This window comes from Gouania willdenowi, chromosome 13 (genome assembly GCF_900634775.1).
Source record: "Gouania willdenowi chromosome 13, fGouWil2.1, whole genome shotgun sequence".
NCBI classification, from domain to species: Eukaryota; Metazoa; Chordata; class Actinopteri; order Blenniiformes; family Gobiesocidae; genus Gouania; species Gouania willdenowi.
In genome coordinates, this window is record NC_041056.1 from 29,924,635 (window position 1) to 29,995,198 (window position 70,564).

Below are 70,564 nucleotides of genomic sequence, written 5' to 3' on the forward strand. Positions count from 1 at the left end.
ATTCCTACTGACAAAGTCCAGATCGCTGTTCCTCATCGAACCGCAGTTTGCAAGTTCAACACTCAACAATGTTGCAATAATAACAATAATGCCAAGACAACTTTGTGATGTACTACTTGAAGAACTGTTCAACTTTCACACAGGAAAGTGAGAGCTTTGGCCTCACTCTGGATTTTAACTTGGGCAACTATACCTATGGGCTTCTCTGGACTGCACTGCCCTGTTTTTATTGTAACAAAATCCCCATTTTGCTCCACACCATAGACCAGAATGGGAATGTTGGGGCTGTATCTGAGCTTAAGCACACCACATGGCTCTATGATAAAAGACCTGACCACATGTCTGAAACAATCAACACGTCAACTAAAATGGCTGCTGATCTCTGGCCTCCTCCCAGCCCAAAATGGCCACTGGTCACCCCTCCAAATTGCTTTGCCCACTTTTATTGGCTGAGACCTGGCAAGGTGTCCATTGATGTGAATAGGAGAGCAAATGCACATACAGAAGGACGAGTCTGGAAGGACATTGAAGCGATTTACAAGAGGAAGATTTGTTTCCGAGCATAACCTAATATTTTGGTGTGATCATCTGAGTCACTTTTGTGTCAGCATACCCATAGATTTCAATTCGTTTCAAAATGTTAAAATGATACTCAAGAGAACTGACAGGTAAACTCGATATGAAACGTATTTTAATAATTATTAACTATGCATGTGTAAGCCCTAATATATCTGTAACATGGTTCCCCAGTTTTGCAATTAATGACGGTGTAAATGACAGTTTTATAAAATGTTCATGCCAATTAAAACTACAAAGCAAATATCAGCAACATAATTTTTTCAATTATGATTTAAATTATAATTATGGCACCATTGTAATTGATTACCAATTACGCAATTGCAATTATAATTGGCCCCAACCCTGGTAACAATTATATCTCACTGTTGACCAGGATTTTTTCTACTCCTAGATGTTCTAAAAGGACTTTAAATGAAAGTTGCCTGACTAAACCTCTAGTATTATATAGGATCTTTTGCTACAGCTTGCCTTTAAAATTCAATACAGGTACCCTGAAAATGAAGTTGGAAAACAATTCGGTAAGAAGATCAACACCAGTAAGACAAAGGTAATGACTTTTTCAAAAAAGCGAAAAGACTATGTAACATCGAAATAGACAACACAGACATTGTAAAAGTGAAAACATTTGTCTATCTAGAACAGATGATCACTAATGATGGGAAGATTGATGCAGAAATCAACTGAAGAATCAGTATAGCAAGGTCAACATTCAACAAAATAAAAACACCCTAACAAACTAATCAAGTATTACCAGAATGCAGATGCCTTTGTGGAAAATAAATGAAGTTCTAATTGTGTAAGATTTTGTCTCTTCTTTTTCAAGTTTAAACCATGGCAACATTTAATACCAAAAATAAACATGGGGAGTGAAAGTAACTAGTTACCTTTACTTTGAGTACTATTTACTTGAGCTGCTTTTTACTTGTACTTGAGTATTTTATGTATTGCTTACTTGTACTTGTACAATTTCAATCAAGTAACAGTACTTCTACTTGAGTTCACTGTAAAAAAGTACGTAAAATATACAGCAAAAGACTGTCAAATTCCAACAGTAAAGTAGCGTAAAACCCAAAACGTCCTTTTACTGTATTAAATACATCAAATAACAGTTAATTGTGAAACTGGACAAAACTTTAATTTTTACTGTAATAAAATGATAAAGATTTTCTGTAGAAACAAATAAATATACATACATTTTAAAGTAAATATCGTAATGAAAAAAAATGTTTGAAAACCTTAGATTTTGCGGCATTATTTGGGCAAAACGACATCTTATGGAGTTGTGCACATTAGAATTTACAGTATAAATCTGTTGATTGCTAAGCAAACAAAAACCTTCATTTTTACAGGAGCAAAATGTTAAAAAATAGGGTCCACTGTAAAAATACAACCAGTAAATACTATTAAAAAAGGCAAATATCAGCAGCAAAAGACAATAAAATGTTGTCTTTTTTTTATTTATTTTTTTTAATTCAGATACTGATATGCACATTAATAGTTAGGTCTGCAGTATATCATTGTTAACCTTTTCATAAAGAAAAATCAACAGCAAAAAAATATGTTTAAAATAAAGTTTAAGGTTGCTGAATAAAATTGATTTAAATATTCCTTTTTTAATTATTATTTAAAAACAACTTTATGTTTGTGTATGTCTCACGCCATATTATCAGACCACTTTAAGTGTTTTAATTTAAAGTTAAATGGGTCCTCTCAGTTTAAGGTACACTCCAATACAGTAGGTGGCGGTAGTGCACCTGCAACACGAGGTGTCACTCGCCAAAAAACAAAAACGAAGAAGAAGAAGAACACGTCATCTGACAAAGACCAATAGCGTGGCACGCTGCTGAGACATGTACAGACCGCTCTTTTTACCTGGACACCTGGTGACCTCGCTAACGGACGCAGTTTTGAATTCGTACCAGCGCCATTGTGGAGTGTGGAGGTCAGCTGGCTTGGTTCTGAATGTTCTGTCAGTGTTGTAGGGGGGTATGGATTAGTGATAGACCGATACATCGGCCGATTTTTGCGTTTATTACGTGTATCGACATTGGCCGATGTGGGCTGCTGCGTTCGCCGATCTGCATTATTTACAGAGAGCAGAAATTATTTTTACTTCTTGTTCTGCATCATCTGTTTTTATTATTTGTTAAATATGTTTTACTTGTTGTCGTTCTAACTCACCTTTATTAATTTCAATAAATGTTCCTTTTTTTAATTGCGACTCGTACCATTTGTTATCATCATTGTGTAATTTTTATGATGTAAATTGAGGGAGCAAAAGTAGTATCGGCTTCAAATATCGGCTCAAGAATATCAGCCGTCTGTATCGGTCATTGGCTAAGGCTGATGGAAAAAAAATCTGTATCGGCATCGGCCCTAAAAACCGATATCGGTCAATCTCTAGTATGGAATAGGGATTTACATCATGAAAATTACACAATGATGATAACAAATGGTACGAGTCTCAATTTTAAAAGAACAAACGTTTATTGAAATTAACAAAGGTGAGGTAGAACGACTAGTAAAAAATATTTAACAAATATTAAAAACAGGTGATGTAGAACAAGATGAAGTAAAAAATATTTCTGCTCTTTGTAGATAATGCGAATCGGCGAACGCACCATCAGCAAATAATATCAGCCGGCTGATGTATCGGTCATCACTCGTATGGAAAGCAGCACAAACCTGCACAGTGTCAATATTAGGAAACTTGTTTTGCACTTATTTTCTTTTAATTTCTTGTCTTATTTTTGTCATAGTTATTATTTATGTTGTAGGCCCTTTTTGTTGTTTTCTTTCTGAATGCAGAAGGGATCTAACCAGTCCACTATGAAAGCTTCAGTGCCAACGTTGTTGTGAGTCTTCTGGCAGAAATGATGACGCCTGTATGAATTCTTTGGTTTCCCTAAACATCACACCCTGTCTGTACGAGGCTCTCACCATCTTCAATTAAATCTGCACCTAAAGATTCAATAAGAGGTAAGCAAGAGCATTGATTAGTTTAGCTAAAGATGGACAGAAAACGCAAATCTTAATCAGTCTAGGTCAGGTTCATTGTCCAGGTGAACAGTTTCATACAATGAAGGAAACTGACACTATAAAATTATCACCGTCACATTGAGTCATTAACTTCAAGTTCTATAATAAATCAATGGGAAACTTAAATACACAGTAACACAAATAATGATTATAATTAGGGCTGTGTTGTGTATGTATCATTTTTACATACACAAACTTACTGCTTAAATAATTTATCATTGGACCTGTTTTTGACAACAGGTTTTGTTCATTACTGTACATTTTGCTCAAGCACTGATCAAACTTTTGAAAGATTGTGTCTATGTTTTGCTGCAGAGGGGATCCTGCCAGTCCAAAGTGAACTCCTGATGGACATCTCAGTTCTCCAGCAGAGCTTCTATCTTCAACATCATGTGCATTAGAAACTCCACTACACGTTTGAGTGCTTTCCTTAACCACGGCAGGACCCAGTGACTCATTACTCTTGATCACTCAGGGGCAAGTGACTTTTTGTTTTATTTTTATTGATTCCTTCATGGATTACCAGCCATATAAATATGAACACATGCTGTATACTCAAGATCTATGCTGCTTTGTGAGTATAGAAACACAACACATGATCTGTACATTCTGTTTTATAGATGAAATGTCAATTTTCTTATTGTTTATTAGTAATATTCACTACCTTGGTTATATATGAGAATCTTTAGATTGTTCTAGATTTAGTGGTTGCTAATGTAAAATGTACGCTAAACCATTTACGTTCCTCATGTATTATACTGTATTTTTAACGGTAAAATACCAGGAATTTTGCCAGTTTTTTTCTCACAGTGTAGTTTTGGGGCCATTTTAATGATTTACTAAAATTCTGGAGAATTTTGAATCAGTATAATAAATAGTGAAATTAGAAAATAATAAATAGTAAAAACACTGGCTCTGATTGGCTAACATGGAACATGACACCACCTTAGCCAATCATAATGGCTCACCTTGTTTTTAACCCACCTCCTCTTGCTGGCACATGTGTAAAAACACTGACTCTGATTGGCTACCGTGAAACATGACACCACCTTAGCCAATCATAATTGCTCACCTTGTTTTTAACCCACCTCCTCACTACAGCTGAGTAAGAAGTCAGGGTTGCTTTTAGATCAGTTTATTCAATTAATGCATGTAACACACTGCATTTAGCGTTCAGTAACGATAACGGCGTCGCAATGGCGTAAAAAGTAATTAGTTAGATTACCCCGTTACTGAAAAACAAACGCCCTTACCTAACGCCGTTATTTTAAACGCCGTTATTCCAAACACTGGTCACATTTTAGTCTTTTTGTTTTGTTCAAGTTGAAATTTAGTCCAGGGAAATCAGTTATTTAGTAGATTTTGCAAAGTGATGTTTGCTAAGGTAGTAAAAACTCTATTGTAAGCACATGTACCACTAACTATGTGTTTAGTCATTCAAACTAAGAATTTGCCACATTACTCTTGAATAAAAAAGTATCTAAGGTCACAAAAAGTTGAATACAAATTTACATTTTTCACAAGCTGTTTATTTTCAGGTTCAAGGTTCTTCATTTGTCATTGCAGTGTATTTCCATACAAAAAAACCTAAAGTGTTTCTCTCAGGCATTTGATGCTCTCAAACAACGGTCATACAATAGGTCCAGACATGACATCAGACATTGTACCGACAAACAACATTAAAAAACTGTTCCAAAAAAAGAAGAAAAGAGAGGGAAAAATGATTAAATGTTGTGTTTCTTCTTGGGGACCTTCAACCAGCACTTGAACCGTTTCCATCCAGATTTCTTTTTAGAAGCTGTCTTCTCCTGAGTTGTCGCAGTCATCATGTGGTTGGACCGCGCCAGTGTTTTCTCTTCTTCATCTAGAGCAGGCTATAGTTGTATCAGCTTTTTTTGGAACGTGCTCTCATTATGGCAGTGAGCTTCCTCTATTACCTCCTTGTCCTCCACCAGTTGGTTGTATTGGTCCATCTTGCTTTTTAAGTTATTTTCCATCTTTTTGAGAGTGACCTCCATTTCTGAAATAGTCTCGAGATGTTCATCTATGATACGATCAGTACTCTTTACACCTCAGTGTTATATGTGGTCCACATTGTTGTATGGTTGTGAGACATGGACAATAACATCATCAATCAGCAAAAGAATGCAACATTCAAGGTATGGACATACAGGAGAATGATGAGAATACCATGGATTGATGGAGTGACAAATGAAGTATTGAGATAGGTAAATGCCAAAATTTACAGAACATTGCTAGATAAAAATTACAATTAAAACAATTTTTAGCAGACGCTTTTATCAAAAGCGATGTACAACACGAGTATTTTTGGGTTAAGGAACTTGCTCAGCATTCCACAGTAATGCCCCAGGTTGGATTTGAGCCAATGAACCTCCAATTACAAGCCTGCTTTCTTAGCCGTTAAAATTTCAAGGAATGGACTGGAATGAGCTACCACATGACAAGTTGGACATATTAGACATAACATCATGAATAGCAACATTAAAAGTTCTTCCATTTATAAACCACTGGAGAACAACCCCAGAAAACTCCATATCAGATTTGAGTCGATGGACCAGTATACTGTGATCTACTGAGTCAAAGGCAGCTGTCAGATCAAGTAATACTAAAACTGTGCATCGACCAGAGTCATCGGTCATCATCACTTCACTGGAAACTTTCAGAAGAGCAGTTTTAGTGTAGTGGATTGACCTAAAGACAGATTAATATTTATCTTAAAAATCATGCTGTTCCATGAATGAGGTTAGCTGTTCATCGACAACTGTCTCCATGATTTTAGACATGAAGGGAAGCTTAGATTTGGGCCGGTACTTTATAGGCCCCCCTGGATTAAGATTGGGTTTTTAAGAATGAGATTTACTATAGCATGTTTAAAGAAGCTGGAGACAGAGCCAGATAAAATTGAGAGGTTTATCAATTTTACCACCCAAGGACCGACAACATCAAAAACACTTAAAAGCAGGGAAGTAGGAACAATGTCTACAGTGCTTGATGAGGCTTTCATCTTTCCTATTGAATCCTGAACATCTTGTAGGTTGACAGGAGTGAAGGAGGACCATGAGCTCACAGGGGCTGAGGCAGTGCACAAGCTAGCTTTATCTTTTCTTTAAGATTAGTGGTTTAGTGGTGTTCCACAACCGTTCCACTTACCGGCAGACAAAGACATTCACTGAAGTTCTAAACATATTTACCAATAACAGTTTTGGTGAACTGGTAAAGGTTGTTAGCCATGAGCATATAAATTATTTCAACCACAAACATTTGATGCAAGGCCATGGATTTGATACAAGGCCTTAGATTGGATACAAGGCCATGGATGGCACAACAATAGTTTGATGTGTACAAATGGTGCAGTTAAATAGGGTTTCGTTTTTAGGCACCAGAAACTGACTTTATCAGACTGTTTACAACCAATCTTTGGGTGTGTGTGGGAAAACAAATCAGCTAAAAACAAAAGCAGATAGTTGCCCAATAAGATACTAAACCTTAGGACTGGATGTTCTGGGATGGGCCTCTGTGCAGACTGAATCAATAAACTAAGATTAAAGGATTTGGGGCAGATAAAAGTTCATAAAACAGAAATCACACTTTTAAAAGGTGTAAAATGAGAGTTGGCACCAAAAGCATATTGAACACAATTAGGGATGGGTACTGAATTTGGTACCTTTACACGCACCACCGCATTTCGTCAGCACTACCAAGTACCGATTCATGAAAAATCAAACAGTACCATATTTCGTGACATAAAGATATTAATGACTGTGACTTTCAGTACAACCAAAATTGCATATCATCAAATACTAATGTTCCACTCTAACTCTCTCTTCCCTGTTCCTTTCCCCCTCATCAAAGTGTAACTGCCCTCTCTTTTTATGTCTCTCCCTCTAAAGTTTAGCTTTAGGGGTGGGATGGGGGGCTGGGGATGGCAGTAAAATTAATGTATATTTGTTTAGTTTTTTGCAAGAATAAAACATGCATAGCTATTGCAAAAATATTATTGCAATAGAAAATGATTGCAATAGAAAATTATTGCAAAAAGGTCAACAATAATTTGCAAGAAAAGGTGGAAGGTTGACCTTTGATATGCAGACAATGTGTAACATTTGAGATTTCATTATTAAACAAATCAACATTTATTACTGCGTTAATACACAAAGTACTGGAAATTGGTACAGTAATGATACAGATTCCCAGGTACAGAGAATCTGTATTGTATTGGTTTGAATTTCAAGGTACCATAACTAATCATGATACATTCTTTTGTCATAATGGTGACAGTTACGTCGAATTCAGAATAAAAAATATGATAGGCTACAGCATTTATCTGTTGCTATGATGGCAGTCATTGTCACTGGGTACTTCACTAGAGGAATCAGCATCACACGTGTCTTATATTTTCCAAAGGTAAATGAGGGCCACCCTACAAAGAATTGGAAACACGGAATCCTCATTACCAACCATGTGACATGCAAATAACAGAGCCATAAGCACAACACTTTCCATGTTAATATTGTGATTTAACTAGGTTCACTATGACCTTGCATACTAACAGTTTGGTGTCATGGGGAAATGACAGCACAAGTGGTGATTGGTGAATTGAAGCCAGATTAATCTCATACATTAAATGTTCTCACATATCAGACTTATAGATACACGTGATGTAGCCAAGCCTACGGTGTAATAGATGTGTTCCTTGAGGGAACTATTAGGTCCATGTACAGTGGGGCAAAAAAGTATTTAGTCAGCCACCAATTGTGCAAGTTTTCCTACTTAAAAAGATGAGAGAGGCCTGTAATTTTCATCATAGGTATACCTCAACTATGACAGACAAAATGAGAAAGAAAAATCGAGAAAATCACATTGTAGGATTTTTAGTGAATTAATCTTTTTAAGTGGGAGTAGTTGCACAATTGGTGGCTGACTAAATACTTGTTTGCCGCTCTGTATGTAAGCATGTTCACATTAAAGCTGCAGTATGTAGAATCGTGAGAAACAACCTTGCTCACCCTTAACTCCCTGTTTCAAAATCTAATGTCCCTTACCGGCATCCTCATGAGCGCGCACAACTGTGGAGCTCTTAGTGACTTTTTCCTCAATAAACAAGCAATGCATCTAGCAACTTTATATTGTGTTATTGCACTTTGCAGATGAAAAACACATCTCAAAGTGCTACAGGGAAATAAAAACACCAAACATATAAAAACAGTATGTAGACAGCATGTAGAAACAGTAAAAACAGCAAGAAACATATTAAGAAAATGCAATACCAAAGAGGTGGGTTTTTAGATTGTTTTTAAAAGCCTCAATAAACTGTGGTACCCTCAAGTGGTTGGGGAGGGCATTCCACAGTCGAGGCGCAACCGCCTGAAATGCCTTATCTCCCATAGTGCAGAGATTTGTTTTGGGGGCATGGAGTTGGTGACTGTCAGAGGAGCGGAGATGTCGAGTTGGTTTGTGAGTATGGATAAGTTCTTTGAGGTACACTGGTGCGCTGCCGTAGACACACTGATAGGTCAGGAGGCAGATTTTAAACTCAATCCTGAACATAACAGGAAGCCAATGAAGGTTATAGAGGATGGGTGTGATGTGTTCAGATTTGCGCACCCTCATCAGGACCGTGGCAGCGCAGTTCTGAATGTACTGTAATCTCTGCAGGCTCCTGCCAGGGATCCCGATGAGAAGTGTGCACATGATTTTCAGTGGCGCACCACAACAGGTGAGCGCAGTCGCACTGATGAGAAAGTCACCCTATGAACAGAGGGTTAGGGTTAGGGTCTTTGGCTATGTGCAACGAAGCTTAGAACACCAGAAACGTGCACTGCACAATACGTTTAGGAAAAGAACTGAAACCAAAAGGGCTACTGGTGAGCTCATAATGACTGGACTGTTCAAATGTGAACTCATAATTGTATAATTAATTTACTCAATTAATTTGCTCAATTAATTTGCAGAATTCATTAAGTTGTTTATATGAGAAGAGGAAAATAGTTTAAAATTTGCTTAAAACCTTGTTGATGTAGGCCTATTTAAGGGCTAAAATAAGTTAGTATTTAAAATATAGCAAATTTCTCTTTAATAAAATTCAGAGAGAAAATATTTAATTTGTTTGAAAATAGTATACTATAGAAGCACTTCTGTTGAGAAATTGTTAAACAAAAATTTAAATTGTAATAACTATAATTAATATAAACGTAAGGAAAAAGGTTTCAGGTTATAAAAGTAGACCTAGTTTTCTGTTTGGTTAATGCCTATTTTTACAGATTACTACCTGCATTGATTTAGTAAAAAAAAGTTTAAAATATACGTTTACCAAATTAAATGTACTGACCTGAAATTGTGTTTATTTGTACTTACTTTGTTTGATGAAAAATTATGAACTTATTTGCATTGTGTTTTGTGTTTTACACCTTTATTGTCACTGGAAAGAATAAAAGTAAGAACGAGTGAAATCCTGAGTCTGGTCAAGTCCTTCCTTTTTCAAGTGTGGGACTTGTACAGTCGCCCGTGATATTGTACATGATATGAGTGATAACACGTGTTTTAAAGGCTATTTTGCACAATAGGTGTGCCTTCAGATTTTTACTTGTCCTTTGGTGTGCCTTGGGCACAAAAAGTTTGGGAACCACTGCTGTACACACATGGTTTTAATCCCACCTAATGGATATTATTTGCACATTCACAAACACATGCGTACACTTAGGATCACATAAAGTTTTGAAACACCACTTCCCAGTTCTCACACGTTACACATCACATGGGTCACTGACGCAGGTTAGGTCAAAGGGTGGGGGTCCAACAAGCGAGGAGGGGAGAAGAAGGAAAAGCCAAAAACATTCTGGAGGTCAGCCTCTTTTGGCTTCCAGAACTGATCGAGATGGAACACTGTTGATACTGAATGGTCTCATGCTCACTTTTAAAACGTGTTTGTAATAAATGGCATCAACTCTATTCTTTGACTTCAGTTTTACTATAAGTGTAAGTCCTACTCTAATAATAAAAAACCCAGTTGGCTGTGTAGACCTTCGGGACTGGACCGGCTCCACAATTAAGGGAAATATTGATTGATTTATTGATTGACTGATGGTAACATGCAAAGCAGGCAGTCAGGGAATAGGCAAAACAACTGACTGACTGACTAGAGAGGTATTTGACAAGACAGGGAAGGCTGTGACAATGTGATGGCAAACTGATAAGTCACCGACTCTGCGAAGGAATTCAGGTACATTGTGAAAGTACAATCCCAGTGTGTGACCTGAAGCCTTGGTTCAAGTTATTAAAGTGGGATTTGTTCTGCTTCTTACTTGGCTGTGTTTGTACTTGGCTAGATTTGTTTTCTGTCTGCAGACAATTTGTTTTACTCAGCCTAGGGATTAGTGGTGAAGATATAATGATGGGTTAGATAATAATAATAAAACTTTGTACACACAAAACAAAGGACACTTGTCTGGATGAAAGTTCACCCATTTAATGAGCTCTTGGAAAAACTCGTAGAAAAACTAAGGACAACAGACTGAATGAAACTAACTGAAAGTAAATAAGATGAGATCATCATGCATTGTAAAATTGCAGCACCATCTATATTAATGCAAAAAAAATGTGATGAAAACACTGCTGTAGTTTTCAGTAAAAAGATAAAAAATAAACTAATTATGATACTTTATTATAACTAGTACAATGCCCATTGGAAGTATGTATTCATATAGTAGGAGCTTAAGTAGAGTTGTCAATTATGGCCAAATGAGTATGTGTTTGAAGGTTGAATGTACAAAGAGATGTACATACTCTGTAGTGTTATAAGGGGTATATTTGTGGGTGCAAAGTATAAATAAATTGTGTGATTTCCTTGGTTTAATTCTCTGGGACATGCACATGATAAATGTTTTTTTTTTTTTTTTAACACATTTAAATTTTTTTTGTAATGTATTTTTTTGAGTCATTGTGTGTATTTTTGTATCTTTCTGTTGTGTTTTTGTATAATTATAATTTTTTGTTGCCGTTGTAGTGTGATTCTGGAGTCATTTTGAGTATTTATGGATCTTCTTTGGTGTACTTATGTGCAATTCTGTTGTCATTTTGTGTTTTTTTTTTAATACATATTTAGTTTCATGTCTTTTGAGTCATTTTCATATTTTTGTTTTTTGGTGTATTTTTCTGTAACCTATGTTTTTGGAGTCATTTTGTGTTTTAGGAGCCTTTATGTATTTTTTGTGCATTTCTGTTGTCGTTTTGTGTACTTTTTGTATAACTATTATTTGTTTTTTTTGTACTCATTTAGTATATTTTAATTATAAATACCTTATGTGTGGTGAGGGCGTGTTTTGAGGTGTGTGTGTGTGTGTGTGTGTGTGTGTGTGTGTGTGTGTGTGTGTGTGTGTGTGTGTGTGTGTGTGTGTGTGTGTGTGTGTGTGTGTGTGTGTGTGTGTGTGTGTGTGTGTGTGTGTGTGGCTGCATGTCACCTGAAATTAGGAATAAATAGGGTGAGACAAGATGATCCTATTTTCTCTGGCACAAAAAAAGGAGGAGTTTAATTAGTAATATGATATTCTGCAAATGACACAGACCTAATCCACACTGGCAGGGAACATGCCAGAGGTGGATTTAGAGTGCATGGATTTTCGTAGTTTTATGAATGACATTATTTAGGAATGGGCAACAAGCCCCAAAGATTTATTTCCCACTTTAATCGCTTCCTCTGTGGATTTACTGGACATTTTACTCAAAGGTGCGCTCACCTTTGCTCACGCAGTGAAGCGCCGGAGGAGAGGAAAAAGAGCTGGTGCGCTTGTGCGCCTCCGCCAGCGCGGCCGACGCACACCGTTACCGGGGATATTCCTCTCTAACGTGCGCTCACTGTGTAACAAAGTGGACGAACTCCAGCTGCTGTTGGGTAGAAACAGAGACTTCTCCTCATCTTCTGTTCTGTGCTTCACGGAAACCTGGCTGTGTGGAGCGGTACCGGACTCTGCGCTGCAGTTGGCCGGCTTCCAACGTCACGGACCGGACCGAGACGCGGAGCTCACCGGGAAGAGGAAAGGTGGAGGAATCTGCTTTTATGTGAACAGCAACTGGTGTAACGACGTGACAGTGATCCTCCAGCACTGCTCTCCTCACCTGGAATCCTTTATTATCAACAGCAAACCCTTCTATTCTCCCCGTGAGTTCACTTCATTCATCCTGGTTGGTGTGTACATCCCACCGTCAGCTGATGTGCGCGAGGCACAGCGCACACTCGCCGACCAGATCCTGTGCATGGAGCGGACCTACCCGGACTCTTTTATCATTGTGCTTGGTGACTTTAATAAAGGGGACCTCTCACACCAGCTCCCCAAATATAGACAATTAATTAAATGTCCGACCAGAGAGGAGAAGACACTGGATCACTGTTACACCACACTAAGCAGTGCTTATCACGCCGTTTCCCGTGCTGCACTGGGCCAATCGGACCATTTGATGGTCCCCCTGATTCCTTCATACAGACAGAGGCTGAAGCTCTGTAAACCTGTGGTGAAGGAATCTAAACAGTGGACCAGTGAAGCAGTGGAGAAACTCCAGGAGTGTTTGGACTGTACTGACTGGGATGTTTTCAGGTCTGCGAACAGTTCTCTGAATGAGTTTACAGACGCTGTGACGTCCTACATCAGCTTCTGTGAGGACAGCTGCATTCCATCAAAGACCAGGGTGAGTTATAACAATGACAAACCCTGGTTCACAGCTAAGCTCAGAGGGCTGAGGGCAGACAAAGAGGTCGCTTTCAGGGGTGGAGATAGAGCCAGGTACAGAGAGTCGAAGTACACGTTTGGAAAGGAGGTGAGAAAAGCCAAACGTTTGTACTCAGAGAAGCTACAACATCAGTTCTCTGCGAATGACTCGGCTTCTGTCTGGAGAGGGCTCAGGCAAATTACAAACTACAAGCCCAGAGCCCCTGCTGCTGCTAACGACCTCTGCCTGGCCAACAGTCTGAATAACTTCTATTGTAGATTTGACAGACAATGGGACAGACCTGACTCCATCCCCCCTCACACCTCTGACCAGCCTCACTCCAACACCTTCACCCCCCACATCAAAGCTACAGTCTCACCACAGCTGCTTACAGAGGCTCTCTCACCTATCTTCCTCCCCCCCCCCCCCCTCCTCCCCCCCTCCCACAGAGGCACCTTTCTCCATCAAAGAGAGAGATGTAAATAGACTTTTCAGGAGACAAAACCCCCGTAAGGCTTGTGGACCGGACTCTGTCTCTCCTTCCACCTTAAAGCGCTGTGCTGATCAGCTGTCTCCAGTGTTCACAGACATTTTTAACTTCTCACTGGAGACATGCACCGTACCAGCCTGTTTTAAGGTCTCCACCACCGTTCCTGTCCCTAAAAAGCTGAGGATCACAGGACTTAATGACTACAGACCCGTCGCTCTGACATCTGTGGTCATGAAGTCCTTTGAACGCCTCATGCTCTCCCACATCAAGGACATCACCGACCCCCACCTGGACCCCCTGCAGTTTGCCTATAGATCCAACAGGTCTGTAGACGATGCTGTAAACCTGGCTCTCCACTTCATCCTCCAGCACCTGGACTCCCCAGGCTCCTACGCCAGGATCCTGTTTGTGGACTTCAGCTCTGCTTTCAACACTATAATCCCAGCTCTCCTTCAGGACAAGCTTTCCCAGCTGAACGTGCAAGACTCTACCTGCAAGTGGATCACAGACTTCCTGTCTGACAGGAAGCAGCACGTGAAGCTGGGAAAACCCATCTCTGCTCCCCGGACTATCAGCACTGGATCTCCTCAGGGCTGTGTTCTTTCTCCTCTGCTCTTCTCTCTGTACACCAACAGCTGCACCTCCTCTCACCAGTCGGTCAAACTCCTGAAGTTTGCAGACGACACGACCATCATCGGTCTCATCTCTGATGGAGACGAGTCTGACTACAGGTGGGAGACAGACCGATGGTGTCCTGGTGCAGCCAGAACAACCTGGAGCTCAACGCTTTAAAGACAGGGGAGATGATAGCAGATTTCAGGAAGAACCCAGCCCCCCTCACCCCCCTCACCCTGGGAGACTCTACAGTGAGCTCTGTGGAGTACTTCTGCTTCCTGGGGACCATCATCATTCAGGACCTCAAGTGGGAGCTGAACATCAGCTCCCTTATCAAAAAAGCTCAGCAGAGGATGTACTTCCTGCGGCAGCTGAAGAAGTTCAGTCTGCCAACAAAGATGATGGTGAACTTCTACAGCTCCATCATCCAGTCCATCCTCTGCTCCTCCATCACCATCTGGTACGCTGCAGCTACTACCAAGGACAAGGCCAGACTGCAGCGTATCATCCACTCTGAAGAGAAGGTCATCGGCTGCAATCTGCCCTCCCTCCAGGACCTGTACGCCTCCAGGATTTTGAGGCATGCAGGAAAGATTATGGCCGACCCCTCCCACCCCGGTCATAAACTGTTTCAATCTCTCCCTTCTGGAAGGAGGTTTCGGTCCATCAGGACCAGAACCTCCAGACACAAAAACAGCTTCTTTCCCTCTGCCACCATCCACATGAACACACCCCAAGTCACCCACTGAACCCCCCCCACAACCGATCACCACCTCCATGATGACATTATCTGCTGCACTGTATATATATATATATATATATATATATATATATATATATATATATATATATATTTATATTTATCCTATTTATCCTTTATTCTCTATCTATCCTTTATTTATCCCTCATCCTTTATATTTATTGTTATTATTATTATTATTATTGTTGCTGGGTTGTTCTTTGTTTTTTTATTTTTTTGTTGTTTGTTTTGTGCACCAACTACCAAGACAAATTCCTTGTACTGTCCTTAAAACTGTACATGGCCATTAAAAACATTTCTGATTCTGATTCTGATTTCTGATATTTTAGAAATGTAACATTTCTAACTTTTCCTTGTGCTGCTGTTGGCTGCAATATTCATTTTAATCTATAAATACTGTAATTTGGAAATACAAGACCATCTGGAACATTTATAAGGTATTTACTTGAGGTAGTACACCGGTTTTCATGTAGCACAGGTTACACAAAGAGTTTTTGGGTTCATTTACATTTTTCTTTTAATACAAAAAATAGAAATGGAGAATCAAAGTAAAACTTCATTCTATTTTGCTTGTGGTTTGCTGTGTTTTTGGATTTGTTTTTGAGTATTTTGTTGTATTATTTTATATTCTTTAATTTTGGTGTTTTTGCTGTCATTTTTGTGTCGCTTTCCCATCATTTGGTGAATTTTTCCGTTTTTTGTTTGTAGATGTCTTGTGTTTATTGTGTATTTTTGTGTATATTTGTTGCCATTTTTGTCTGTTTGATTTTATGATTGTGCTTTTGCGTATTTACTATTTTTATTCTGTGATATTTAATATTTTTTGGAGTCAATTTGTATATATTCTGCTTTTCTGTGCATTTGTGTCTTTTTCGTGCATTTGCTTTGAGGGCCGCCAGTTGCCCACGTCTGCTCTAAACTGCAATTTTGTGAATATATCTTAGATTTGCTTTTCACATAATTTTAGTTAATTAAACAAATTAATTAGTTATTCTAATCAGTCTACCAGTTATTAATCAGTTTTTCAGTGTATATTTGATATCCAGATGGATTTAATTTTTTCAACTCTTTTTTTGAAAGAGTGACATTTTCACTTGGTTTGATAAGCAGATGTTAATCATGCTGACCTGGCCAATCACAACAATGTTATTTAAGTGTGTGTATTTCTCCGGTCCTGCCTAAAGGTCATTGACTGTAATTGACTTTGATTTTGCAATAAAAAAAATTAAAAAAACTGGCAACATGCTGAATGTTTGCCCTGCTTTACCTTCATACGATAGGATAGTATCCAGGTACTTGATGAATATATGTACCTAATTAATTCATTTCAAGGATAACCAATTGAAAAATCCTAAACATAAAATAATCCAAAAAAAAAAAAACAAGTGTTGTGTCGTCTCAATATGTTCAGTACCAGTGACGTGCCGTCAGGGTAGGCAAGGTAGGCACTACATACCCAAGGGTGAATTGATATTTTTGTTTATTTGTTTTAATTATAATATGATCAAAAATAATTATTTTTCCATTTCCGAATAAGTGAGTGAGTGAGTGAGTGAGTGAGTGAGTGAGTGAGCGAGCGACCGTTATTGAAAAATTGTGTTTTTTTTACTGACTATGTTATAGAAGAGCAATTTTGAAGTTTTTGTTGCAACATCTAAATTATAGAACTAAATAATTAGGCAAGATGTGGAAACAAATGGAGGGTTCATGACTTTAAGTGTGTGTGTGTGTGTGTGTGTGTGTGTGTGTGTGTGTGTGTGTGTGTGTGTGTGTGTGTGTGTGTGTGTGTGTGTGTGTGTGTACAGTATACATATATCAGATACTAGTGTTTTCCCCTCCCTACCCTCACGTATGTCAGCTCACAGTAACTGAACAAAGCTGCAGGCTGAGATCTTGAGTAGTTGTTTTCTTTTCTTTTCTTTTTTTTTTTTTTTTTTACAAAGCAGCTACAGCCTCCAAAAAACACAATAAGCATAATATGCACAACTACAACTTCATATCTCACTCTCACTTTAAAATAATCAACTATTCTCCACCCTTCCATTTTCTACCTTCTGAATCTTTGAAAATTTAAGAAGCACTTTAATGTTATGGTTTTGCAGCATTGAATCTACAGTAGTAAAGCACCCAAAGGAGCCCATTGACCTGGATTGATAAGGTGATTGATTGTGTAACATGATAGCAGTGTAGTAATAATAATATTAATACACAATCTGAGTTAAAATGGAAATAACTGATGTTGACAGGTAGTCATGGTAACTCAAAAGATGAAGTCACTATGTTCTAAAAGTCCCACAGGTAGACATCAAAGCCTTATTGTGGAACTACAAGCACTGCGCTAGTTACTTTGACCATAGTACTTTGGACCATCGTCAAAAGCAGACATCCAGTTGACTTCAGCTGATCAAAGAAATGATGATGGAGAAGCCAAGTGCACAGGTGGCCGGGCGAGCGTTTGTCCGACACTATTACACCGTACTGTACAAGGAGCCAGAGAACCTGCACAGCTTCTATGGGAAGGACTCATTGTACGTTCACGGAGGTTTGGTCTCCAACGGACGGTCGGAGATCCAGAAGCGAGTGACGGAGCTCAGCCTCAGGGACTGTAACACCAGGATTCGTCACATGGACGCACGCTTCACGTTGAGTGAGGGCATAGTGGTGCAGGTGATGGGGGAGCAGTCCAATAACATGCAGCCCATGAGGAGGTTCATGCAGACCTTCTTTCTGGCTCCTGAGGGAACAGCTGCAAACAAACTCTATATTCACAACAATGTGTTCACCTACCAGGACGAGGTGTACGGGGACTCGCTCCCAGTGTTAACAATCCCCCCACACGTGGTTAAAGCCCCACCCACAACACAACCCAGAGTGGAGGTAAAGTGTGAGTCTCAGAACTCCACAGAGAGACCTTAAAGACAGCAGAAAGATGGAGAACCAAGGCCCAACAATCCAACGGTGGTGCACCGCGGCCCCCGACCAGTGCGTGAGGGGCAGAGCGGTCAGTCTGAGGGTCCAAGGATGGTTCGTTATCCTGACGCTCATCAGCTGTTCGTAGGAAATATTCCTCACGACGTGAAAAAGACAGAACTGATGGAGTTCTTTGAATGGTTCGGCACAGTCCTGGCTTTGAAGATCATCAGCGGAGGAAAACATCCAAACTTTGGCTTTGTGGTGTTTGACAATTCTGAACCGGTCCAGAAGATCCTCAGCAGAGTCAAGCGCAGAGATGCTCGTCCTCGCCCTAGAGCACCCTGAGGGGGCGGAGTCAGAGGCCCCCTGACCCGAGGGGGTGGAACCAACAAACCCAGCTTTGGCTCTGAGCATGCGGTGGTGGCCTAGTGAGCGTTTCTCTGCCCTCAAGCAGTGAAACCACGCCCTCTACCAAAGCCCCACCCACTGTGTATCTGGACGTTTGCCTCACGCTGAACTAGAATCAACCTAAAGATTCAAATATTGGTTGAAAACTACTTGAACTGTGGTCTGTGGTCAATGAACTTTGAATAAAAACTAACAAAAACAAACACGACTCATAACATTGTGTGCTGCCTGGAAAGCCTTTTCAGAGGGTTTGAATCAAAGATTTGAACAATAATAATAATAATAATCATAATAGTAGGGCACATGTCATTGTTAAACACAGCTCTTTGTGCTGCTCAGGTCACATTTTTCAACTTGCGACTGACACTTAACGACATCCTTCATGACACCTTATTCATGCTAATGAAAGATATTAACAGCCCACTGTCAGCCTTATGTAGAAAACTTCAAGTAAAGTGTTACAAACAATCCAACGTTGAAATCAAATAGAGAAAAATGTAGCTTTTTTAAAAATATTTTTTTTAACTTTTTTCTTTACTACTACTCATTTTCTACCATTGTGACGGTTTGGCAGTTTGTGAATGGTTATTGTTGCTATGAATGTTAGGTTCTGTTTTTATGGGTGCCAGCCAGGTTTCCCTCCTGACGTATAGGATATTTGTATTAGTATGAATTTTGTTTTGTCTGTACAGTCGATGAGGTTCCTTTAAAATGTCAAACCTCACTTGGACATATGCTCCTAGACATACACCCTGTTACATATGACATATAGACTGAAAAAAAACAACACACTCAGGAAATGTAATTCTTTACAAGTATATTGAAGTTGTCCACACCAAATAAATATACACACAGACATGTGAGTGAGTCCTTTGCTCTCCAACACACATCATACAGCTACAACTCAAATATATCCACAAAGGTCCAGAGGAGTCAGAAGTTCTCACTCCCCCCAATTTCCTTGCTCCACAGCGTATCTAAATAAACAGAACTGTGTTTGAAATCATATTCTTTCTTTCAACATGAGATATAAAAATATTAAACATAAAGTTTTTACGTACTGCAAAAAAAGTCAATGACGTCACACAGACGGCAGGCGGAAGTGTGAGTTGACTGCACAAAGCAGGCTAGAATAAACATATTCAATATTATTTTAACATACTTCCTTCAATATCATAACAGCAGTAAATAATATTATATGAAATAAAGGAAACACAAAACAAAAGAAACTCACGGACAGTCCAGTGTCTGGTCAGACGTGTACGTGCGGTGTGCGTCTGACGTCACCGACGCTTTGCAGCTACCAGGAAGCGGTAATGTCTGGGTCTGCGACTGACTGTTTCCAGCTCTAAAAACTATTTGCGGCAATGACTGGCACCGTGAGTGGATGGACTTCCTCCAGTAAGGACGCAACTGGTGAGGACCTCGAACAATCCGGTATGCAGTCTCCACGGACACGCTCCGCTCCGACCCAGAAACCGATGCTGCTCCTCCACGGCTCTCTGAGGTATGCCATTTAACTACCGCAGGCAGGAGGCTTGCCCAGCGGAGGAACCGGGGATAAGTGAAAAGGCGAGGAGACAGAGATGGGCGTTAGGGTGAGGTCAGAGTAAGAGGCTGAACAGGGGAGTGAACCGGTGGTGTGGGAAAAAAACGAGAAAAATAAGTGACTGAGGCTGCAAAGGCATTTTGCAGGTTGTCACACCATTACTTGAAAAAATTTAAACATAGGGCTGTTTCTTTATTAGTACACAACTTAAAATACAGATTTTAACAGCTTATCAGTCAGTTTTGTTTTTCTTTTGTGTTTTTGTTCTTTTACAGTAAATTGAAATATCAGGATGCACTTGAAGCTCACATGAGAAGCATCAAATAGAGCAGGTCATCTGGAGTGGGAGGTTTTGGACATCAACCGCTATGTAGCAAATTTTGTAGTACAAGTGCATTTACTGCACTTTAATGCACGGTATCTGAAATGAGATACATACCTGTTTGAAAATATTCTTCCAGGGATTTGCTATGCACCTAAAATAACAACATAACAAAAACAGTATATAAATAATAACTGGATTTTCATTGAATGACTTTATATTCTGAACCTCTTTAATGATACAAAGACTTTCCCTCTCTAGAAAACCATGTCAATCAAAAACGTACAGTTATACAGATACTTCCAAGTTTGAATAATCAGAGAAATTGATCAAATGAGGCTTCAAATTTATGAAAATCTGCTCTGAAGTGTGTGTGTGTGTGTGTGTGTGTGTGTGTGTGTGTGTGTGTGTGTGTGTGTGTGTGTGTGTGTGTGTGTGTGTGTGTGTGTGCGTGTGTGTGTGTGTGTGCGTGTGTGTGGCTGCATGTCACCTGAAATTAGGAATAAATAGGGTGAGACAAGATGATCCTATTTTCTCTGGCACAAAAAAAGGAGGAGTTTAATTAGTAATATGATATTCTGCAAATGACACAGACCTAATCCACACTGGCAGGGAACATGCCAGAGGTGGATTTAGAGTGCATGGATTTTTGTAGTTTTATGAATGACATTATTTAGGAATGGGCAACAAGCCGCAAAGATTTATTTCCCACTTTAATCGCTTCCTCTGTGGATTTACTGGACATTTTACTCAAAGGTGCGCTCACCTTTGCTCACGCAGTGAAGCGCCGGAGGAGAGGAAAAAGAGCTGGTGCGCTTGTGCGCCTCCGCCAGCGCGGCCGACGCACACCGTTACCGGGGATATTCCTCTCTAACGTGCGCTCACTGTGTAACAAAGTGGACGAACTCCAGCTGCTGTTGGGTAGAAACAGAGACTTCTCCTCATCTTCTGTTCTGTGCTTCACGGAAACCTGGCTGTGTGGAGCGGTACCGGACTCTGCGCTGCAGTTGGCCGGCTTCCAACGTCACGGACCGGACCGAGACGCGGAGCTCACCGGGAAGAGGAAAGGTGGAGGAATCTGCTTTTATGTGAACAGCAACTGGTGTAACGACGTGACAGTGATCCTCCAGCACTGCTCTCCTCACCTGGAATCCTTTATTATCAACAGCAAACCCTTCTATTCTCCCCGTGAGTTCACTTCATTCATCCTGGTTGGTGTGTACATCCCACCGTCAGCTGATGTGCGCGAGGCACAGCGCACACTCGCCGACCAGATCCTGTGCATGGAGCGGACCTACCCGGACTCTTTTATCATTGTGCTTGGTGACTTTAATAAAGGGGACCTCTCACACCAGCTCCCCAAATATAGACAATTAATTAAATGTCCGACCAGAGAGGAGAAGACACTGGATCACTGTTACACCACACTAAGCAGTGCTTATCACGCCGTTTCCCGTGCTGCACTGGGCCAATCGGACCATTTGATGGTCCCCCTGATTCCTTCATACAGACAGAGGCTGAAGCTCTGTAAACCTGTGGTGAAGGAATCTAAACAGTGGACCAGTGAAGCAGTGGAGAAACTCCAGGAGTGTTTGGACTGTACTGACTGGGATGTTTTCAGGTCTGCGAACAGTTCTCTGAATGAGTTTACAGACGCTGTGACGTCCTACATCAGCTTCTGTGAGGACAGCTGCATTCCATCAAAGACCAGGGTGAGTTATAACAATGACAAACCCTGGTTCACAGCTAAGCTCAGAGGGCTGAGGGCAGACAAAGAGGTCGCTTTCAGGGGTGGAGATAGAGCCAGGTACAGAGAGTCGAAGTACACGTTTGGAAAGGAGGTGAGAAAAGCCAAACGTTTGTACTCAGAGAAGCTACAACATCAGTTCTCTGCGAATGACTCGGCTTCTGTCTGGAGAGGGCTCAGGCAAATTACAAACTACAAGCCCAGAGCCCCTGCTGCTGCTAACGACCTCTGCCTGGCCAACAGTCTGAATAACTTCTATTGTAGATTTGACAGACAATGGGACAGACCTGACTCCATCCCCCCTCACACCTCTGACCAGCCTCACTCCAACACCTTCACCCCCCACATCAAAGCTACAGTCTCACCACAGCTGCTTACAGAGGCTCTCTCCCCTATCTTCCCCCCCCCCCCCCCCCCCCCCCCCCCCCCCCCCCCCTCCCACAGAGGCACCTTTCTCCATCAAAGAGAGAGATGTAAATAGACTTTTCAGGAGACAAAACCCCCGTAAGGCTTGTGGACCGGACTCTGTCTCTCCTTCCACCTTAAAGCGCTGTGCTGATCAGCTGTCTCCAGTGTTCACAGACATTTTTAACTTCTCACTGGAGACATGCACCGTACCAGCCTGTTTTAAGGTCTCCACCACCGTTCCTGTCCCTAAAAAGCTGAGGATCACAGGACTTAATGACTACAGACCCGTCGCTCTGACATCTGTGGTCATGAAGTCCTTTGAACGCCTCATGCTCTCCCACATCAAGGACACCACCGACCCCCACCTGGACCCCCTGCAGTTTGCCTATAGATCCAACAGGTCTGTAGACGATGCTGTAAACCTGGCTCTCCACTTCATCCTCCAGCACCTGGACTCCCCAGGCTCCTACGCCAGGATCCTGTTTGTGGACTTCAGCTCTGCTTTCAACACGTCAAGCTTTCCCAGCTGAACGTGCAAGACTCTACCTGCAAGTGGATCACAGACTTCCTGTCTGACAGGAAGCAGCACGTGAAGCTGGGAAAACCCATCTCTGCTCCCCGGACTATCAGCACTGGATCTCCTCAGGGCTGTGTTCTTTCTCCTCTGCTCTTCTCTCTGTACACCAACAGCTGCACCTCCTCTCACCAGTCGGTCAAACTCCTGAAGTTTGCAGACGACACGACCATCATCGGTCTCATCTCTGATGGAGACGAGTCTGACTACAGGTGGGAGACAGACCGATGGTGTCCTGGTGCAGCCAGAACAACCTGGAGCTCAACGCTTTAAAGACAGGGGAGATGATAGCAGATTTCAGGAAGAACCCAGCCCCCCTCACCCCCCTCACCCTGGGAGACTCTACAGTGAGCTCTGTGGAGTACTTCTGCTTCCTGGGGACCATCATCATTCAGGACCTCAAGTGGGAGCTGAACATCAGCTCCCTTATCAAAAAAGCTCAGCAGAGGATGTACTTCCTGCGGCAGCTGAAGAAGTTCAGTCTGCCAACAAAGATGATGGTGAACTTCTACAGCTCCATCATCCAGTCCATCCTCTGCTCCTCCATCACCATCTGGTACGCTGCAGCTACTACCAAGGACAAGGCCAGACTGCAGCGTATCATCCACTCTGAAGAGAAGGTCATCGGCTGCAATCTGCCCTCCCTCCAGGACCTGTACGCCTCCAGGATTTTGAGGCATGCAGGAAAGATTATGGCCGACCCCTCCCACCCCGGTCATAAACTGTTTCAATCTCTCCCTTCTGGAAGGAGGTTTCGGTCCATCAGGACCAGAACCTCCAGACACAAAAACAGCTTCTTTCCCTCTGCCACCATCCACATGAACACACCCCAAGTCACCCACTGAACCCCCCCCACAACCGATCACCACCTCCATGATGACATTATCTGCTGCACTGTATATATATTATATATATATATATATATATATATATATATATATATATATATATATATATATATTTATATTTATCCTATTTATCCTTTATTCTCTATCTATCCTTTATTTATCCCTCATCCTTTATATTTATTGTTATTATTATTATTATTATTGTTGCTGGGTTGTTCTTTGTTTTTTTATTTTTTTGTTGTTTGTTTTGTGCACCAACTACCAAGACAAATTCCTTGTACTGTCCTTAAAACTGTACATGGCCATTAAAAACATTTCTGATTCTGATTCTGATTTCTGATATTTTAGAAATGTAACATTTCTAACTTTTCCTTGTGCTGCTGTTGGCTGCAATATTCATTTTAATCTATAAATACTGTAATTTGGAAATACAAGACCATCTGGAACATTTATAAGGTATTTACTTGAGGTAGTACACCGGTTTTCATGTAGCACAGGTTACACAAAGAGTTTTTGGGTTCATTTACATTTTTCTTTTAATACAAAAAATAGAAATGGAGAATCAAAGTAAAACTTCATTCTATTTTGCTTGTGGTTTGCTGTGTTTTTGGATTTGTTTTTGAGTATTTTGTTGTATTATTTTATATTCTTTAATTTTGGTGTTTTTGCTGTCATTTTTGTGTCGCTTTCCCATCATTTGGTGAATTTTTCCGTTTTTTGTTTGTAGATGTCTTGTGTTTATTGTGTATTTTTGTGTATATTTGTTGCCATTTTTGTCTGTTTGATTTTATGATTGTGCTTTTGCGTATTTACTATTTTTATTCTGTGATATTTAATATTTTTTGGAGTCAATTTGTATATATTCTGCTTTTCTGTGCATTTGTGTCTTTTTCGTGCATTTGCTTTGAGGGCCGCCAGTTGCCCACGTCTGCTCTAAACTGCAATTTTGTGAATATATCTTAGATTTGCTTTTCACATAATTTTAGTTAATTAAACAAATTAATTAGTTATTCTAATCAGTCTACCAGTTATTAATCAGTTTTTCAGTGTATATTTGATATCCAGATGGATTTAATTTTTTCAACTCTTTTTTTGAAAGAGTGACATTTTCACTTGGTTTGATAAGCAGATGTTAATCATGCTGACCTGGCCAATCACAACAATGTTATTTAAGTGTGTGTATTTCTCCGGTCCTGCCTAAAGGTCATTGACTGTAATTGACTTTGATTTTGCAATAAAAAAAATTAAAAAAACTGGCAACATGCTGAATGTTTGCCCTGCTTTACCTTCATACGATAGGATAGTATCCAGGTACTTGATGAATATATGTACCTAATTAATTCATTTCAAGGATAACCAATTGAAAAATCCTAAACATAAAATAATCCAAAAAAAAAAAAACAAGTGTTGTGTCGTCTCAATATATTCAGTACCAGTGACGTGCCGTCAGGGTAGGCAAGGTAGGCACTACATACCCAAGGGTGAATTGATATTTTTGTTTATTTGTTTTAATTATAATATGATCAAAAATAATTATTTTTCCATTTCCGAATAAGTGAGTGAGTGAGTGAGTGAGTGAGTGAGTGAGTGAGTGAGTGAGTGAGTGAGTGAGTGAGTGAGCGAGCGACCGTTATTGAAAAATTGTGTTTTTTTTACTGACTATGTTATAGAAGAGCAATTTTGAAGTTTTTGTTGCAACATCTAAATTATAGAACTAAATAATTAGGCAAGATGTGGAAACAAATGGAGGGTTCATGACTTTAAGTGTGTGTGTGTGTGTGTGTGTGTGTGTGTGTGTGTGTGTGTGTGTGTGTGTGTGTGTGTGTGTGTGTGTGTACAGTATACATATATCAGATACTAGTGTTTTCCCCTCCCTACCCTCACGTATGTCAGCTCACAGTAACTGAACAAAGCTGCAGGCTGAGATCTTGAGTAGTTGTTTTCTTTTCTTTTCTTTTTTTTTTTTTTTTTACAAAGCAGCTACAGCCTCCAAAAAACACAATAAGCATAATATGCACAACTACAACTTCATATCTCACTCTCACTTTAAAATAATCAACTATTCTCCACCCTTCCATTTTCTACCTTCTGAATCTTTGAAAATTTAAGAAGCACTTTAATGTTATGGTTTTGCAGCATTGAATCTACAGTAGTAAAGCACCCAAAGGAGCCCATTGACCTGGATTGATAAGGTGATTGATTGTGTAACATGATAGCAGTGTAGTAATAATAATATTAATACACAATCTGAGTTAAAATGGAAATAACTGATGTTGACAGGTAGTCATGGTAACTCAAAAGATGAAGTCACTATGTTCTAAAAGTCCCACAGGTAGACATCAAAGCCTTATTGTGGAACTACAAGCACTGCGCTAGTTACTTTGACCATAGTACTTTGGACCATCGTCAAAAGCAGACATCCAGTTGACTTCAGCTGATCAAAGAAATGATGATGGAGAAGCCAAGTGCACAGGTGGCCGGGCGAGCGTTTGTCCGACACTATTACACCGTACTGTACAAGGAGCCAGAGAACCTGCACAGCTTCTATGGGAAGGACTCATTGTACGTTCACGGAGGTTTGGTCTCCAACGGACGGTCGGAGATCCAGAAGCGAGTGACGGAGCTCAGCCTCAGGGACTGTAACACCAGGATTCGTCACATGGACGCCCGCTTCACGTTGAGTGAGGGCATAGTGGTGCAGGTGATGGGGGAGCAGTCCAATAACATGCAGCCCATGAGGAGGTTCATGCAGACCTTCTTTCTGGCTCCTGAGGGAACAGCTGCAAACAAACTCTATATTCACAACAATGTGTTCACCTACCAGGACGAGGTGTACGGGGACTCGCTCCCAGTGTTAACAATCCCCCCACACGTGGTTAAAGCCCCACCCACAACACAACCCAGAGTGGAGGTAAAGTGTGAGTCTCAGAACTCCACAGAGAGACCTTAGAGACAGCAGAAAGATGGAGAACCAAGGCCCAACAATCCAACGGTGGTGCACCGCGGCCCCCGACCAGTGCGTGAGGGGCAGAGCGGTCAGTCTGAGGGTCCAAGGATGGTTCGTTATCCTGACGCTCATCAGCTGTTCGTAGGAAATATTCCTCACGACGTGAAAAAGACAGAACTGATGGAGTTCTTTGAATGGTTCGGCACAGTCCTGGCTTTGAAGATCATCAGCGGAGGAAAACATCCAAACTTTGGCTTTGTGGTGTTTGACAATTCTGAACCGGTCCAGAAGATCCTCAGCAGAGTCAAGCGCAGAGATGCTCGTCCTCGCCCTAGAGCACCCTGAGGGGGCGGAGTCAGAGGCCCCCTGACCCGAGGGGGTGGAACCAACAAACCCAGCTTTGGCTCTGAGCATGCGGTGGTGGCCTAGTGAGCGTTTCTCTGCCCTCAAGCAGTGAAACCACGCCCTCTACCAAAGCCCCACCCACTGTGTATCTGGACGTTTGCCTCACGCTGAACTAGAATCAACCTAAAGATTCAAATATTGGTTGAAAACTACTTGAACTGTGGTCTGTGGTCAATGAACTTTGAATAAAAACTAACAAAAACAAACACGACTCATAACATTGTGTGCTGCCTGGAAAGCCTTTTCAGAGGGTTTGAATCAAAGATTTGAACAATAATAATAATAATAATCATAATAGTAGGGCACATGTCATTGTTAAACACAGCTCTTTGTGCTGCTCAGGTCACATTTTTCAACTTGCGACTGACACTTAACGACATCCTTCATGACACCTTATTCATGCTAATGGAAGATATTAACAGCCCACTGTCAGCCTTATGTAGAAAACTTCAAGTAAAGTGTTACAAACAATCCAACGTTGAAATCAAATAGAGAAAAATGTAGCTTTTTTAAAAATATTTTTTTTAACTTTTTTCTTTACTACTACTCATTTTCTACCATTGTGACGGTTTGGCAGTTTGTGAATGGTTATTGTTGCTATGAATGTTAGGTTCTGTTTTTATGGGTGCCAGCCAGGTTTCCCTCCTGACGTATAGGATATTTGTATTAGTATGAATTTTGTTTTGTCTGTACAGTCGATGAGGTTCCTTTAAAATGTCAAACCTCACTTGGACATATGCTCCTAGACATACACCCTGTTACATATGACATATAGACTGAAAAAAAACAACACACTCAGGAAATGTAATTCTTTACAAGTATATTGAAGTTGTCCACACCAAATAAATATACACACAGACATGTGAGTGAGTCCTTTGCTCTCCAACACACATCATACAGCTACAACTCAAATATATCCACAAAGGTCCAGAGGAGTCAGAAGTTCTCACTCCCCCCCAATTTCCTTGCTCCACAGCGTATCTAAATAAACAGAACTGTGTTTGAAATCATATTCTTTCTTTCAACATGAGATATAAAAATATTAAACATAAAGTTTTTACGTACTGCAAAAAAAGTCAATGACGTCACACAGACGGCAGGCGGAAGTGTGAGTTGACTGCACAAAGCAGGCTAGAATAAACATATTCAATATTATTTTAACATACTTCCTTCAATATCATAACAGCAGTAAATAATATTATATGAAATAAAGGAAACACAAAACAAAAGAAACTCACGGACAGTCCAGTGTCTGGTCAGACGTGTACGTGCGGTGTGCGTCTGACGTCACCGACGCTTTGCAGCTACCAGGAAGCGGTAATGTCTGGGTCTGCGACTGACTGTTTCCAGCTCTAAAAACTATTTGCGGCAATGACTGGCACCGTGAGTGGATGGACTTCCTCCAGTAAGGACGCAACTGGTGAGGACCTCGAACAATCCGGTATGCAGTCTCCACGGACACGCTCCGCTCCGACCCAGAAACCGATGCTGCTCCTCCACGGCTCTCTGAGGTATGCCATTTAACTACCGCAGGCAGGAGGCTTGCCCAGCGGAGGAACCGGGGATAAGTGAAAAGGCGAGGAGACAGAGATGGGCGTTAGGGTGAGGTCAGAGTAAGAGGCTGAACAGGGGAGTGAACCGGTGGTGTGGGAAAAAAACGAGAAAAATAAGTGACTGAGGCTGCAAAGGCATTTTGCAGGTTGTCACACCATTACTTGAAAAAATTTAAACATAGGGCTGTTTCTTTATTAGTACACAACTTAAAATACAGATTTTAACAGCTTATCAGTCAGTTTTGTTTTTCTTTTGTGTTTTTGTTCTTTTACAGTAAATTGAAATATCAGGATGCACTTGAAGCTCACATGAGAAGCATCAAATAGAGCAGGTCATCTGGAGTGGGAGGTTTTGGACATCAACTGCTATGTAGCAAATTTTGTAGTACAAGTGCATTTACTGCACTTTAATGCACGGTATCTGAAATGAGATACATACCTGTTTGAAAATATTCTTCCAGGGATTTGCTATGCACCTAAAATAACAACATAACAAAAACAGTATATAAATAATAACTGGATTTTCATTGAATGAATTTATATTCTGATTGCATATAGTGTACACATTTGAAGAATCAAAACAACCTCTTTAATGATACAAAGACTTTCCCTCTCTAGAAAACCATGTCAATCAAAAACGTACAGTTATACAGATACTTCCAAGTTTGAATAATCAGAGAAATTGATCAAATGAGGCTTCAAATTTATGAAAATCTGCTCTGAAGTGTGTGTGTGTGTGTGTGTGTGTGTGTGTGTGTGTGTGTGTGTGTGTGTGTGTGTGTGTGTGTGTGTGTGTGTGTGTGTGTGTGTGTGTGTGTGGCTGCATGTCACCTGAAATTAGGAATAAATAGGGTGAGACAAGATGATCCTATTTTCTCTGGCACAAAAAAAGGAGGAGTTTAATTAGTAATATGATATTCTGCAAATGACACAGACCTAATCCACACTGGCAGGGAACATGCCAGAGGTGGATTTAGAGTGCATGGATTTTTGTAGTTTTATGAATGACATTATTTAGGAATGGGCAACAAGCCCCACAGATTTATTTCCCACTTTAATCGCTTCCTCTGTGGATTTACTGGACATTTTACTCAAAGGTGCGCTCACCTTTGCTCACGCAGTGAAGCGCCGGAGGAGAGGAAAAAGAGCTGGTGCGCTTGTGCGCCTCCGCCAGCGCGGCCGACGCACACCGTTACCGGGGATATTCCTCTCTAACGTGCGCTCACTGTGTAACAAAGTGGACGAACTCCAGCTGCTGTTGGGTAGAAACAGAGACTTCTCCTCATCTTCTGTTCTGTGCTTCACGGAAACCTGGCTGTGTGGAGCGGTACCGGACTCTGCGCTGCAGTTGGCCGGCTTCCAACGTCACGGACCGGACCGAGACGCGGAGCTCACCGGGAAGAGGAAAGGTGGAGGAATCTGCTTTTATGTGAACAGCAACTGGTGTAACGACGTGACAGTGATCCTTCAGCACTGCTCTCCTCACCTGGAATCCTTTATTATCAACAGCAAACCCTTCTATTCTCCCCGTGAGTTCACTTCATTCATCCTGGTTGGTGTGTACATCCCACCGTCAGCTGATGTGCGCGAGGCACAGCGCACACTCGCCGACCAGATCCTGTGCATGGAGCGGACCTACCCGGACTCTTTTATCATTGTGCTTGGTGACTTTAATAAAGGGGACCTCTCACACCAGCTCCCCAAATATAGACAATTAATTAAATGTCCGACCAGAGAGGAGAAGACACTGGATCACTGTTACACCACACTAAGCAGTGCTTATCACGCCGTTTCCCGTGCTGCACTGGGCCTATCGGACCATTTGATGGTCCCCCTGATTCCTTCATACAGACAGAGGCTGAAGCTCTGTAAACCTGTGGTGAAGGAATCTAAACAGTGGACCAGTGAAGCAGTGGAGAAACTCCAGGAGTGTTTGGACTGTACTGACTGGGATGTTTTCAGGTCTGCGAACAGTTCTCTGGATGAGTTTACAGACGCTGTGACGTCCTACATCAGCTTCTGTGAGGACAGCTGCATTCCATCAAAGACCAGGGTGAGTTATAACAATGACAAACCCTGGTTCACAGCTAAGCTCAGAGGGCTGAGGGCAGACAAAGAGGTCGCTTTCAGGGGTGGAGATAGAGCCAGGTACAGAGAGTCGAAGTACACGTTTGGAAAGGAGGTGAGAAAAGCCAAACGTTTGTACTCAGAGAAGCTACAACATCAGTTCTCTGCGAATGACTCGGCTTCTGTCTGGAGAGGGCTCAGGCAAATTACAAACTACAAGCCCAGAGCCCCTGCTGCTGCTAACGACCTCTGCCTGGCCAACAGTCTGAATAACTTCTATTGTAGATTTGACAGACAATGGGACAGACCTGACTCCATCCCCCCTCACACCTCTGACCAGCCTCACTCCAACACCTTCACCCCCCACATCAAAGCTACAGTCTCACCACAGCTGCTTACAGAGGCTCTCTCACCTATCTCCCCCCCCCCCCCCCCCCCCCCCCCCCCTCCCACAGAGGCACCTTTCTCCATCAAAGAGAGAGATGTAAATAGACTTTTCAGGAGACAAAACCCCCGTAAGGCTTGTGGACCGGACTCTGTCTCTCCTTCCACCTTAAAGCACTGTGCTGATCAGCTGTCTCCAGTGTTCACAGACATTTTTAACTTCTCACTGGAGACATGCACCGTACCAGCCTGTTTTAAGGTCTCCACCACCGTTCCTGTCCCTAAAAAGCTGAGGATCACAGGACTTAATGACTACAGACCCGTCGCTCTGACATCTGTGGTCATGAAGTCCTTTGAACGCCTCATGCTCTCCCACATCAAGGACATCACCGACCCCCACCTGGACCCCCTGCAGTTTGCCTATAGATCCAACAGGTCTGTAGACGATGCTGTAAACCTGGCTCTCCACTTCATCCTCCAGCACCTGGACTCCCCATGCTCCTACGCCAGGATCCTGTTTGTGGACTTCAGCTCTGCTTTCAACACTATAATCCCAGCTCTCCTTCAGGACAAGCTTTCCCAGCTGAACGTGCAAGACTCCACCTGCAAGTGGATCACAGACTTCCTGTCTGACAGGAAGCAGCACGTGAAGCTGGGAAAACCCATCTCTGCTCCCCGGACCATAAGCACTGGATCTCCTCAGGGCTGTGTTCTTTCTCCTCTGCTCTTCTCCCTGTACACCAACAGCTGCACCTCCTCCCACCAGTCGGTCAAACTCCTGAAGTTTGCAGACGACACGACCATCATCGGTCTCATCTCTGATGGAGACGAGTCTGACTACAGGTGGGAGACAGACCGGCTGGTGTCCTGGTGCAGCCAGAACAACCTGGAGCTCAACGCTTTAAAGACAGGGGAGATGATAGCAGACTTCAGGAAGAACCCAGCCCCCCTCACCCCCCTCACCCTGGGAGACTCTACAGTGAGCTCTGTGGAGTACTTCTGCTTCCTGGGGACCATCATCACTCAGGACCTCAAGTGGGAGCTGAACATCAGCTCCCTTATCAAAAAAGCTCAGCTTTTTTGATAACTTCTTCAGCTGCTCTGCGGCAGCTGAAGAAGTTCAGTCTGCCAACAAAGATGATGGTGAACTTCTACAGCTCCATCATCCAGTCCATCCTCTGCTCCTCCATCACCATCTGGTACGCTGCAGCTACTACCAAGGACAAGGCCAGACTGCAGCGTATCATCCACTCTGAAGAGAAGGTCATCGGCTGCAATCTGCCCTCCCTCCAGGACCTGTACGCCTCCAGGATTTTGAGGCATGCAGGAAAGATTATGGCCGACCCCTCCCACCCCGGTCATAAACTGTTTCAATCTCTCCCTTCTGGAAGGAGGTTTCGGTCCATCAGGACCAGAACCTCCAGACACAAAAACAGCTTCTTTCCCTCTGCCACCATCCACATGAACACACCCCAAGTCACCCACTGAACCCCCCCCCACAACCGATCACCACCTCCATGATGACATTATCTGCTGCACTGTATATATATATATATATATATATATATATATATATATATATATATATATATATATATATATATATATATATATATATATATATATATATATATTTATATTTATCCTATTTATCCTTTATTCTCTATCTATCCTTTATTTATCCCTCATCCTTTATATTTATTGTTATTATTATTATTATTATTGTTGCTGGGTTGTTCTTTGTTTTTTTATTTTTTTGTTGTTTGTTTTGTGCACCAACTACCAAGACAAATTCCTTGTACTGTCCTTAAAACTGTACATGGCCATTAAAAACATTTCTGATTCTGATTCTGATTTCTGATATTTTAGAAATGTAACATTTCTAACTTTTCCTTGTGCTGCTGTTGGCTGCAATATTCATTTTAATCTATAAATACTGTAATTTGGAAATACAAGACCATCTGGAACATTTATAAGGTATTTACTTGAGGTAGTACACCGGTTTTCATGTAGCACAGGTTACACAAAGAGTTTTTGGGTTCATTTACATTTTTCTTTTAATACAAAAAATAGAAATGGAGAATCAAAGTAAAACTTCATTCTATTTTGCTTGTGGTTTGCTGTGTTTTTGGATTTGTTTTTGAGTATTTTGTTGTATTATTTTATATTCTTTAATTTTGGTGTTTTTGCTGTCATTTTTGTGTCGCTTTCCCATCATTTGGTGAATTTTTCCGTTTTTTGTTTGTAGATGTCTTGTGTTTATTGTGTATTTTTGTGTATATTTGTTGCCATTTTTGTCTGTTTGATTTTATGATTGTGCTTTTGCGTATTTACTATTTTTATTCTGTGATATTTAATATTTTTTGGAGTCAATTTGTATATATTCTGCTTTTCTGTGCATTTGTGTCATTTTCGTGCATTTGCTTTGAGGGCCGCCAGTTGCCCACGTCTGCTCTAAACTGCAATTTTGCGAATATATCTTAGATTTGCTTTTCACATAATTTTAGTTAATTAAACAAATTAATTAGTTATTCTAATCAGTCTACCAGTTATTAATCAGTTTTTCAGTGTATATTTGATATCCAGATGGATTTAATTTTTTCAACTCTTTTTTTGAAAGAGTGACATTTTCACTTGGTTTGATAAGCAGATGTTAATCATGCTGACCTGGCCAATCACAACAATGTTATTTAAGTGTGTGTATTTCTCCGGTCCTGCCTAAAGGTCATTGACTGTGATTGACTTTGATTTTGCAATAAAAAAAAAATTAAAAAAACTGGCAACATGCTGAATGTTTGCCCTGCTTTACCTTCATACGATAGGATAGTATCCAGGTACTTGATGAATATATGTACCTAATTAATTCATTTCAAGGATAACCAATTGAAAAATTCTAAACATAAAATAATCAAAAAAAAACAAGTGTTGTGTAGTCTCAATATGTTCAGTACCAGTGACGTGCCGTCAGGGAAGGCAAGGTAGGCACTACATACCCAAGGGTGAATTGATATTTTTGTTTATTTGTTTTAATTATAATATGATCAAAAATAATTATTTTTCCATTTCCGAATAAGTGAGTGAGTGAGTGAGTGAGTGAGTGAGTGAGTGAGTGAGTGAGTGAGTGAGTGAGCGAGCGACCGTTATTGAAAAATTGTGTTTTTTTTACTGACTATGTTATAGAAGAGCAATTTTGAAGTTTTTGTTGCAACATCTAAATTATAGAACTAAATAATTAGGCAAGATGTGGAAACAAATGGAGGGTTCATGACTGAAAGTGTGTGTGTGTGTGTGTGTGTGTGTGTGTGTGTGTGTGTACAGTATACATATATCAGATACTAGTGTTTTCCCCTCCCTACCCTCACGTATGTCAGCTCACAGTAACTGAACAAAGCTGCAGGCTGAGATCTTGAGTAGTTGTTTTCTTTTCTTTTCTTTTTTTTTTTTTTTTACAAAGCAGCTACAGCCTCCAAAAAACACAATAAGCATAATATGCACAACTACAACTTCATATCTCATATCTCACTCTCACTTTAAAATAATCAACTATTCTCCACCCTTCCATTTTCTACCTTCTGAATCTTTGAAAATTTAAGAAGCACTTTAATGTTATGGTTTTGCAGCATTGAATCTACAGTAGTAAAGCACCCAAAGGAGCCCATTGACCTGGATTGATAAGGTGATTGATTGTGTAACATGATAGCAGTGTAGTAATAATAATATTAATACACAATCTGAGTTAAAATGGAAATAACTGATGTTGACAGGTAGTCATGGTAACTCAAAAGATGAAGTCACTATGTTCTAAAAGTCCCACAGGTAGACATCAAAGCCTTATTGTGGAACTAAAAGCACTGCGCTAGTTACTTTGACCATAGTACTTTGGACCATCGTCAAAAGCAGACATCCAGTTGACTTCAGCTGATCAAAGAAATGATGATGGAGAAGCCAAGTGCACAGGTGGCCGGGCGAGCGTTTGTCCGACACTATTACACCGTACTGTACAAGGAGCCAGAGAACCTGCACAGCTTCTATGGGAAGGACTCATTGTACGTTCACGGAGGTTTGGTCTCCAACGGACGGTCGGAGATCCAGAAGCGAGTGACGGAGCTCAGCCTCAGGGACTGTAACACCAGGATTCGTCACATGGACGCCCGCTTCACGTTGAGTGAGGGCATAGTGGTGCAGGTGATGGGGGAGCAGTCCAATAACATGCAGCCCATGAGGAGGTTCATGCAGACCTTCTTTCTGGCTCCTGAGGGAACAGCTGCAAACAAACTCTATATTCACAACAATGTGTTCACCTACCAGGACGAGGTGTACGGGGACTCGCTCCCAGTGTTAACAATCCCCCCACGTGGTTAAAGCCCCGCCCACAACACAACCCAGAGTGGAGGTAAAGTGTGAGTCTCAGAACTCCACAGAGAGACCTCAGAGACAGCAGAAAGATGGAGAACCAAGGCCCAACAATCCAACGGTGGTGCACCGCGGCCCCCGACCAGTGCGTGAGGGGCAGAGCGGTAAGTCTGAGGGTCCAAGGATGGTTCGTTATCCTGACGCTCATCAGCTGTTCGTAGGAAATATTCCTCACGACATGAAAAAGACAGAACTGATGGAGTTCTTTGAATGGTTCGACACAGTCCTGGATTTGAAGATCATCAGCGGAGGAAAACATCCAAACTTTGGCTTTGTGGTGTTTGACAATTCTGAACCGGTCCAGAAGATCCTCAGCAGCAGACCTATTTGGCTGTTTGACGACGTGCGTCTGAATGTCGAGAAGAAAAAGACGCGTGAAGTCAAGCGCAGAGATGCTCGTCCTCGCCCTAGAGCACCCTGAGGGGGCGGAGTCAGAGGCCCCCTGGCCCGAGGGGGTGGAACCAACAAACCCAGCTTTGGCTCTGGGCATGCGGTGGTGGCCTAGTGAGCGTTTCTCTGCCCTCAAGCAGTGAAACCACGCCCTCTCCCAAAGCCCCACCCACTGTGTATCTGGACGTTTGCCTCACGCTAAACTCCAATCAACCTAAAGATTCAAATATTGGTTGAAAACTACTTGAACTGTGGTCTGTGGTCAATGAACTTTGAATAAAAACTAACAAAAACAAACACGACTCGTAACATTGTGTGCTGCCTGGAAAGCCTTTTCAGAGGGTTTGAATCAAAGATTTGAACAATAATAATAATAATAATCATAATAGTAGGGCACATGTCATTGTTAAACACAGCTCTTTGTGCTGCTCAGGTCACATTTTTCAACTTGCGACTGACACTTAACGACATCCTTCATGACACCTTATTCATGCTAATGAAAGATATTAACAGCCCACTGTCAGCCTTATGTAGAAAACTTCAAGTAAAGTGTTACAAACAATCCAACGTTGAAATCAAATACAGAAAAATGTAGCTTTTTTAAAAAAAAAAATTGTTTGTAGATGTCTTGTGTTTATTGTGTAAATTTTTGTATATTTGTTGCCATTTTTGTCTGTTTGATTTTATGATTGTGCTTTTGCGTATTTACTATTTTTATTCTGTGATATTTAATATTTTTTGGAGTCAATTTGTGTATATTCTGCTTTTCTGTGCATTTGTGTCATTTTCGTGCGTTTACTTTGAGGGCCGCCAGTTGCCCACGTCTGCTCTAAACTGCAATTTTGTGAATATATCTTAGATTTGCTTTTCACATAATTTTAGTTAATTAAACAAATTAATTAGTTATTCTAATCAGTCTACCAGTTATTAATCAGTTTTTCAGTGTATATTTGATATCCAGATGGATTTAATTTTTTCAACTCTTTTTTGGAAAGAGTGACATTTTCACTTGGTTTGATAAGCAGATGTTAATCATGCTGACCTGGCCAATCACAACAATGTTATTTAAGTGTGTGTATTTCTCCGGTCCTGCCTAAAGGTCATTGAATGTAATTGACTTTGATTTTGCAATAAAAAAATTAAAAAAACTGGCAACATGCTGAATGTTTGCCCTGCTTTACCTTCATACGATAGGATAGTATCCAGGTACTTGATGAATATATGTACCTAATTAATTCATTTCAAGGATAACCAATTGAAAAATCCTAAACATAAAATAATCAAAAAAAAACAAGTGTTGTGTAGTCTCATTATGTTCAGTACCAGTGACGTGCCGTCAGGGTAGGCAAGGTAGGCACTACATACCCAAGGGTGAATTGATATTTTTGTTCATTTGTTTTAATTATAAAATGATTATAAATTAATTATTTTTCCATTTCCGAGTAAGTGAGTGAGTGAATGAGTGAGTGAGTGAGTGAGTGAGTGAGTGAGTGAGTGAGTGAGTGAGTGAGTGAGTGAGTGAGCGACCATTATAGAAAAATTGTGTTTTTTGACTGACTATGTTATAGAAGAGCAATTTTGAAGTTTTTGTTGCAACCTCTAAATTATAGAACTAAATAATTAGGCAAGATGTGGAAACAAAAGGAGGGTTCATGACTGAAAGTGTGTGTGTGCGCGCGCGCGCACGCGTGTGGAATCTCTCACACAAACGCAGGTGCATCGGCCGTGCGCATGCACATACTCCGTCACAGGTTGTTGAAATGCGGAAAAAAAATGGACCCGCGGGAACTATTTGAAACTTCCTGGAACCCTTTAGTTGTCGCAACTCTCTCTCTTTCTCTCTCTCTCTCTCTCTCTCTCTCTCTCTCTCTCTCTCTCTCTCTCTCTCTCTCTCTAAACGGCTCTCTGTGTGTTCAGCATGTACATCCAAGTTGCGCATTTGGTTATATATCAGCGTTTCTAATACCGTAGCCGCAGAAAAACTTGCTGTTTTTTGCCGTTTGCTATCAACACAGCCGCGGCCATTGACGGCCAATAACTTCCGGGTCCCGTCCATCCGGTCTAAACACCGAACGGTCAAAACAAACATGAAAATAAACGTTTTGAAACGTAATCACCAAATAAGGAACAGTCAAAAAGTACGCTTCCTCAAAATAGAAGTCCACAGGAGCTCAAAATTGAAAGAGCATTAAACTGTCTTCCTCTTGCCTGCGATTGGCTCTGGCTGCACACGTGACTCCAGCTTGCCACTATGATTGGCTCTGTGCAGGGAAATAGCTATAGATGATGCGCTAGCACCCCCTCACACTGAGGTCAAATGTTGAATAGGTTTTACTGTTGGGCAAACTTGAATGTGCCGTCCGGCACCAAACATGGCAACCAAACAGTGTTTTATGATGAAGTATAAAAACGAATGAAAATTTTTTTTTAAATTTATTTTTTAAAAGGCAGATAACAGCCAAAAACTAGCAATGCAGTGGTTATAAAGATAAATAAAGCTATATTTTACATGCTGTGGCACATTTTATCTGTTGTACCTCTGCCCAACTTATCTTTCCGGAATAAAGGATTCAACAGTGCATACAGGTAATCTTGATAAGTTACTCATTCTCAGGATAGGTGATTTTGGAGTAAGACGTTCTTTTTTTTTTTAGCTTTTGTGTTGTTTGTGTTTATATATATATATATATATATATATATATATATATATATATATATATATATATATATATATATATATATATGTTTTAGTTTTGGAGTAAAACTTTCTTTTGTGTATGTGTTTTTTTTTTTTTTTAACTTTTGTGTTTTCTCAATAGTTGGTAAAGACTTGTTAATGTCTGTCTGTGTGCTATTCTCCCCCTGTACTTAAGTCAATCGCTGCACACCTTCATCCCAGTTACGCACTGTGGGTGGCGCAGCCCTGAAATGTGGATATTCCCATTCAAATTTGGTTTTATGCGCATTCTGCAGTGTGCTTTAGTCCTTTTCCTCTTACACGCTTAGACTGATTCCTAAAGCAGTGCATCCTTCAGTGAACATCTTGCTGTTTTTGTGCAACACTTTCACTTTATTCCCTTTTTAATTGTAATTATTTTTTATTATATTTTCTCTTTACTTACTGGAGTAAAATTCCTTTGTGTGTGTGTGTTTTTTAGCTTTTGTGATTTCTAAGGAGAAGGTAATGACTAAATGAACATGACTATGTTCCGATAAATTCTGATAAATTCGGAAATCGGAAATTGCGATAAATTCCAAAAAAAATCCCCTTTTCTGGTATAGAAATTACCAGAAAAGGGGGTGGCACATATGGAATATTTGGCCCCATTTATACATTGGTATATGTCAATGATTCGGGACCACCAACTGTAACAATATTTGACTCACAAATAAATGAGAAAACAACTTTAATGGAATTTCCCCAAAGAAAGGGGGTTCCTAATGAATTTGTAGGAGGCATAATTGTAGTCTACGTTGAATTACCTTTGAAACGATATATCACACGATTATGTTCCCATAAATTTGGAAATGACTGAAAATGGTCTGTGGGCCTCCTGGCCCCCTACCCCATTTCAAAAAAAGAGCTCCAAGCATTTCATCATATTCATTTATAGATTATTCATGCCAAATTGCATTCTGATCTAACCAGAACAAACGGAGTAGTAGTCATTTGAAAAATAAGGCCCCCGGGGTCCCCCGGCGCCCCCGTAACACGTAAGAGGTAGTGGGCCCCGTTTATTTATTGGTATGTGCCAATGATTTGGTACCACCAACCATCGTAATATTTGACTCCCATATAAATAACAAATACACTCTTTTACTGTTTTTTTTTTTCTTTTGGGGCCCCAAATCAAAGATCGGGCTCCGAGCGTCGATGCTTACACATCAATAGATTATATCTAACAAATTTCAGCCCGGTTCATTCACGAATAACAGAGGAGTAGTGATTTTAACTCGTGTACACAAGAAGAACAAGAACAAGAAGTAGAAGAACAAAGGGAGTGGTGTTTTGAGTCCTGTAGCCCGGCCTAATAAACTGCATCATTTTATAAAATGCCAGCAAATGCCTATGAAAAACAGTAGATCACAACTTGGAAAAAACTGTAATAAGTCAACTATTTTGTGTGGTGATTGTGGCAAGTTTAAGCTTCAGTGTAAGACTTGGTCCTCTTTTGTCATAATTCACCACACAAATGTGTTGTTAAAGTTTAGTTTCATTGTTTTTGCCAGGTCATGGATTCTTGGATTATAGTTTATTTCTTTTTCATCATTTGATATTTCATAGTAAACTCTCAGGAGTTATTAACAGACTGATTCCTCAGCCAGTGCACAAATGTACATTGGTAGCAGAGTTTTAAGAAAATTAGTACATATAGTTATTTTGCAGATAAGAGCTTCCTGTCTGCAACCAGGGATTAACTATTTGCTTAAAGCGATCTGCAACCCATCACATTAACGCACATTAGATGTTTGGTCTAAAGGTCAATAATGAAAACATTTGTTATGATTTTATGTGAGAAATGTTTTTGAAATAATACTACAAGTAAATACATGTAATAACCCCTTATATGAGGGCTGTATCATTTTGGAGATTTCTTTTTTTATTCTTTCTCTCTCTCTCATTTTGGAGATTTTAGCATTAGAGTTTGAATAATATATTCTCGTGCAAACCTCTTTATATTTCCAGTTCCAATGTTACTCTATGGAGAAACAAGATTTCAAACCAACTTTTTAGCACTTAGTTACTCGTCATCCAGTTCCCTGGACATTGTGGCGTTATTTCTAAAAAGACCAGGAAAATTACTGTGTACAAACTATGACTGCACCTATCAAGGTACGAAAAATTTGCCGGTGGACGCAGCATGTTCATGCCACTATCAGCCATCTTATTACAGTTCCATACATGCTTCAGCTGAACAATAAGGTCATAGGGTAAGTCTTTGTTATTATCAAAACAAACGAATCCCTTCAACCCCATAAAACCAGTTAGAGCTATGTTAATTATGTACTTCCTTGAGTGAATACTATGTTACAGGTTGTCATCACAACCTCCACAAGCCTGTGTTTAACGTGCTTTTATTTCATAAGCAGCTCCTAAGTCTATTGTCAGCTGAGCAATTTTTGTCATTTGGATTATACATTCCTTTAATGTCGTGATATAATTGTGTATTTTGTGGATGTTTGTTAGGTTCATGAATTTTGTACAAAAAAAATATCTATGAAGCATATAGTAATTTATCAAGTTATTTAATATTTCTCTTTGTGCAATTTAAGAATCTCTCAACAAATGCTGTCCCAGCCAATGCTTATCATTGTTGTCAATTATTTTCTACACTCTGCACTGGAGAAGGTTATTGTAAAACGACTTTGGTGGTATTGTTCAAAAGAAATGTAGATATTATTTGAAATTGTTTTTTATTATGCTGTTTTGTTTTGTTTTATTTATCTACTGCTGCAAATCTTCTCTTTGTGGGACTTATAAAGGTTATCTTTATCTTTATGGTTGGTTGTGACACAAAACATTAATTCATTTCCTGACTTTAACTAATGACTCAAACACTAATTGAGGTCAATTTGTTTATTTCCTTGTCTTATGTTAGTTTTTACAATATCATTACTCTTTAACAATCATCTCTGATCATGTTGCTTCACTGTTGGTATGTTGGTTTTTAGCTTTGAGGTTGTGACTTTAACATTTTGTAAAGTTCTGGGGAACAAAAGTGTCTTAAAATGGGTCTCACTCAATTGTTGGACAGAAGTAAAATTTCTAGGCATTAATTTACATTTAACAATAAAAAGAGCAAATGCACACACTGCCCATTTGGCTGTTCATCTGCTGCTGATATGACATCTGGGCCCGTCAGCTCATGCAGCAAAACAAACAATAATCGCTAAGCACCACATAAGTCTCAAGCACACCAACTGTCAAGCTGTACGTTTTCACTGTCATAAAATACCCGTCTTTTCTCTTGGTAATGCTCTAACAGTTTGACTTGTTTTTGTTCCCTCCTCCAAGGAGGTAATGTTTTCGCTGGCGTTTTTCTGTCCTTCTGTCTGTTTATGTGGATGTTTGCCAGCAGGACATTTCAAAAAGTGGATTTAAATGAAATTTGGCGAGCTGATAGACAATGTCAAAAGGAAGAACGCGTTTGGATGGTACTGTAGATACAGTATCCAGAGGAAATGTTTGAGCAAGGATATTTCAAAAAGTTGTGAACGAATTTAAAGGAAATTTGGTGAGCTGATCAAAACGGAAGTTTGCATTCTCTGAGTGCTCTTTTTTTGTGGTCATATAGTTGTATTACATAATGCTGACCAGAAAAATATTTTTCAATTAAATAATCTAAAAATCATGGTGTACAACACATTATTAGAAAAAAAAAGAACTTTCTAAAAGATCAACTGTCAAGCTGTTGGCTTTACTTGGAGTCTTATGGCTAAATGGTAAACACAAATCTATTGCCCATTTGGATGGATTTCTACAGGGTTTGGTGCATCAATTATGAATTTGTGCATGTCCCATGAACTACCTATCAATTAGATCACAATCTGTTGTCCTTAGTTGCAGAAAAAAATCCAAGTCTTGATTGTTACTTCAGCTAAATTTGACATCACTTTATCAACACAAGAGCCAATGCTATTGTTGCTCTAGGACAGAATACACACAGTAACACAACAATCCTTATGTTTGTTACTAGGGAAGCTGCTTTACTTCATCCTCAGCATTGAAGAACTATGTCCACATACCAGTGGGGCAAAAAAGTATTTAGTCAGCCACCAATTGTGCAAGTTCTCCCACTTAAAATGATGACAGAGGTCTGTAATTTTCATCATAGGTACACTTCAACTGTGAGAGACAGAATGTGGAAAAAAAATCCAGGAATTCACATTTTAGGATTTTTAAAGAATTTATTTGTAAATTATGGTGGAAAATAAGTATTTGGTCAATAACAAAAATTCAACTCAATACTTTGTAATATAACCTTTGTTGGCAATAACAGAGGTCAAACGATTACTATAGGTCTTTACCAGGTTTGCACACACAGTAGCTGGTATTTTGGCCCATTCCTCCATGCAGATCTTCTCGAGAGCAGTGATGTTTTGGGGCTGTCGCCGAGCAACACGGACTTTCAACTCCCTCCACAGATTTTCTATGGGGTTGAGGTCTGGAGACTGGCTAGGCCACTCCAGGACTTTCAAATGCTTCTTACGGAGCCACTCCTTCGTTGCCCGGGCGGTGTGTTTGGGATCATTGTCATGCTGGAAGACCCAGCCACGTTTCATCTTCAAAGCTCTCACTGATGGAAGGAGGTTTTGGCTCAAAATCTCACGATACATGGCCCCATTCATTCTTTCCTTAACACGGATCAGTCGTCCTGTCCCCTTAGCAGAAAAACAGCCCCAAAGCATAATGTTTCCACCCCCATGCTTCACAGTAGGTATGGTGTTCTTGGGATGCAACTCAGTATTCTTCTTCCTCCAAACACAACGAGTTGAGTTTATACCAAAAAGTTCTATTTTGGTTTCATCTGACCACATGACATTCTCCCAATCCTCTGCTGTATCATCCATGTGCTCTCTGGCAAACTTCAGACGGGCCTGGACGTGCACTGGCTTAAGCAGAGGGACACGTCTGGCACTGCAGGATTTGATTCCCTGTCGGCGTAGTGTTTTACTGATGATAACCTTTGTTACTTTGGTCCCAGCTCTCTGCAGGTCATTCACCAGGTCCCCCCGTGTGGTTCTGGGATTTTTGCTCACCGTTCTCATGATCATTTTGACCCCACGGGATGAGATCTTGCGTGGAGCCCCAGATCGAGGGAGATTATCAGTGGTCTTGTATGTCTTCCATTTTCTGATAATTGCTCCCACAGTTGATTTTTTCACACCAAGCTGCTTGCCTATTGTAGATTCACTCTTCCCAGTCTGGTGCAGGTCTACAATTCTTTTCCTGGTGTCTTTCGACAGCTCTTTGGTCTTGGCCATAGTGGAGTTTGGAGTCTGACTGTTTGAGGTTGTGGACAGGTGTCTTTTATACAGATAACCAGTTCAAACAGGTGCCATTAATACAGGTAACGAGTGGAGGACAGAAGAGCTTCTTAAAGAAGAAGTTACAGGTCTGTGAGAGCCAGAGATCTTTCTTGTTTGAAGTGACCAAATACTTATTTTCCACCATAATTTACAAATAAATTCTTTAAAAATCCTACAATGTGAATTCCTGGATTTTTTTTTCACATTCTGTCTCTCACAGTTGAAGTGTACCTATGATGAAAATTACAGACCTCTGTCATCATTTTAAGTGGGAGAACTTGCACTATTGGTGGTTGACTAAATACTTTTTTGCCCCACTGTACATGCATGAAGGCATTTTCAATGTATTCAGATGCAGCAAGTGTACATTTGTTGGTGGCTTTAGACAGACAAGTCCTAGAGCAAGTAAAATTATTTGTCTGGATGGTTCACAGCTTTTGGACAGGTGTGAACACACAATCAAAGTGTCTCTGTTTTGACCAAACGTTTGCAAGAGCGATTACGGTGTGCTGTGAACACAAACACTCTTTGCTCAAACCAAACACAGGAAATATCAAACCAGAATTTCAGCGGACTCTTACTTGCTTGTGTTGATCAATAGATGAGACACTTTTCATATAATTTCTATTTGTCTTTCCCAGGAAAGCCTCTACTGCAGTAACGGCTCTCCTAGCAAGCAGCAAACCAAGCCAAATCAAAGTGATAAAATTCTCAGCTGTTCTTCAACCATTCAGCTCGAGTCCAATATCTGTGTTAGCAGCCTTAGTCTTCTGAAGAAAAAAAATCTCCTCTTCCAATGAGTAGTAGTCAGTGAAAAAAGATTTGAGACAATAAAAGCTCAGAGACTTTATATTAATTAAAATCTGAACTATTTACCTCCTCCACCCAGAATATTCCTGTGTTGAACAGATTGTCTGTCCAACCTGTTAACCACTAAAAAAGCCAGGAGGAGAAGGAAGATTTTCCTGGAGGAAATGATCTAAAGCTCAATAATGACAAAGATTTAGCTCTTCATATTGTGTGGCTAGGTTAGCAACACCTATACATCCCTGTGCTATTAATAAATTGATCAGAAGAGATCAACATTTTTAAAATGTAATGTATTATTGCCAAAATGCCATGATTTTTGGCAATGGATGGATGGATGGATGATAGATGGATGGATGGGTGGATGGATGGATGGAGAAGTTTTTAAACATGAACTATGTGTGTGACCTAATCCACTGTTACACTAACTTTTACTGTTCGTGGGTTTCTTTCGAAAGAACATCCTCTTACTTTCTTCCTCTTTTGATGATTTAAAAAAAGGGTTTTCAAATGATCTCAAGGTTATTCACTTCCTCTCTGATTCTCTTGAAATTCTCCAGAGGAACTCTACTCCGTTATCTCAAGTTTTACGTCGCAAAAAAATCCTCTTTTCTAAAGGTAAGTGTTGGTTTGTTTTTGTGTTTGTAAGTGTGCACAAAAAAATCTCCATATCAGTTGTAGAGAAACACTGTAAACATTTGGTTTTATTTTACCAGGAGAGCCAGCACAACTCAAATCTCCAAACCAGTCCAACTACAATCTATTCACAGTCACCTTGAAACCAAGAACACTCTTGTCTTTCACCATGTCCACCCAGTCCTTCCGCAATGAGGCCTACGTGGCCTTGCTTCGAGGTTTCAAGGAGCTGGACTTTCGGGGACCTGCAGTTCCTGGTGAGCTGGTGTTGGCTGGGGAAAATGCCTTCCCCTTGGTGATGAACAAAAAAGATCAAATATTAATGGCCGCATCTGTCTATGGCCGCGGAAGGATTGTGGTTATGGCACATGAGACCTACCTAACAAAGTTTCCTGCTCTGGTTGAGAATGCTGTGAGCTGGTTGATGGGTGACCAAACTGCCAACCTTGTATGTGTGCAGACACAGACCAACAAAGTTGAAGATGGCCTAAAAAAATCCACCTATAAGGTCAACATCGTAGAGGCGTTTGCAGATTCTCAGGGTGCTGGTGTGTATGTGACCAATGCCTACAGAGTGGGTGAAGATCCTAAACCTCTGGTGGCTTTTCTTAAAGCTGGTGGAGGAGTACTTATAGCGGGCCAAGCCTGGCACTGGGCATCACAGCACCCTAATGACAACACATTTCTACAGTTTTCTGGAAACAAGGTGTCTGGAGTGGCTGGGATCTACTTTACTGAAAACTATTTTGAGGCAAAGGAGATTCCTGTCCGTCCCCAAATCCCAATCTCCTTGAAAACCATTGAGTAAGTCTAATGGTTTTGAAAATAGTGATGTGAAAGTTAAAATTGTAACTCCTGACATTTAAATACTTATTCAAAATACTTTCATTCAGAGAGAAAATAATGCTACTATTAATTATAAGATATTGCTAATAAGAAAAATACTCTTTTACAATATATGTCTTGTGTTTTTTCTCTCCTTTGTGCTTGGTAGTGTGGGTAAGAGTTTTGAGGATGACCTGGAGCCTTTACTGAAAGGTGTCTCAGAATTTGATCTTCAAGGGAATGCGTTTCCATCTGAAGTCCTGGCTCATGGTCCTTTTGCATTTTCAATTGGTACCACCAATGATGGACAAGCTTTCCTTGCGGGAAGCTACTTTGGAAAAGGACGCGTCATTGTGACAACTCATAAATCATTTTTTCAAAATGAGGTACCCTTTGAATTAAGCATAATATCTTTACATTATCAAATGTACAACTTTTAGACAGAAATTAATAAATGTAAAAAACAAATTTAAAATGAATAATAAAAGCAGTAACTTACAGGTTAAAAATCTTGTTGATGTATTCAGTAACCAATTTTTTTTTATTACATTTTTTATTTATTTTCTTTTACAGAAGTTGGCCACGATTTGGTACAACGCCATTCATTGGCTTGATCAGGGTCGACAGGGAGTCATTGGTTTTGTGCCGAGAATGAAAATTTTCCCTAACCTGGAAATGAAGTGTGAGAAAACCAAGTTCAGAAACGATCTGAGTGTGTTTGTGTGTGAAGCCTACAGTAGCACTCATGTGAAAGAGATCCAAGAGTTTGTGGCAGAGGGGGGAGGCCTACTGATTGGGGGCAATGCCTGGGCGTGGGCACAGTCTAACGTTGGACAAGACCCAACAACCAATTTCTCAGGTATGCAACTCAAAGTTGTATTACAAAGAATTTTAAAAAATGTCAATAAAACACACAACATACCAGATGTTTTTGATGATGAGGGTTAGGGTTTATCATAATGCTAAGTTAAAAGATCATTTAAATGTTTATTTTTTTATTTTTCAAGCATGCATTTCCCCGTCAATAAATATGTAATATTACATGTTTTGCTTTTTAAAACTTGAGCTCTAAAGATTGTGAGAGTAAGCTATATCTATGTTTTCCTTGTTTCAGGAAACAAGATCCTGAACAAAATGGGCTTGACAATTTTAAAGGAAACTATAAAGGCAGGAATATATGAGGTGCCAAGTTTGAAAAAGGGATCTAGTAACAACCTCCACTTTCGACGTCTTCTGCAGCGCTTTATTGGCCATGTTTTAAACGGGGAAAAACTAACCCAACAAGAGGAGGATCAATTAAAAAAACTGGCAAGACATTGCACATCTTTCCTCCAAATGAAAGCTCTTGAAGACTTTTCTTACACACAGGTGCTGTCGTTCCTCACAGACAGCTTAAAGAAAGTCGGCATGCCTCAGGTAAGATACATATTTATTGAAAATATTCCTATAGTGGGATAGTTTGGATGCAAAGTTTTTACTTTTGTATTAACAGGGGCTAATTTCTCTCGTTCTGCATGTTAGTCATGACTCACCAATTGGAGAGAATTTCACGTTTCTAAAAAAGCTGTTACTGTTTGGAAAAGGGGAACTGTCAGTGTGTGGGAAAGAGATAAAAATGTATATGTCAGCAACAGCATCACGAATGATCTAATTTCATTGACAGCGTCACTAAAAAATAAAAAAATGCAGATTTTTTTTTTTTTTTACCAGTAAACACTAGTTTTATTTTTGATTGAATCAGTTTTAATGGTTTTGTAACTTCATCAAATTAAAGGTGAGTGAAAAAAACCCTGTGAAGAGCCCAAAAGACTTCCTCCTGCTTGTTGTGGGTGCTGAACTCTTTAAAGTCAGCCCGGATCCAGATGCTCTCCTGCCCTACCTGATCAAGGACATCCCTCTGATGCCATTGGTGCACAACCAAAGGATCCAGATTAATGCAAACACAGCAAGTAAGAGAAAATCATTTGACTGATATTTATTGCTTCAAACCTATAGAGAACATTCTGACATGAGCTTGATTGTGACATTTTACACTTTTGCTTTTTTGTGTGCATCAGAAAGTAAAGAGTGGATCAGCACTGGTCTCTACCTGCCCCCTGCAATGAAGACCTACATCAGCATCCCCACTACAATGGTCAAAAAGAGATGGATGGTACTGCACATTAACTCTGTTCATGAAGTCACACTTTTCATGTGTATTTCACAACTTTTACAAATGTGCAAACTGAGGCAAAATAACATGTTTAGCAAGTCTCTTATTTAATAGAGATTATCTGAGGCAATAGGAAAGTTCTACTGCATACAAAATATCTTTTAAAATAATAACAACTATAGCTTATTCTTTCACAGGTTTAAAGAGGCAGTATTATGAAAAAATAATTTTATAATGGTTTTGCTACAGTGATATAAATTTAGCTTCATTCAGAGGGCCAACCCTGAAAAATAGCATATTACTGGACCTTTAAAGTTTTCATATATTTTGCACCAATGCTTACTCTGGTGATTTTGCAACATTTAATTTTGACTCAATATCTTTCATGTCTAAGAGATTACTAATGCATTGTATGGTGTGTTGTTGTTTTCAATGATAGGATAAGAGTAACACATCATCTACTGTATATTCCTAACAGGTCCAGATAGGATGTCAGACTGATTACCTGAAACATGAAGAGTTGAAGAGGGCACCTGTTGTTCATGAGCGTTTCCATGTTACATCAGAAAAGATTCAGGTGTGGAACCTGTGGGGGGGACTAATCTACCTCGTGGCACCACCTGACTCAAAGGTGAAGGGGGAGGAGGTTATTGTGGAGGCTGCCGTCGCTGCTCCTTATTACAGGTTTGGTGAGTCTGTCAATTTCTACTCATGGGGCAACAATCTAGATAATTGAAGAGTAGTGAGGGTTATTAGAAAGATGGGCTTCACCAGTGGAGAACCAAAAGCAGGAAGAAAACATATTTATTCTCTCTGCACTTACAGACTGTCAAGACACTATCTAAATACAGAGCTGCCAAGCCTCACCCTTTGAGCGTGACAGTCACACAATTTGACGCATTCTCACACCACACGCCACACTTGACATTTCTCACGCTTATATTTCCCCATTCAAAACTTTATTTCTTTTTTTTTTGTGATAATGAGCTTTGGTCCTTGCTGCTCGCTGTAGCTCGAGTAACTCTGATTGACTAACCAATCACAGACCAATTCATGTCTCCTTGTCCCTAAATCTAACCAACCACGGCAAGCATCACACAATAATAAACCAATCAGAAGCAACGTAAGGCGGGTCTTGACGAACCGTCTCAAATGACACCTCACAACACGCAGAAATGAAGTTTCTAGAGGACAGACGCCGTCTGAGATGGTATGTAACTGCCCAATTTTGTTCACTGTTTACATTGCTGTGTGTGTGTTATAGTGTTAGTTTACTCATGTAAAAAACTAACAATTTGTGTGTGTGTCTCTCTCTCTCTCACTTACGTTTGTATAAGGGTGTGCGATCTGACGATATTAGATTGTTCAAGATTTAAAAATGACGACGATCTCCCAAATCACGGAGATCGTAGAACCGTCTGTAATTCACATTTTCACCTTTGCGGTGCTGTGTTTGCATCATATGTCTGTGATCCATACACTGCTTAAAGTAGGATTTTATTAATATGAGTGTGTTACCTAAAAAGCAAATGGAAATTACTCGACTGATATGCTGCCTTGTTATGTAGCATGTGTTGCTAATGCTAATGCTACACCACTTTAGTTAAAGTAAAAAGACTGTGTGTGACTATAAGAACATGTCATCCCTTTTGTATGATGTTAATTGACCTTGGAACCAGTTTGATAAATTGCTTACATACAATTAAAAAAAAATCTAAAAGTCTTTTATTCCTTTTTTCCAGTTAGGTGTTATAAACACTGGTAGTAGCTGAATTGCACTTGTAGGTTATATCAGCATAAATGCATAGTAATGAACAAATGCCTTGTCTAATCTAATGTTCATTTGAACTGTTCTTATTTGATTATTTTTGTATGTAATAGTGTCTTTCTATGGACATTGAGTCTGCTGCTAAGACATTCATTCAATCAAAAATCACTTGATGTTTTAATGTTTTTTACATGATTTGCTTTTTAATGACCTCCTTTCTGTTGCAGACAAAGAGAGCTGAGGTAAAGGTAGCACTGCCTTGGGCCACAGTGTTTTAAGTTTGAGCCCCCTGTTTCTGTCATCAAGGCCTAACCCTAACCCTACGACATGAGACATGTCCCCACCTAGATGATCTGGAGTTGGTTGAAATAAAATATTAACAAATAAATGTATTTTGTCAAAATTCTTGTTAGTTCCATCCATCCATCCATTTTCTTACCCGCTTATTCCCGTTTAACAGGGTCGCGGGGGTCTGCCGGTGCCAATCTCCGGCTCTCATAGGGCGCTTGGCGGGGGTACACCCTGGACAGGGCGTTCTTGTTAGTTTTCATTTCTAATTTCTGGTTGATTAAAACTAGCATTAGGAGGCTGCAGTGCAGGGAGAGCCACTGGCATGGAGGTGAGGACATCAGTCTTATATAAATCAACGTTAAAAAAGGCCACATTTTTTTCCGCCGGAGCGCATCAGGTCACTAAAGTCTCACTCTTGTCATTTTCTGAAACTTGGCAGCCCTGTAAATATGAATTGACCCACACACAGAGACATATACAGGGATAAAATTCAATTCAAGATATTGAACAAACTAAATATCTCAGGAACTTAAATAAAAAAAATGAAAAAAAAAAAAAAAAAAACCCAAATGAAAAAAGAACTCCACCAGAAATAGCATAGCATCAACCGACAGGAAGGGATCAAACTACATGCACCACTTACAACTGATCATAACCATGAACACTGTAAACAAATCACATCCAACCCAGATGTATTTTAAGCTCCCAGGGTTTGAGAGTGTTTGTTGTCTGTTTTAGATGATGTTAATGACATTGCTGAGATGTACGTATAGTTGGATGTGTCTGTTAAACTTTGTAACAAACTGTATGCAAGTACAACTCATTTTAATTACAGCTAAGATATAAAAGCACAGTTTGTTTCTGGCTCAAGCAAATATCTACAATGAGGATTCAAGCATCCTGGATATAGATGCTCCCAATGAAATTGTGATGTTTAAAAGAGTTTGTTTGTTAAGATGTACATCAAGGCTGGAAATGGAAAAATGCCTTAATTATGGGCGTGGCTCATCGAGCAGTTAAGACACGCCCATTTTATTCTATAAAACCCCCAAATAACAATTTATGCTATGCTAATGAGCTACTCAGTACTTAATATACATCTCTTTTCATGATTATCTCAAGCTAACGTACTCACCGCCGATTGCAGTCGACATGTGTTAATTTCTATAGAAGGGGCGGGGTCAAAACTGCTGGTTTGTGACATAAGAAGCCACTAAAATATCACAAAATATATCAGCAAAATTCAATTGTATTACCCGAGTTTTAACCCATAAAGGGCAGTCACTCTTACATTTTTACAATAAAAATATGCCACATTGAAATACATTGACTAACATGTCAAGAGTTGGACAAGAATCAATCACAGCACTACAAACTATATCACTAACCTTCCAACAGTTAATTTACTGTTTTACAGCTATTGTACATTTGATGAAGAAACAACTATAATTTCATCCTAGACTCCATCTTTATTTCTGACAGGTGTGACCACGAAAGCTGATTGGCTTTCGCAACGTGCGGCTCCATCACCTTGGGCTGAAATGGAATTTGATAACGTCATCCTGACTGTGCCATCACAGGTCATTCGTGATTTGGATGACGTTGATGAGGTGGCAGCGCTATGGAATGGTATCATGAAAGGTGTAGCAGAACTTTCGGTTTTCCCACCAAAGCCAAATCGCAAAGAACGCTTTGTAGCTGATGTGCAGATTTCTGCAGGTGAGTGTGTTTATCTTTTGGAATGCATTTAATGTCAGAACAAAGAAAATAGGGTCACACTAGTTAGAACATTTTCAACAACAAGATCACCACAGCAAGCAAAAGTTTTGATTATGTGTAAAGGGAGTCCAGAAAACGCAATCAAACCCACATGCACACAGACAGACATGTGACAGGAAAACACACTTAGGAAACCTTGATCTATAGGATGAGATTTCAGGTATCATAGTCTCCGACCTAAACCAAACCCAAACTCTGAATGAATACATTTCAATCAATGAGTTTTCTAAGTTGTGTCACCCAGAACGACAAAAAGGCAGAAATCATGGTGGCACGCACAAAAAGGGAAACTATCATTTTCATGACAGTGTCACCTTTTCCCATGAGATTGTTTTGGAATTGTTGATTTTTAGTGATCCATGAGTAAAACAATATCAGACATCAGTTTTACTGGACTAGTCCACATGTAGTGCCATCTCCGGAAACCTGCAAATGTTTTGAACACCAGGTCATAAAGTTAAAGTGAACAACACAGGGAGAAGAAGGAAAATAGAGAATAATAATTTATTTATTCAATCCACTGTCTATCCAGGATGGATGCATGCAGGTTATCCCATCATGATGCGCTCATCCATAGCTGATCAACTGTTCAAACATGAGGAAGCCAGGACCAAAGGTCTTTTCTGGGGAGAAATTCATGAGCTTGGACACAACCAACAGAGGAGCTGCTGGGAGTTTCCACCGCACACCACTGAGGCCACATGCAACCTGTGGTCAGTGTACGTGCACGAGGAGGTCCTGGGTGTTGACAGAGAGAAGGTAGAGGCAATCAATGTATTTCATACGTAGAAAAGAGATTTTTAACAATGCAGTAAATTACATTACGATGTAGCTAACATTGCTTTATTTTACGCTTAATTTTACCAACTAATGTAACAAAAAACAAGATCCCTCTACAGCAAATATTGCAGTATGTATTTTCAATGCAGGCACATCGTTCACTTACTTTGAAGCGGCGGAAGCTAAATATAGATGAGTATGTTCAGGGGGGAAGAAACCTCAGTGAATGGGAAGTGTGGACAGCATTAGAGACATACTTGCAGGTAAGAAACATTACATTGCACTCTGTCAGTGGTGGTGAAGAATAACATAAGCTTAAGAATAGCTTTAAGAGACACACATTTATCAAATATCTGTAGAATCACTTTTTGTTGTACAATAGCTTCAATTTCTAAGAGCAGAAGTACATACTTAGCTCCTGTTTTTTGTCTCATCATAGATCCAGGAAAAGTTTGGCTGGAATGCCTTTAAGAAGGTGTTTGCTGCCTACCACACAATGGACCACATCCCCAATGACAACAATGGAAAGATGAACCTGTACGCTGAGGTCTTCTCACGCACTGTAGGCATGAACCTGACTGAGTTCTTCAAAGCCTGGGGTTGGCCCATTGAAGAAGCCACAGTGCAGAAAGTCTCCAGTCTGCCTTCCTGGGATGATCACCCCATGGTCCAATATGCCTAAGCATCCCTCAGATGACTGAGGATGCGGAGCTGCTTGATTTAACAATAATCAGATTATATACTCTATGTAAGCTTCTTGATTTTCATCTTTGTCACATTCATTTTAGGTAATTTCCTAAATGTGTGTCCTCATGAAGTGAATGCATTTTACAATGAAAGAGGCAATACTTGGGCAAAAAATGTATTTTTTCCCTCACTGAGAGATCATTTTATTCTATTGTGACAGATATCCAACATTGTGTAATAGTTTACTAAGTTGTTGCAGTTGATTTTGAAAGTAAAGTGTTTAAAACATAATCCATATTACAACAGGACACAGAGATTATATAAAAAAAACGTTTTTTTATTTACTCAAAAGTCTAATCATATTGTATTAACTTTGAAGTTACTTTCTTGTTAATGTGCTTATTCAATCCTTTGATTTGGTTAGTTTAGTCAATTAAACAATAAATATTTCACATCACTGGCTGGATTTTGGTCTTCATTCGTTGTAGGAGCAGTGCAAATTCTCCTGTAACTCAAGACTTCTCATAAAGCTGATGGAATATAATAATATGAATTAATACTTTATGTCTTAGAGAAGTCCAGTAAGGAGGCAGCTCAGTATATCTGACCACTAGATGGCAGTATAGGCTTAATAATTATGTAGCAGACTATTTCATTATGGGAAGGCTAATGAGATATATATATATATATATATAGCTCATATATAATTATTGGATTGAATAATTTATTTATTATTTATGCCGTGTTCTGGGACTTGGTGGTTTACAAATTGAACACTGAGCATAACTGAAATGTCTCCACAGTCCAAAACACATCTGGAGCAGGATTTTTTAACTAAATATCTTCCCTGATATCTCAGATTCTGAGAGATCAAATAAAATGCTAGCACTTTTTGACCCTTTCGGTTTTATTTTTTACTTAATCCATTCTCGAAACGACACTTGCACCGCTTCGCAAAATGTTGAAAAAAATGGCGATGTCGACCAGAAAAAATAAAGGCCTTGTATTCTGCAATGCTGCAATGCGTAGTCATGATCTTTGGGAGGTGCAGGGCACGTTACAACGTAGGGGTTGATGCAGAGGGCTACGTGTAGCTACTGCGTCATTGTGACACAGTAGCATGATTTAGGCTTTAGTAAGGCTGAAGTGAGGCAGGCATTGAAGAGGATGAAGAGTAGAAAGGCAGTTGGTCCTGACAATATTCCTGTGGAGGTATGGAAGTAAATGGGAGAAGTGGTTGTAGGTTTTAGATAAGGAGACATGCAGAGTTGTTGCAACTACAGAGGAATAAATTTGATGAGTCAATCAAGGAAGTTATGGGAAAGAGTAGTGGAAGCTAGCCTGAGGAATCTAGACTAAGAGCATAGGTGAGCTTTAGTGAGCAACAGCATGGTTTCATGTCCAGAAAGAATACTACGGATGCAGTGTTTGCTTTGATGATGTTGACAGATAAGTATCGACAATGTCAGAGGGAGTTGTATATTGTAGATCTAGAGAAAGCTTATGACAGGGTGTCCAGTGAAGAGCTTTGGTATTGTATGAGGACGTCTGGAGTGACAGCAAAGTATGTTAGAGTGGTGCAGGACATGTATGAGAGCTCTAAGACAGTGGTGAGCTGTAACAGGAGTTCAAGGTGGAGCTGGGTCTGTATCAAATATTAGCTATGAGCCCCTTCTTGTTGCTATGGTGATGGGCAGACTGACAGTTAGACAGAAAGCTTCATAGACTATAATGTTTTCAAATAACATTGTGATATATAGTGAGAGCAGGAAGCAGGTGGAGGAACATCTAGAGAGGTGGAGGTCTGCCCTGGAAAGAAGAGGAATAAAGGTTAGCCGCAGCTAGACAGAATAGATGTTTGATTAGAAGAACCCAGGTGGAGTGGTGAGGTAACTGAGACAAACAAGGTGGAGGACTTTAAGCACTTAAGGTCATTAGACCAAAACAATGAAGATTATGGAAAAGAGGTCAAGAAGCATGTGCATGTAGGCAGGGACAGGTCGAGAAAAGTGCCAAAGGTGATAAAGAGTATCAGCAAGAATGAAAAGAAAGGTGTAGAAGACATTAGTGAGAGCAGCCATGTTTTATGGTTTAGAGTGTTTTCAACTTTCACACAGGAAAGTGAGAGGTTTGGCCTCACTCTGGATTTCAACTTGGGCAACTATACCTATGGGCTTCTCTGGACTGCACTGCCCCATTTTTATTGTAGCAAAATCCCCATTTTGCTCCACACCATAGACCAGAATGGGAATGTTGGGGCTGTATCTGAGCTTAAGCACACCACATGGCTCTATGATAAAAGACCTGACCACATGTCTGAAACAATCAACACTTCAACTAAAATGGCTGCTGATCTCTGGCCTCCTCCCAGCCCAAAATGGCCACTGGTCACCCCTCCAAATTGCTTTGCCCACTTCTATTGGCTGAGACCTGGCAAGGTGTCCATTGACATGAGTAGGAGAGCAAATGCACATACAGAAGGACGAGTCTGGAAGGACATTGAAGCGATTTAGAAGAGGAAGATTTGTTTCCGAGCATAACCTAATATTTTTTGTGTGATCATCTGAGTCACTTTTGTGTCAGCATACCCATAGATTTCAATTCGTTTCAAAATGTTAAAATGATAAGAGAACTGACAGGTAAACTTGATATGAAACATATTTTAATATGTATTAACTATGCATGTGTAAGCCCTAATATATCTGTAACATGGTTCCCCAGTTTTGCAATTAATTACGTTGTAAATGACAGTTTTACCCTGAAAATGAAGTTGGAAAACAATTCGGTAAGAAGATCAATGCCAATAAGACAAAGGTAATGACTTTTTCAGAAAAGAGAAAAGACTATGTAACATCAAAATAGACAACATAGACATTAAAAAACATTTGTCTATCTAGAACAGATGATCACTAATGATGGGAAGATTGATGCAGAAATCAACTGAAGAATCAGTATAGCAAGGTCAACATTCAACAAAATGAAAACACCTAACCTAACCTAACCCAACAAACTGATCAAGTATTACCAGAATGCAGAAAATGAAAATAAAATAAAAAATATATTAAGCTCTAATTGTGTAAGATTTGGTCTCTTCCTTTTTAAGTTTAAACTGTGGCAACATTTAATACCAAAAATAAACATGGGGCGTCAAAGTAACCAGTAACTTTTACTTTGAGTACTATTTAACTGAGCTACTTTTTACTTGTACTTGATGATTTTTTGTATTACTTCCTTGTATTTGAGTACAATTTCAATCAAGTAACAGTACTTCTACTTGAGTAGGATATATCAGTACTCTTTACACCTCAGTGTTATGTGGTCCACATTGTTGTATGGTTTTGAGACATGGACAATAACATCATCAATCAGCAAGAGAATGAGGCATTCAAGGTATGGACATACAGGAGAATGATGAGAATACCATGGATTGACAGAGTGACGAATTAAGTGTTGAGATAGGTAAATGCCAAAATTTACAGAACATTGCTCGATAAAAGATTACAATTAAGATAAGTTTTAGCAGACGCTTTTATCAAAAGCGATGTACAACACGAGTAGTTTGGGTTAAGAAACTTGCTCAGCATTCCACAGTAATGCCCCAGGTTGGATTTGAGCCAATGAACCTCCAATTACAAGCCTGCTTCCTAATGGTAAATGGATGGAACCTGAAGAAGAAGAAGATGATAAGCTGTTTGTGTGTCAGAAATCACAGACAAAGACATTCACTGAAGTTGTAAACATATTTGCCAATAACAGTTTTGTTGAACTGGTAAAGGTTGTTAGCCATGAGCATATCAATTATTTCAAGCACAAACATTTGATACAAGGCCATGGATTTGATACAATGCCATGGATGGCACTAGAATTAGTTGACGTCCCCAAATGGTGCGGTTAAATAGGGTTTAGTTTTTAGGCACCAGAAACCTAATTTATCAGACTGTCTACAACCAATCTTTGGGTGTGTGGCAAAACAAATCAAATAGTTGCCCAATAAGATACTAAGCCCTTGGATTGGATGTTCTGGGATGGGCCTCTGTGCAGACTGAATCAATAAACTAAGATTAAAGGATTTGGGGCAGATAACAGTTCAGAAAACACAAAGGTCACACTTTTAAAATGTGTAAAATGAGAGATGGCACTAAAAACAATAGGGATGGGTACCGAATTTGATACCTTTACAAACACCAAATGCATTTCGTCAGCACTACCAAGTACCGATTTATGAAACATCAAACATTACCATATTTTGTGACTTAAACATATTCATGACTGTGACTTTCAGTACAACCAAAATAGCATAGCATCAATGACTAAAGTCCCCCCTCACCAAAGTAACTCTGCCCTCTTTTTTTATGTCTTTCCCTCTAATAAAGTTTAGCTTCAGGGGCGGGATTGGGGGTTGGTGATGGAAATAAAATTAATGTATATTTGCTTCGTTTTTTTTTGCAAGAATAAAACATGCATAGCTATCGCAAAAATATTATTGCAATAGAAAATTATTGCAGAAAGGTCAACAATAATTTGCAAAAAAGGTGGAAGGTTGACCTTTGATATGCAGACCTATTTTTTCACAATAATTGAGATTTGATTGTTAAACAAATTAACATGATGTATCTCGTCTGTTCACACTCACTTTGAAGCCAGTACATGGGGCGGACCCTGCGCAGATCCACGAGGAGGTAACTATTTCTTCTCCACGTCGGTCTTCCTTTTTCCTCTTGCTTTGCTGTGTAACCGTTGTGCCTAACGCCATGATGGGAGCGTCTACTGGAACAGCCGCCATTACACTTTTACCATCTGTAATGAAGCAAGTCCATTACTTGTTTACAAAAGACGCATGCATATTATCTTTTTAAAACAGATGTTTATTGATTGTCTTTTCCCATGGTTGTGGACCTGCAACAGAGCGTAAAGTATGAGTGAAACTAAATGTAAAATGTATAATTGTCTGAGAAATGAACTTACTTTGTGTCTCTGGTCTGGTCCCAGGTGTTCCGGCTAAAAGATTCCCCAGAAAGCCGGAGCACCTTAAGAAGTTTGGAGCGCTGCACATGTTTTAACCTTGTTTTTGCCTATTTCTTTGTAAATACTTTTCTGCTTGGAAGTCATTAATAAATGCACTTTAGTCTGCACCTGGAAACGTGGCCTTAGCTCTACTCTGTTCCTCCAACCGCTTAAATGAAACGGCCTACCGATGACACCATCAAACACGCTTGACTTTAGTGGAGCAGCCAATATTAACGCCCAAAACCACTCATTTACAGGGCCAAGAGAAGAAGAATAGATTCATTGTCCACTCAGAACACTTTGGAATACAATATGCTCAAAAATGATTATGGATTTTTGACCAAATGTTGCCAAAAAAAACCTGCATACTGCAGCTTTAAGGCTTGAAATGAAAATTAATACTTGTAAGCATACATGAAGGGTGAAGATGTGCATACAATCAATTTACAATGTGACAATTTTGGCACATGGTGGCATCAACAAAAGACTAATTTATTCTGAAGCACAGCAGTGTTGGGAACAGACTGCAGGCACCTGCTGTGCTCTCATCAAACCCACATAAAGCGGGCTAGGTGAACTGGTGGAGACCCACAGAACTTCCTGACATGAGAAGTTTCTGGGAAGGTGGAACCCAGTGTTTGCTCAAGTGAGGTCCCCACCTGTACAAGAGACATCTGCCTCTATTGTTTTTCCCTCTACCTTCAGATCATGTGCTTTTTCTCACACTATTAAAGCAAGATGACTGCTGCCACTATCAGAATCAGACTCAACATTATTTTTATAATCCAAGGAGGAGATTTGTTTTTATTACACTGTTTTCTCCACTGTTTACTAGTGATGTCACTACATGTGACAACCCAATATATAATGTACTTTTTGTAGCCTCCATTATTCATAACCTCCTCTACTTTGTTCTAAAATTCTGTTTCCTTTTGTACCATGACCAGGCACATAATGCCATTGGTCAGTAGGCTTGTTTAGATCCAACAACTATTCATGACACTTGTATTGACCATTTTTAGTAGAATATGGGGGTGCTGAAGGTGGGATATTGAGGGAAAACTCTTAGTTAATGGCTTACTGGTTGTATAATAAAGCCATGCAGAATAAGGCATTAATAAGTACTCATTAAGGACTAATTTAGAACCAATATGTTACCAGTTAGCATGCTAATAAGTAACTAATTAATGGTGAATAGGTGTACCTTAATTTAAAAAAATAAATAAAACACAATTTTGCTTACATGTTTTTTATTTTACTTTTATTGTTTATCTCTCTAACCTCACTATTTTCACACAGCTTATATTGTTCTTTCTCAACCAAACTGCCTAACTGATAAATAATCACATATAATTGGTTGAGCCTACAATTACATCACTGATATTGGTCTATAGCAGGGGTCTGCAACCTACGGCTCTGGAGCCCCATGTGGCTCTTTGACTGTTTTGCAATGGTTCCCTATAGCTTTAAAAAAAACTATTGAAATAAAGAGTTAATTTTTTTTTTTTTTTTTTTTTTACAGATGCTTTTAATGATTACTGACAAATAAAATCAAGATATAACAATGTGTTAACCTAAAATAAATCACGTTGTGCAGTGACTCAGCACCTTCCTACTTCACCTTCTGCAGCATCTACAGACCATCAACTTTCCTTACACCTGTGGCTAACCTTAAGTTTTAAATCTCTGGTAAGATAATTAAACCAACAAAAACACTATTCTGGAAGAAAATAGAGATTTTAATTGTGTGGGAACAGATTCATTTAACCGCCAATGTGCAGGTTAAATATGCATGTTTTATGTGTGGCAAGAAATGAGAAATTAGCATGTGTTGACCAACATGATCATGTGTTATCAAATTCAAGTTACTTTTTGTAGCCTTTCAAATACATTAACAACAACTTTATATAACATTGTGTTCATGTAAACTTAGATGCATAAGAATTTGAAAATGCAAAATATTCTTTTTTCTTGATGTCAATTTATTTTATTTTATTTTAAACTGTTTTTAAGTTGTCATTTATATGATCAAATTAAATCAAACATTATTCTCTATAATTTTAACTCTATAGAATATAATACACTGTATTGTCTTCATTGAGAAGGTATTTTTTCGGCTCCGTGAGGACTTTAATCAAGGTGAGATGAGGCAAAATGGCTCCTTTGAAACTAAAGGTTGCAGACCCCTGGTCTATAGTATCTGAGCATGTTTTACAAGTAAGAGTTATAAGTGCACAATTTATATCACGTCAAATATCCGATAACATTATCGGTGAATCCCTACATTACAGTGTTTATGCTTCCAGTTAAATTTAAAGATATATTAAAAAAGAACCCTATAAAAAACATAGACCTGTTTTTATAAAGGTCTGATGAAACTGTAAATATGTATCTATTAGAAAAATTGTGGAGACAATCTGTAAAGAGAGGTAAAGCTAATAAGTAGATGATTGCAGTAGTTTTTGTTGACTATACCTGGCATTTTATTTCAAATAATGCCATACAATTCAAGTAATTTAATTCCTATTTTGTAAAAATAAATAAATAAATGGACAGATTTTTAATCGCAATATTTAAAATAAAAGACAACTTCATTAAACTGTAACCTTTCAATCAGGCATATTTAATTTAATGTACCTCTACCCAACATGAAATCCAGAGGGATCATTTCACAAGTTTGTAAGCCTCAGGATTAGTAATGTTTGGGTATTCACTGTGGTATCTTCTCATGATTTCTCAACATCCTTCCTTGTCATGTAAGCACCTGTCTAATCTTTGTTAATCTGTTTCTTGTGCGTTTATTATTTAAGAGCCACCCTTCATTCATCTGTCAGAGTGTCGCCGTGCCCTCCGTGCTTCTAGTTGAGATTCTCCACCACGTAAGTTCACTGTTGTTTTTAGTTGGTGCTTGTTGAGGTGGATGGCCTGCTGCTTTTGTGCATCATGTTTACTCTAATATATGTCAAATCCCAGTGAGTTTGTATTCTGTTTCTCATATAAGGGTTGTTGCTGGCATTAATATATCATTGGAACATCATTCTCTCCATCATGCACTTTTTTTCCCAATGCTGATGAAACCAGATAAATAAACCAAACAATTTATTTAGAAAAATGGATAAATATTGATAATCATCATCTTTTCTTACTGTATAATATTTGGTAATCTAAACAACTACCCACGCAATAATCATAGATGAATGGATTATCTCTTGATTTGTGATTTCAAGTTTTAAATAACAATAATAATCATTCCTGAAGGTAAGTGTTGCTGTGTTTTTGTGGTGGGATTTTTTATGGTTTGGTCCAGAATACATCAGTGAGATGTTAGTCAGGTATGAACCCAGCAGGTCTTCCTGATCTATGGACACAGGTCAAACAGTGGAGCCCAGAGTTTCAAACGTATTTATTTATCTATTTGGAGGATAAGCCCCTTGAGATGAACCATCTCATTTTCCAGGGGATCCTCAAGATTGCATCAAATGACAGATACAGCAAAACAGACAATAAATAATTACAAAGTACATAAGGAAAAACATCAAAACACAATACACACGCACACACGCACACACGCACACACGCACACACACACACACACACACACACACACACTTGACTGCAGTTCATCAGATTATATTTTTTACATATATATCTATCTATACACACATAGATAGAAACATATACATACAACCTATGATCAAAAACACTGATATGAGTTCTGGAGATGGTGTACAAGAGCATTTTTAAACAGAGGTAGAGAAGTTAGAGAGCCGATTTCTAGTGGGAGTATGTTCCAATGAAAAGGTATGATTGATTTGAGTGATGTAAACTGTAAGCGGATCGGAGAGAAATCAAATATTGTTTTAGATAATCAAGAAAACTGAGATTAATACATTTGAATATAAATAATAACCATTGAAGCTGTCATCTGGATGCCAGAGTAAGCCATGACATTTTCTCATAGATCTAGCAGTGGTGAGTTCCATCCTCCTGGTTGGAGGATGGAGGCAGTAGTGTTTTGATAAATGATATCACTGTAATCAAGAATGGGATATATCAACTGTGAAATTATCCTTTTTCTATTGAGAAACTGAAGCAGTTAACAGATTGATAAAGTAGTTTTAATCGCTATGAAATTTTATTTGTGATAGTTTGTATATGAGTTTTAAAAGATTGACAGCAAACAGAGTGATGCTGCTTTTAGTTGTTATGCTGCAAAAAAGTGGAACAAACTGCCAGCAGAGCTCAAGTCAGCATCCAATGTGAACTTATTTAAATCCAAGGCACTCTTTTTCTCTACTGCGTACGACTGAGAGGGAGATTTTAGGTCATGTTGTTGATTTAACGTGTTTATTGCTGATTTGAAATATTATTACTAATGATTTTAAAAGTTTTTACTAATGATTTTACATGTTTTTAGTGCTGATTTTAATGTTCTTATTGATTTTTAAGCTGTTTTCTGTTGTACTTTTTGATCATGTAAAGCACATTGAGTTGCCTTGTGTATGAAATGCGCTATACAAATAATTTTTCCTTGCCTTGCCTATAGGTGTCTCGCTTCTCCTCAAGTGAAAACACATTCTGACCAGACATTAAATACATTTTTAAAAATCAGTCTTTGATGGGGACAAGCATGCTGTGCTTTAGATTGAGTGTGATCTCCATATCAGTTGTAGAAAGCTTTTTTCTCTAACATTGTAAAATTTTGGTTTTATTTTACCAGGCGAGCCAGCATAACTCCAATCTCCAAACCAGTCCAACTATAATCTATTCACAGTCACCTTGAAACCAAGAACACTCTTGTCTTTCACCATGTCCACCCAGTCCTTCCGCAATGAGGCCTACGTGGCCTTGCTTCGAGGTTTCAAGGAGCTGGACTTTCGGGGAACTGCAGTTCCTGGTGAGCTGGTGTTGGCTGGGGAAAATGCCTTCCCCTTGGTGATGAACAACAAAGATCAAATATTAATGGCCGCATCTGTCTATGGCCGCGGAAGGATTGTGGTTATGGCACATGAGACCTACCTAACAAAGTTTCCTGCTCTGGTTGAGAATGCTGTGAGCTGGTTGATGGGTGACCAAACTGCCAACCTTGTATGTGTGCAGACACAGACGAAGGCAGTCGCTGATGGCCTAAAAAAATCCACCAATAAGGTCAACATCACAGAGGCATTCACAAATTCTGGTGCTGGTGTGTATGTGACCAGTGCCTACAGTGTGGGTGAAGATCCTAAAGCTCTGGTGGCTTTTCTTAAAGCTGGTGGAGGAGTACTTATAGCGGGCCAAGCCTGGCACTGGGCATCACACCATCCGAAAGAAAACACATTCCTACAGTTTTCTGGAAACAAGGTGTCTGGAGTGGCTGGGATCTACTTTACTGAAAATTATGGCGAGGCACAGAAGATACTTGTTCGTCCCCAAATCCCAATGTCCTTGAAAGCAATTGAGTAAGTTTTATCAGTTTGTTTTAAAAGTTATTGTTATTGCCTCTCCATCTTCTCTTGTGTCATTTGTTCCTAAATTTGTAAATCCTAGCATTCAAATCCCAATCAATCACACTTTTGATCAAACAGAGATTTTTGTTGTATTCTGAAAAATGGCAAGTGAGAAAAATATAATTTTACATGATGTGTTTTCTTTTCCTCTCCTTCGTGCTTGGTAGTGTGGGTAAGAGTTTTGAGGAAGACCTGGAGTCTTTACTTAAAGGAGTCTCAGAATTTGATCTCCCAGGTGATGTTACGGCATCTGAAGTTATGGCTCATGGATCCTTGGCCTTTCCCATTGGTACCACCAAGGATGGGCAAGCTTTCCTTGCGGGAAGCTACTTTGGAAAAGGGCGCATCATTGTGACAACTCATGAATTACTTATTCCAAACAAGGTACATTTGAATCATGTACAATAGTGTTGTTTATCAAATATCACCACTTATATTAATTAGATGGACATTTTTTATTCAAACACAATTTGCTTCCATATTTGGGATTATAATCCCAAAGTGAGATATTGGGCAAACTAATTGCTTGTACTTTTGAATTCTTTTGTTTCCTTGCTTCTACAGAAGTGGGCCACTTTTTGGTACAACGCCGTTCGCTGGCTTGATCAGGGCCGACAGGGAGTCATTGGTTTTGATCCAAAAATCAAAATTCTGTCTGACTTGAAAATGAAGTGTGAGACAACAGGGTTCAGAAACAACCTCAGTGTGTTCGTGTGTGATGTCTACAGTGACAAACATATGAAAGAGATCCAAGAGTTTGTGGCAGAGGGGGGAGGCCTACTGATTGGTGGCCATGCCTGGTGGTGGTCAAACAAAAACATTGGACAGGACCCAACAACCAATTTCTCAGGTATGCAGTTTAAGATCGTTCCATCTTTAGTCATGAAACGAGACATCTGGTGATTTTGTTTGTCTTATTGGGAAGATTACAGGTAACATTTACCTAAAAAAAACATCTGGTTATAGAAAAGGCTCATGATATGGAAAAATTACAGCTGTGGGACCATTATAGTACCAGGTTTGATGTCATATAACAAATCACTTTGCTGAGTTGAAGTCAGTAAAATGTCATTCTTTTTCAAACATACTTTTTTGTCACTAGAAAAAGTTTGCTTTGGAAAACTTGAGCTCAAAGAAAATATTATAAAAGTAAGCCAAAATCTATGTTTTCTTTATTTTAGGAAACAAGATCCTGAACAAAATGGGCTTGACTATTTTAAAGGAAACTGTCGAGTCAAGATTATACGATGTGCCAAGTTTGAAACAGAGAATGGAGAAAAACCCCAACTTCCGACGTCTTCTTCAGCGCTTTCTTGGCCATGTCTTGGAGGGTGAAGAAATCAACCGTCAAGCAGAGAAACAATTAAACAAACTGAAAAGAGAGTTGACAGTTTTCCTCCAAATGAAAGCCTATGACAACGTCTCCTACAGTCAGGTGCTGTCGTTCCTCACGGACACCGTGAAGAAAGTTGGCATGCCTCAAGTAAGATACATATTTATTGTATCTGTTCCTAGGGCTGTTTTTTTGTCATTTTGCATGTTAGTCATGACTTACAATGAACAGCATTTCACATGTCATGAGCTAAAACGAAGATATAACAACACAATTTGAAATGTCATCAGCAGCATCACAATAAAATAAAAAAAAATGAAATAAATCCCAAAGTGAATAATTTGTAATCAACAGAAATGGTATAAACTGACTTTGTGTGGATGAATAAACTCCTAATATATTCATGATTTAATTTGTTTTAATGATTTGTTTACTCACTCATTTTAAAGGTGAGTGAAAAGAACCCTGTGAAGAGCCGAAATGACCGCTTCCTGCTTCATTTGGGGACTGATATCTTTAATGTCAGCCCGAATCCGGAATCTCTCCTGCCATACCTGATCAAGGACATCCCCCAACTGCCACAGGTGCACAACCAAAGGATCAAGATTAATGCAAAAACAGCAAGTGAGAGAAAATCATATATCAGATACATTCTTGACTGATTAATTATTACTTTAACGCAAGAGGAATGTTTAACATACTTGCTTTGTCTGCGCATCAGAACGCGGAGAGTGGATCAGCACTGGTCTTTACCTGTCCCCTGGCATGAGGACCTCCATCAGCCTACCCACCAGCATGGTCAACAAGGGATGGATGGTACGGCTCTGCCCATAAAGTCACATTTTCACTCTGTTTCTTTAGATTGTGAAAAATGTGCTAACTGAGGCAACATGTCATAAATTAAATAGTGCCTTACTTGCCCACTGTACTGTATATTTCTTACGACAACCAAAATTTGGCCACAAAAAAACAAAAAAATCCCTGACACTTTTTTTTTCTTTTAAAGTTGAACTTCTTAATTCCTTTGCCTATAATTTGGAGATTTTTCTTTAGTTTATTGTTGCTCTTTTCCTAATTTTTTCCTCATAAATTCAGGAAAATTAGGACTTGTTTTCTGTTAATAAGCGTTATAGCGCTATAAGCAAGCCAGTAGGGAAACTCTGCTGCATCAATTTCAAATTAAAATTTAATAAACTACATGAAGTGAAAAAAAAAAAAAAAAGAAGAAGAAAAAAAGGCACCTAGATGATCAATTGATTGAACTTTTAAAAGATTTACATATCATTTTTTACACCAACAGGTCCAGATAGGATGTCAGACTGATTATCTGAAACATCGGGCGTTGAAGAGGGCACCTGCTGTTATTGCGCGTTTCCCAGTTGCATCAGAAAAGATGCAGGTTTGGAACCTGTGGGGTGGACTGATCTACCTCATGGCCCCGACTGACCCAAATGTGGAGGGGGAGGAGGTTATTGTGGAGGCGGCCGTCGCTGCTCCTTATTACAAGTTTGGTGAGTCTGTGTCAACTTCTGCACATGTTTTATAGAGGGGTGTTTCAATAGTCAGCACATTTAACTTAACACCATCCACCAAAAATAGTTATAGAGGAGTAGCTATTTTAATTGTGCTTGTCAATTAATATCTTTCTTCATTACTGGTATACAGCAGCATACAAAGGACGTGTGCGTTTGACCCATTTCCCCATTTGCTCTCTTGCCCTGCCTCCAAAGTCCCTCCCTCAGAGGAGCTAACAAGCTAATGTTACCCCCACAACAACATCACAGTAATATAGCATGCACTGCTCAAAGCATATTACTGCAGCGCTTCTCTCTCTCAATGTGCATACATCAATCTATTAGCAGCACCACAGAGTTCTAGTGTAACAATTACAAATCAAACATAATGTAAATCAAGCAGCAGTAATTAGCTTTCAAGCAGAAAAGTTGCCAATTCCATATTCTACTCCTCCAGACCATACACTGTAAAAAAGACAGCACTCCAGCCCCCAGAAAGGGGCGAAGACTGTGTGCAACATCTGTCAGACAGTCCATCAAACACAATCCTGGCACTGATTGGTTCTTTTTGCTCGGCCGCGGTGCATTCTGGCAATCTATCAAAGGCTGCAGGAGCAGCAGGGGGGCTCAATGAACCTGTTTTTTTTCACAAAAACTACTAGTTTCATGTCAGGCTGTCCTTACATAGTGACAGCTTTAGCAAATATAACAAAAAGTCACTTCTATAAGAGTTGTGGACTGCATCTTTAACGAAAACAACTTTTCAAGCTCAAACCAACTTTCTCAAAGCAATGATCATAATGTACTAGGTTTGTGAGAACTGCCTACATGCATGCATGAATGTGTCTTGATAAACTCTTTAACAAACCGTAAGCATGTACAGCTCAATGTATGAGAAACAAAAACTTCTAAAAACAATTTTTTTCTGTCCGAAGCATATATCCATATCTAAAACCTAAAGGCTAGCATCTTGGACATATGGATGCCAGCATGTCCTGTAATGTTAAACTAGTGTCTTTGACACAGATTTAAAGTAACTGAAGAACAGCAGCTTGGTATATATATTTTGCGAATAAGGACATAATGAGACAGGAATCAAAGCATACAAAACATCTTTATAAGACAAAAAGATTTCAGAGTTTGAGGTAGATTTAAAAACTTTCAAAAAGTTAATGAATCACTCCTACACCAATTCACATGAAAACTCCAAACAGAACCAAACAGGTGGTTTCCTTGTTAGGGACCTTTAGGCCAGCCAGTTCATTTGTTTAACAATCACAACACTAATCTCCATCTTTATTTCTAACAGGTGTGACCACTGAAGCTGGTTGGCGTTTGCAGCGTGTGGCTCCATCACCTTGGGCTGAATTTGAATTTGATAACCTCATCCTGACCGTGCCATCACAGGTCATTCGTGAGCTGGAGGGCGTTGATAAGGTGGCAGCGCTATGGAATGACGTCATGAAAGGTGTAGCAGAACTTGCAGTTATCCCGACAACGTTCGTTTGCAAAGAACGCTTCGTAACTGATGTGCAGATTTCTGCAGGTGAGTGTGTGTTTATCTTTTGGAATGCATTTAATGTCAGAACAAAGAAAATAGGGTCACACTAGTTAGAACATTTTCAAGAACAGTATCACACCAGCAAGCAAAAGCTTTGGCTATGTGTAGAGCAGTATCAGTGCATCAGATAATCTGAAACCACTGAGATATGAGTCAGCCAGCATGTGATGAGTTATTACAGTTGATCATTAATACTGCTATCCGGAGTTTCTGAGAGAATGTCGCCATGCCCCGCCCTCAACAACTCTACTTCCTCCCCTGCCTCTGCCAACCTACCTAAAGCTACACCTCTTCGTTTGTGCACGTGCATTGCAAAACATAACAAAGTCGGATAACTACAGAGACTACACATTTATTGTTAGAGTGCCATAACTTTTCATTAAAACATGTTTATTACCTGTACATGAGAAATGTCAACAAATCCTGATCCGTTCGGAATCATTTCAAAGGCAGCAAGTCCCTCCACCTTTGAAAAGCAGCTCCGAGATAAATTCTGTTGCGGTCAGACGTTTATCAACAAGGTTTGTACCTGGACTTTTCTTTTGTCTTTTAGTAGAAGCTTTATACGTTAGCAATCATGGAATGGTTTTGTAGCGCTCCTCCATGATGCTCTGCTGCTCAGAGTGATACCTGTTTGAGATGTGCGGCCTTGTTTTCGTGCACAGTTTACGCAGCACGCGCATTCACTTTGATTGACAGTCCTTGCTCCAGAAAGTCGAAGCCTATTGGCTGGGTGCACTCAGCGATCGTTTTCAATTGTATAGGGGTCTATAGGACGAGGGAGAGACTTATACACATTAATGTATATGAATGACCACTGACAGTAGACCATAGGAAAAGACTAGTTAGGTAATTTCCCAAAAAAGATCAAACCTCTGCAGCTTGAGTCTAAACCAGAACAAAGAGGACAGAGCACATTACTCCAGTTTTAAAGTCTTTACATTGGCCCCCAGTCAGCCTCAGAATAGACTGAGATGTTAGTCAGGTATGAACCCAGTAGGTCTCTCAGATCTATGGACACAGTTACAGCGTATCCTCTGCCTCCCTGTAACCTAAATATTACAATTTAAATTAAAACTTTCCGTTGCCTTCTTAATTAATTAATGCCTGAAAAAGGAAAACTGTTCTGTGTCAAATAACCTGGTTCTAAATACATGTGCGACCTTGGGGGGTCATAGGTCGAAAGGAATATAAACGCCAACAAGCTTGTTCACTCTGTTGATATTTCCAACCTAACAGTGTATTTAATGTTATTCCAGAAATCTTTAGTATAATAAATGTGTTTATATTATTAATATTACACATACTTAGCTTTAGCAGCTAACTCTGCATTTCTGCCTTGGAGAACGATACTATGCCACGTTTCCACAAAAAAATCTTTCAAGGAATCAACTCTCCAACGGGAAAAAATGATTTAAATTTCTGTCAGACTTGCTCCCTACACCCTCAGCCAAAGCGATTTTATCCCTCTTGACCTTTAACCTCATGTGCGAGAACTGAACGAGAGCAAGAACTCAGCTGTTGCTGGACAAGTCCTGATGTAGTGTCATCTCTTGAAATCCATAAAACACATGGTAAAAGACAGTCATAGTAAGCAACACAAGGGGAAGTTGATGAAAAATAGAATAAAAGTATGGAACTGATGTCTGACTAAATTCACTTTTTTCACTTATATTGTCTATCCAGGATGGATGCATTCAGGCTATCCTATCATGATGCACTCATCCATGGCACATGAACTGTTTGATAATGAGAGAGCAAGGACCAAAGGTG

General features: G+C 39.6%; 2 protein-coding genes and 3 pseudogenes across 2 annotated transcripts in view; all 5 read left to right on the plus strand.

The window, feature by feature from the left end:
- Positions 1-17,521: 17,521 nt before the first annotated feature.
- Positions 17,522-18,727, plus strand: LOC114474890 (ras GTPase-activating protein-binding protein 1 pseudogene; annotated as a pseudogene).
- A 7,599-nt stretch (positions 18,728-26,326) lies between these two features.
- Positions 26,327-27,530, plus strand: LOC114474889 (ras GTPase-activating protein-binding protein 1 pseudogene; annotated as a pseudogene).
- Positions 27,531-35,190: 7,660 nt separating this feature from the next.
- LOC114474891 (ras GTPase-activating protein-binding protein 1 pseudogene) lies at positions 35,191-36,428 on the plus strand (annotated as a pseudogene).
- Positions 36,429-45,513: 9,085 nt separating this feature from the next.
- Positions 45,514-54,190, plus strand: LOC114474876 (TRPM8 channel-associated factor homolog). Its single transcript, XM_028465462.1, has 12 exons — positions 45,514-45,587; positions 45,686-46,409; positions 46,600-46,816; positions 47,004-47,289; positions 47,545-47,846; positions 48,205-48,379; positions 48,488-48,582; positions 49,061-49,271; positions 52,124-52,360; positions 52,953-53,179; positions 53,350-53,463; positions 53,640-54,190. The coding sequence occupies exons 2-12, from the start codon at positions 45,775-45,777 to the stop codon at positions 53,880-53,882; spliced, it is 2,742 nt and encodes a 913-aa protein (XP_028321263.1). The 5' UTR covers positions 45,514-45,587; positions 45,686-45,774; the 3' UTR covers positions 53,883-54,190.
- Positions 54,191-61,737: 7,547 nt separating this feature from the next.
- The window catches only part of LOC114474686 (TRPM8 channel-associated factor homolog), a 17,020-nt gene continuing 8,193 nt past the window's right edge, over positions 61,738-70,564 (plus strand). Inside the window, exons 1-10 of the mRNA XM_028465123.1 lie at positions 61,738-61,773; positions 63,615-64,335; positions 64,551-64,767; positions 64,948-65,233; positions 65,565-65,866; positions 66,166-66,340; positions 66,438-66,532; positions 67,017-67,227; positions 68,540-68,776; positions 70,478-70,561. Coding sequence (XP_028320924.1) covers positions 63,704-64,335; positions 64,551-64,767; positions 64,948-65,233; positions 65,565-65,866; positions 66,166-66,340; positions 66,438-66,532; positions 67,017-67,227; positions 68,540-68,776; positions 70,478-70,561 — 2,239 coding nt within the window. The 5' untranslated portion in view covers positions 61,738-61,773; positions 63,615-63,703. The remainder of the gene's footprint in view (positions 61,774-63,614; positions 64,336-64,550; positions 64,768-64,947; positions 65,234-65,564; positions 65,867-66,165; positions 66,341-66,437; positions 66,533-67,016; positions 67,228-68,539; positions 68,777-70,477; positions 70,562-70,564) is intronic.

Bases quoted from the DNA above. Each gene is read 5' to 3' on its own strand.
- LOC114474876 (XM_028465462.1), top strand. From the start codon at position 45,775: ATGTCCACCCAGTCCTTCCGCAATGAGGCCTACGTGGCCTTGCTTCGA. The intron at 46,817-47,003 runs GTACCCTTTGAA...TTTCTTTTACAG, and splicing joins AATCATTTTTTCAAAATGAG to AAGTTGGCCACGATTTGGTA. The intron at 49,272-52,123 runs GTGAGTCTGTCA...TATTTCTGACAG, and splicing joins TGCTCCTTATTACAGGTTTG to GTGTGACCACGAAAGCTGAT.